The sequence below is a fragment of the Oryza glaberrima genome, chromosome 1 (genome assembly GCF_000147395.1).
Source record: "Oryza glaberrima chromosome 1, OglaRS2, whole genome shotgun sequence".
Classification (NCBI taxonomy): domain Eukaryota; kingdom Viridiplantae; phylum Streptophyta; class Magnoliopsida; order Poales; family Poaceae; genus Oryza; species Oryza glaberrima.
Genome location: NC_068326.1, coordinates 15965970 through 16026917, shown reverse-complemented (window position 1 = coordinate 16026917; position 60948 = coordinate 15965970). Strand labels below are relative to the sequence as shown.

Here is a 60948-nt window from a genome sequence, read left to right as displayed (position 1 = left end):
AATTTTGGGAACTAAACATGGCCTCAATGGTGAAATCCCTACCCTTCGCCTGCCCATCACGGCGATCGTGGTTCCCTGTCGGCTAGCGTCGATGGCACTCTTCCTTCTCCCCTTGATATTGCCCTCGATGTCGTGCCACCTACACTCAGATTTCGCCATCCGCAATTAAAACCACTCGGCCTTCTCCCTCGCTCAATCTCGCTGACCGTCTCTGGCACCGTAGCCCGCCAGCCGCTTCCATCCATGCATTCGCTACTACCGTACCGGTCTCTGCCTTCCCCTTCGTTGCTGCGGCGCCACGCCAATCTTCGTTTTCCCTTTCGCCGCCACACCACGGGCTCAATCAGTCGCCCATCCCGTGCATACGCTGCCATCCGTTGAGCCTCCTCTGCTACATCGCGCCCCAAGGGTCATCAAGTCACCTCCACTAGCCGTCGTGCGGGGCAAGCCTTGCTGCCGCACGACATGGAGTAAGTGGTTTTCCGTCGGAGTCCTTGCTGCTCCGTGATTCTGCCACCAGAGCATTCTCGAGTCCGCATATGACAAAAAATGACGGACCAATTCGATCGCAGTTCCTCTTGACAGCGGGTTAGTAATATCAATCCATTGAGTGCTAATTCCATTATTTCAGCTTACATGTTATGTTAATGATTATTGAAACACGTCCTAATTTGATTACTACTTCCTGACAACATGATTGGCCTCGACTGGATTTGAATAGTCACCCAAGGTCAGAAAGCGACTGGCCTCTGCTTATTTTAATGAACATACAGAGCACTGTATCACAATCGCCTGCACTAACAGGTAAAATACACACTGAATAGGGACATTGTGTTGTTATGGATGTATTGATGTCTTCTTTTTTTGCCAAAACATTTGATTTATTTTATACATATGATTTCCTTCATCTGAATTGCTTCCTGTATTGTACATAGATTTTCACTAATGTTATATATATTTTTTTAATTTGCTGAACTCCCAGGATTAAACTTGGTTACTAAATGTTATGGTTCCTTTAATCACAGCCAACCAACGGATATGCACATATGAGGTAAAATTTGTCATCGGAAAGTTCATAAAATTTTCTTTACTTTTGGAGAAAGTGTAACTTGTGGGTTTTGATATACCATTTGAATTGAGAAATTTTTCAACCTTCAGATGTACCTCTTCCTTATGTCTGATCCCATTGAATGATAGAGTGCAGTGGCTACCGATGATGTGGCTGAACATTCATATAATAGGAAAAATCAGAACATCATTTTCTTTTAGGACATAAAGCTCACCACTAATTGCACATCGGCCTAGAATGTGTTGGATATGGTTCTGACTGGATGTAGTCCCTTGATAACTTCTTCTACATATGGAACATATGGAAGTAAAGAAATGGTTTAATTTTTGATAATATTGCTCTTTTTGTTTCCTCTTAGAGAGTTCTCTTTAAGAGTGATCTCTCCCTTTTAGTCCATAGGCTTAATTTGTTTGAGAGAGATACACTTACTAATTGGATTAATATGTTGTAATTATTTTCCTTTTATTTTTTTTCAATATATTAACTGTGGGGGCTTTCCCTACAGTGTTTTCCCTTAAAAAAAGATAACTTCTTCTACAATCACATGTTCTTTTGAGGATGGGATAATTATTAGGAAAACATAGATGGTAAAATTACTGTAATAATTGCCACTTAGACCGGTGCTATGCCTATGAGCATGTGACATTATCAAAGTTTCTGCTTTTGTAGGTGTGACAGAAACATCTGAGGGCCAGTTTCAGGGGGACATATTGCCATTTCGCATTAGTTTCTCATTGTTGTGTGCATGCATAGGCAAAGGAGAAGAGTGTAGGGAAACACTAATCATTCCTTAAGGGGATATCTCCTCATTTTTGTCCCTTAAAAGGTTATCAAAAAAATTGAATAAAAAATAGTAAGATAGATCAATATGTGATATATCATTCCGCAAACATGCATATTCAAATTCAACTTATACAATTAAAAACAAAAATAATAAATTTGACAATGAATAGAATGTGTAAATCATGGTTAAATTTGTTATTTTTGTTTTGAATTGTATAAATCGAATTTTAACTTACATGTTCGTTTCAAATTATATAAGTCAAATTTTTAAAAAAGATAACTTCTTCTACAATCACATCAAGATGTGCTTTGCATTTAGACAAAAAAATATAGATCCTAAATTAGAAACATGCATATTCAATTTCAACTTATATAATTAGAAATAAAAACAACAAATTTGACAATGAATAGAATGCGTAAATCGTGGTTAAATTTGTTATTTTTGTTTCAAATTGTAAAAGTCGAATTTTAACTTACATGTTTGTGGAAAGGTATATCATATATTGATCTATCTTAACATTTCTTTTTAAAATTTGTTGATGATTTTTTAAATGAAATGCACAAAATGAGAGGGTGCCCTCTCGAGGGATAAAAATCCATCTCCACGAGTGGTCTTTATAGTGGCCAAGGACTTGCTATCGACATGCCAAAATTCACCTTTTTAACATTATCAACTCTTGTTCCTGAGTGATTGGGAGAGAAAACACCTCGTTTTCGTTTTCTGTACGCACACTTCTGAAACTACTAAACGGTGCGTTTTTTAAAAAATTTTCTATAGAAAAGTTTTAAAAAATCATATTAATCCATTCTTGAAATTTAAAATAGTTAATACTCAATTAATCATGCGCTAATAGCTCACCTCGTTTTGCGTATCTTCTCAATCTTCTCTTTTCCTCTCCTCTCAGACAATCCCTCCGTGGTGTGAAGGTAATCTCACTTGAATTAGTATAGGCTACCATTTACACCTGAACATTAGAAACCGGAAATCTATTGGGCAAATACTTATTTTGCGGGTGAACATTTTTTTTATTAAATTTCAGACTTCGGTGTGTCCTATGGTCAGAATGCAGTACCTTTTAGACTTATTCATTCTGGATTACAAACTCTGGAAAACGGTTGGAGATACACAGATATTACACAAGAAAAACCAGGACATTCCATTTATTTCTCTACTCCTCCTTTCGTATATATCTATGTTCGTTATTCTTCAATTTCTTTCATGCAGATATTTATTCTAAAGCGATGTTAATCCATTAAATTATGCATGCTACATATTAAGTCCTATACCAAATTATGGAGATTATGGATACCCCATATCTACATGACAGTTATAATTTAGTCGGATATATGGTACCAAATATAGATAGAATATCTCTATGAGGACTCGGGTTAGATTCTAAACTTGCATGTCAAGAAAATACCCGGGATCCTAGTCGGTTACGATTGTATTTTATCTATAATCCCATATTCCGTTAGGATATGGACGGTACTTTGTAAAGCGGACTCCTTCCCCTATATAAGGAGGGTCCATGTGCCTCTCGGGGTGCAATTCTTTTTTCCAATTTATACAATCAATAACACACTCGGCGGAATCATCCCCGGACAGGAGTAGGGTATTACTTCTTGAATAAGAAGGCCTGAACCTGTATAAAATCCCTTGTCTCTAAACCCATCCACTTTCCTAGCTTGATAGCCACCCCCTTTTATTATTGTCGAAATCTTGCTTCGACAGTTGGCGCGCTAGGTAGGGGCAGCATCAAGTTTTTGCCGACTAAGTGCGATGGGTTCCGTTTCTGGCATCGACGACTTCGCCTTCCCTCCTGGGCAGACGTTCCGGTTCGGCAGCCTCAACTTCATCACCAACGACTTCGGCAAGATCTCTCTCCTTGACTCAGATTCCAACCAGTCGGGAAGAGACCAGGTCCCTGTGCCGTTCGGTATTCCGAACTCGGCCGAGGCCTACTCCAAGATCATCTCTCCCGAGTCGGCTTCAAACCACTAGGACGAGATCCAATCTACTTTTCCGCGACCAGATCAAGACGACGGGTCCTATCCCTCAATCCTGATGAAACTTCCTGATGATTTGGCCGCTGTCTTCACAGTCAAGACATCTCCCACTCGAAGATCTAGGTGAGCTCCGGCTTAGGTTGGCGTTATACTCCAACCTCTTGGGACAGTCTCGACGGAAGAGTTGGATGGCTACCTCAGCTCCTCCGGCGTCAGTTCTCGACCAATCGAGATCCTCGACTACGACGACTTCGGCTACCACTACGACCATGGCGACCTCGACAACTTCGACGACAGCTATGAGGATAACTACACGCCCCTCTTCTTCGGCGTATTCATGGCTGACAACGAAACGGAGGAACAGCGCCAATCCCGAGAAGCGGACCAAGATCACGCCCGACAAGAAGCTGAACGTCGCCGACTACAGGAAGAGCGATAGTGACAGGAGCGAGAACGACTACAGCGTGAGCAACAAGATCGCGAACGGATTGCAAAGGAGGCTGAAGATCGACGACAACGCGCCTTGGAATCTGGGCGGTGAGCGAGAGAGCTCATTGGGCAACAAGACGTCGATGGGACAACGGTCTTTCGCACCCCCAGCAGAACGCGGTTGCAGCAATCACTCTCCTCGACACCCTCCTCAAGGAAGACGTACTCAACCAAGCCGATCATGTTGTCAACATCTTGAACCAGACGAAGACCATGATCGCTGCATCGGTTCCAGCCAACTCTGCAAGCACCCGCACCCCAACTGGTAGCCGAGTCCCTCATCTTCGATCTCAAGACTCACCAGCCAAGCCTCAGCATTGCCGGCGCCGGATCTAGTTGCAGGAGCAGGGGACACGATAAACGGTCTGTTCGTTCGCCTCCCGAACGATATAGGGATCGCCGAGTTGAACGACCACACTCCCCGCATCGAAGGCGCCCCATCGATCTTCGCGACACCATAAACCAGCGCCGCGCAGCAAGAGGCCATCATTCACCAGATCGCTACGACGACGACGTGGACGGAGTTGCTGCCTTCACAAGCGATCTGCGTCGAGTGGATTGGCCAGCCGGCTTTAAGCCGACTGGAATCGAGAAATATGACGGCACCACCAACCCTGAGTCTTGGCTCACCGTCTATGGTCTCGCAATCCGCGCAGCAGGAGGAGACAGCAAAGCCATGGCGAATTATCTACCTGTGGCCCTAGCGGATTCTGCCCGGTCATGGCTCCACGGGCTACCCCGCGGCACGATCGGATCATGGGCAGAGCTACGCGACCACTTCATCGCTAGCTTCCATGGCACTTTTGAATGGCCTGGCACACACTTCGATCTCTACAACATCATTCAGAAGTCTGGAGAGTCTCTTCGAGATTACATTCGACGCTTCTCTGAGCAACGCAACAAGATCTCGGACATCACCGACGACGTCATCATTGCCGCCTTTACTAAAGGCATTCGCCACGAGGACCTAGTCGACAAGTTCGGACGCAAACCTCCCAAGACGGTCAAGCAGATGTTTGAAAAAGCCAATGAGTATGCCAAAGCCGAAGATGCTATCACGGTGTCCAAGCAGTCGGGCACCACTTGGAAGCCAAAGAAGGATACGCCGACCGCAGGAGGGAGTGGAAGTAACAACCACAAGGATCGCAAGCGTAAGCCCGAAGAACTTGTGGCGACCACCTCTCCGTCTTCCCGACAACGTTCCCGCGTCAACACCTTCGACAAAATAATGAACTCCAAATGTCCGCATCATCCCAACTCCAACCACGTGGCCAAAGATTGCTTCGTCTACAAACAGTTTGCGGAGCAATATGTCAAGAACGCGCGTAAGCCCTCAGACGGAGATCAAGGCACATCAAAGAAGAAAGATGATGAAGACGATGCCCCGACTGGTTTTCAAGATCACCGCAAAGAACTCAATCACATCTTCGGCGGACCCCTGGCTTATGAATCTAAGAGAAAGCAGAAGTTAACAGAACTGGAGATCAATGCGGTTCAACCTAACACGCCCCAATACCTTCGGTGGTTAGAGATAGCAATTAAGTTCGACCGCTCGGATCATCCCGACCGAGTGGTCCACCCGGGGCGGTACCCCCTAGTACTAGACCCAGTGGTTCGCAATGTCAAGCTCCGATGGACTCTCATCGATGGTGGCAGTGCACTTAACATCCTTTTCGCTAAGACCCTAGACGATATGCAGATTCCTCGCACAGAATTAAAGCCGAGTAATGCACCCTTCCACGGTGTTATCCTAGTATTGTCAGCTACACCACTCGGCTAGATCACTCTTCCAGTTACCTTTGGCACTCGGGAGAATTTTGCATAGAAAATGTTTGCTTCGAAGTTGCTGATTTCGAGACAGCATATCATGCTATACTCGGATGACCGGCTTTAGCTAAATTCATGGCCATCCCACACTACACCTACATGATGATGAAGATGCCTGGTCCTCGAGGAGTCATATCACTACGGAGCGACATCAAGCAGGCCGTCACATGTGACAAAGAAAGTTGCGAGATGGCCCAAACCCACGAGACTACTCTCGCCCGCGAAGAGATCTGACTGGCTGCAACCACGGCAAGCGAGGGAGAAGTGCCTGCAACCAAGCTGACGAAGACCGAAGAAGGTGATGCCAAGACGAAAAAGATTCCCTTAGATCCCTCCGATCCTGATAAGACTGCTGTAATAGGCGCTGAGTTAGATTGTAAATAGGAAAGCGCGCTCATCACCTTTCTTCAAAATAATAAAGATATCTTTGCGTGGAAACCATTCGATATGCTTGGTATTCCCAGAGAGGTGATTGAGCACTCTTTACATGTTAAGCAAGACGCCAAACCCATCGAGCAACGACTCCGCTCCGCCGTTTTGCACAGGACAGGAAGGATGCGATCAAGGAGGAATTAACCAAACTGTTAGCAGCAGGCTTCATTAAGGAAGTCCTTCATCCCGACTGGCTGGCTAACCCAGTCCTGGTTCGGAAAAAGACGGGGCAATGGCGCATGTGTGTCGATTATACCGACCTCAACAAATCTTGTCCCAAAGACCCTTTTGGGTTACCTCGCATTGACCAGGTGGTTGATTCAACGGCCGGCTGCGAGTTACTCAGCTTCTTGGACTGTTACTCGGGATATCATCAGATCCGACTAAAAGAATCCGACTGCTTGAAGACCTCGTTTATTACGCCCTTTGGGGCCTACTGCTACATCACCATGCCCTTTGGATTAAAGAACGCAGGAGCAACCTATCAACGCATGATTCAAAGATGTTTTTCAACTCAGATCGGTCGCAATGTTGAAGCTTATGTTGATGATGTAGTCGTCAAGACCAAGCAGAAGGATGACCTGATTGCGGATTTAGAAGAAACTTTTACAAGCATTCGTGCTTTCAAGATGAAACTAAACCCGGAAAAGTGCATCTTTGGAGTACCGTCAGGGAAGTTGCTCGGATTTATGGTATCTCAAAGAGGCATACAGGCCAACCCGGAAAAAATCAACGCCATCCTCAACATGAAACCGCCAAGCTCCCAAAAAGACGTCCAAAAGCTGACTGGTTGCATGGCGGCGCTCAACCGGTTCGTCTCACGACTCGGCGAGCGGGGGATGCCCTTCTTCAAGCTGCTGAAGAAGACTGACAATTTCCAGTGGGGACCCGAAGCACAAAAAGCCTTTGAAGACTTCAAGAAACTTCTCACCACTCCACCAGTTTTGGCCTCGCCACATCCACAAGAGCCGCTACTGTTATATGTGTCGGCAACCTCCCAGGTGGTGAGTACGGTCCTAGTCGTCGAGCGTGAAGAGGAAGGCCTTATTCAAAAAGTCCAACGTCCAATTTATTTTGTTAGCGAGGTTTTAGCCGACTCCAAGACAAGATATCCTCAGGTTCAAAAGTTATTATATGGTGTCTTAATTACCGTCAGGAAATTATCTCACTATTTTCAAAGTCACTCGGTCACAGTGGTCACATCGTTTCCGCTCGGAGATATACTTCATAATCGCGAAGCAAATGGACGGATTGCGAAGTGGGCCTTAGAGTTGATGTCTTTGGACATATCGTTCAAGCCACGAACTTCGATCAAGTCACAAGCGTTAGCTGATTTCCTTGCCGAGTGGACCGAGTGCCAAGAAGACATGCCAGAGGAAAAGATGGAACATTGGACTATGCATTTTGATGGGTCGAAGAGGCTTACAGGCACTGGAGCTAGGGTCGTCTTGATTTCCCCGACTGGAGAAAGATTGAGCTACGTATTGTGGATACATTTTTCTGCGTCCCATAACGTGGCGGAATACGAGGCGCTACTCCATGGATTAAGGATTGCAATCTCTCTAGGCATTCGCCGACTAATCATCCGTGGAGACTCTCAGTTGGTTGTTAATCAAGTCATGAAAGAGTGGTCTTGTCTAGATGATAATATGACTGCTTATCGACAAGAGGTACGCAAGTTAGAAGATAAATTCGATGGACTCGAGCTCACCCATGTCCTCCGACATAACAATGAGGCAGCCGACAGGCTGGCCAATTTTGGTTCAAAACGGGAAGCAGCTCCTTCAGATGTGTTCGTCGAACATCTTTATGAACCAACCGTGCCCAGAAAAGAAACACTTGAAGCCATGGATACTCAAGGCGTAAGCATGATTGAAACCGACTGGAGAGAACCTCTCATGAAATTTTTGACCAAACAAGAACTCCCTCAAGACAAAAATGAAGCCGAGCGGATTTCCAGGCGCAGCAGACTTTACATTATTCATAAGACTGAGTTGTACAAGAAAAGTCCATCAGGAATACTGCAGCGCTGCGTATCTTTGGAAGAAGGGAGACAATTGTTGAAGGATATATATTCTGGTATTTGTGGTAATCATGCTGCTGCACGGACTATTGTCGGCAAAGCTTATCGGCAAGGCTTTTTCTGGCCTACAGCTGTGTCTGATGCTGACAAGATTGTGCGGACATGCGAAGGTTGTCAATTTTTTGCCAGACAAATTCATCTGCCAGCCCAAGAGTTGCAAACCATCCTGTTGTCCTGGCCGTTTGCGGTCTGGAGGCTTGACATGGTCGGCCCGTTTAAAAGGGCAGTCGGCGGTTACACGCATCTCTTTGTGGCTATCGACAAATTCTCCAAGTGGATTGAGGCTAAACCGGTCATCACGATCACAGCAGATAAAGCTAGAGATTTTTTCATCAACATTGTGCATCGGTTTGGGGTACCTAATCGGATCATCACTGATAATGGCACTCAATTCACTGGCGGAGCATTTAAAGACTTTTGCGAAGACTTTGGCATTAAAATTTGTTACGCCTCCGTGGCACACCCCATGAGTAACGGACAAGTCGAGCGCGCTAACGGCATGATACTTCAAGGGATCAAAGCACGCGTTTTTGACCGACTACGTCCCTATGCTGGCAAGTGGGTAGATCAGCTGCCGTCCGTACTTTGGTCTTTACGCACTACTCCCAGTCGGGCTACCGGCCAGTCGCCGTTCTTTTTGGTTTATGGTGCAGAAGCAATGTTGCTGAGTGAAGTGGAATTTGAATCACTACGATTTCGGAACTTCAACGAGGAGGGCTATGAAGAGGGCCGAGTAGACGACATCAATCGACTAGAAGAAGCCTGAGAAGCAGCTTTAATTCAGTCGACTCGATATTTGCAAGGGTTGCGCCGTTATCATAATCAGAATGTTCGATCGCGAGCCTTTTTAGTCGGCGACCTGGTTCTGAGGAAAATTCAAACCACACAGGCTCGGCATAAATTATCTCCCTTATAGGAAGGACCGTTCATAATTGCTGAAGTCACTCGGCCAGGTTCTTATCGACTCAAGCGCGAAGATGGTACTCTCATCAATAATTCTTGGAATATTGAACACCTTCGTTGATTTTATGCTTAGGCATTTCGTTTGTATCTTTCCTCTTCGACTGCTAACTTCAAGCTTTTCCTTGAAGTTTTCAGTCGGGGGGCGGGGGGCTACTATGATAATAATGGAGTGTGATTTTTATCAATTCAATTTGCTTACTTGATTTATCATTGCCCTGTTTGGTCTTTCGACTTAGTCAATGAGGACTGAAGGTTTTTTAATAGCTTTTGCGGGTTTTAGGCTCAATAAGGCTTGACAAAGGCCTTTAAGAAATCAGAAGCTAAGTATGGAACACCAAGCATAGCATATATTCATCAGTATTGTACAAATTGAGCCTCCATTATCATTAATCATCAAAATCATGGGTACATCAATCAGTATCAGTTTTTTCATCATCTGAATTATCAGACCCAGTCGACCGAAGGTCGACATCTTGGAATCTCTCAACCACGTCAGCAGCAATTTTGTTAGCGGCTTTCTGTGCATCAATAATAAGGTCAAGAGCAGCTTCTTCTCTCGTCCCGTCTGCAAAGCCATCAATGGCATCCATATCAACTCTTGGATAAAGGGATTTAGTCATCGCCAACGCTAGACTTGCTCCCATACTTCCAGCTTCTTTGATGTTCTTGAAGTAAGTATCTGGAGCGATTCTCAGCTTCTCGAAGATTTCGGCAGCATCAAGTATACTCGAACCGGCGTTATTGAATAACATGGCCTGGATGAGTGGAGTAGCAGCATTAGCGACTTTATCCCTGGCTCCTTCAAGCTTGTTGATCTTGTCAACTAAGACATCAAACTGTGCTTGAGACTTGATCTTGCGGTCTGCATCAACAGATTCACATTAATGAATCAGCATATAGAAGATAATGGCTTTTGAGGTATTGATTATTGGTACCTTCAACCTCCTTTAAAGCTGAATTCCTCTGTCTTGCCAGCTCTGCCTTGTCATTTTCCAGGGTTTGGATCTGCTCCTCTAGTTGAGATATCTTGGCAGCTTGCACTACATTAACTTTGGTTAATCAAGATTACAGAGATAACAGCACAAATCAGTTGGGCAGAGTTTGCGCGTACCTTTTGATGAGCCACTCAGTTCAAAATTGGATTCCTGGAGCTCAGCAATCCGATCCCTCAGATCATGTTCATTCTTCTTGGCAAGTTCTCTAGCCTCGTGCAGTTGACTCCTGGTGGCTTCGAGGGTTCCAAGATGAGGAACTAGTCTCTCTAGGGTTGCGGTTTTCACCTTGTTCCTAAGATGAATCCTCTGCAGAGCTGTTTAATCAGCGCTCGGGCCAGACGGCAAACAAGATGGCTAAGGTCAGGCGTCAAGGAACTTACATTTACAATGCGAGTCACTTGGTTGAGTGCCTTTTTCAGTAGGCATACCTCTTCGTCTTCTTTTTGCCGGTTTATTACAATTCCTTGAGGTTGCAAGTTGTCATCCCACCACTTGACCAGAATGGGAGGGCACGAATCTTCGGCTGCTTGTATACGGGGAATTTCTTCTTCATCACTGATCATTGGCCCTAGTGTATCCACTGACAAAGGTTAGACAATTGATCAGAGTTACTTGGGTCAACATGGTTTCAAACAAAGTGTTTACCCGTAATGATTTTTGGACGAGGATGAGTGGATTCGGATGCCTTTAAAGGAGATCTAGATCTCTGGTCATTGCTGGCGTCTTGTCCGCAAGGGTTGTCTGCTTGGGTTTCGACTTCTAGAATCTCTTGGCTTGGCCCTGCGTCCGACTGGTTTCCAGTCGGAGGCTCCTGATTAACTCCGGCTTTGGCTTTGGCCGACTGGTTTTCAGTCGGGGGTTGATCACCGGATTCTACATTATCGGTTGTCGGCTGATTGTCACTTGGATGATCCTCAACAGTTGGCCCGGTTTCTTTGGAAGAACTTATGTCCATGTTAGTCGGGTCAGAGTCTTTCCCAGACGGATCTATATCAGATGGTTTCCTGCAAATTTGATTATCAGTATTATTACCGCAATGGGTGCGCATCAATGCAAGGAAGATCGTTATATGAGTTGCACCTAGTAGACTTCCTGATCTTTGGCACAGGACGACTAGATGTTTTCTTCCTTGGAGTAGCCTGCTTCGGCAGTTTCTTGGTTGCCTCTCGGTCTCCAAGCTTTCTAGCAGTGTCGTCTTCGTCGTCACTCAGAACCAGCTTCCTCTTGCGAGAATTTGGCTGGCCGACTGGATCAGGAGCACTTGGTTGAGTTTTAGACCGAATTCTTGGTCCACCGCTCCCTTGCCCAGTTTGGTGGCAGGGAGATCAGCGTTGAGCGATTGGGGGATCCAACTTCATCAAAGCAAATTCCTGGGTGTAATATCCTTCATTGTTAACTGATTCAACAAGAAAACAAGATCATATTTTGAGAAAGGTTGAAGTGTATGAATACGTACCGATGGAGGAGGATTGAAGGCATTGAATGGCACGACTGGCAGCAAGTGCGAATAGCCGACGACGATGGCATTTGAGAAGATCTTGTACATCCTTTCCTTCATGACCTTAAAGTCAAGAGAGTCTGGATTTTCGTGATTTGGATCATGCTTGCCGTCGAACTCAAAAGTTGTGCGGGATCTCTCTTTGATTGGGGCTAACCGACACTTGATAAAGTGCCGGGTGATCTGTTCTCCTTGCAAACCTTGTTCCTTCAGCTTTATCATGCGTTCCATGAGTTCTACTGCTTGCACAGCTTCATCCCCCATTGGCAGTGAGTTCCAAGTATCCTGATAAACAGGAGGAAGACAGGAGTACTCGGGGAGAGCAGGCTCAGGGTTTGTTTGAGGTTTTGAAGAGCATAGAGAAGTATTTTTGGCTTAGGGTTCCCTTGATTTGGAAACCAGCACCCCCAACGACGCATGGTTTGTTCTTGTTTGGCTGGGGCTTGAGGAAGAAGATGCGGTGGAACAAGGCGAAATGAGGCCTAATGCCCAGAAAAGCTTCGCAGGCATGAATAAAATTGGCGATATGCACTATGGAGTTTGGATTCAGATGATGCAAGCTAATCCCGTAGAAATTTAGAATTCCTCGGAAGAATCTTGAGGTTGGAAGAGAAAATCCGCCATAGAAGAAATGAGCAAATACCACAATTTCGTCTGTATCGGCGGTCGGGAATGCCTCACCGAATGCCGGTCACCACCCGATGATCTCTTTCGCCGGAAGAACGCCATGCGCCACCATCTCCTTCAGATTGTCTTCCGTCACATCGGAGGGCGCCCACTAACTCTCGAAGCTTTCTCTTTCTTCCGCCATGAATGTGAACTGGATGGTTTGATTTGGTTCGAGATACGGCTGGAAAGGGATGGGGAATCGGAGCGGTGGATGCGGGGAGAAATTTCATGAAGTTTTTGAGGATGGATTGGAGCGGATTGATGAACCCTAGTTTGGCCGGCGCAGTTTTGCACTGTAGCAGGAAATGGGGAAAATGGCGAGAGTCTCGGCGGGGAAGACGAAGAGACGTTTTATTTCACTTCGGTGCAATTAGGGTATCGGGAGTGCTAACAGGCCTGGGCCTGCACAGTACTTCAGCCCAATCTTATTTCCAGCGTGGCCCGTTGTGATCCTTAGGGACTTAGGCACTTTTTGCTTTGGCAATTTGTGTTCACAATGGTGTGGCCCAATGCTGTTAAAATCCTTTTTAACGCGATTCAATAATTCTTTGGAATTATTATGATGCACATAAAAAGGTGCCCGACAGAAAGGTGTTATACCGTTTTTGTAAGCTTTATTAGACTGCAAAAGCTGTTTGGGTTGATTTGAGATGACTGGTTTATTAATAGTCATTCTTTTAGCATGTTATATGCTTATTTTGGTTATGGTAAGAGTCACAGCCTAGGCTATTAGACTCATTAATTACCATGATTTTTTATCATGTTTGGTGGATCATTTTATGAGATTTTTACTCGGATTCCTATCAAACATGTCTATTTTTGGACCTTTGAGTATTTATCACTCGGCCCTTCTTGTATTTTTTGTCCTTGATATGTTCAAGTTGAGAAGCAGTCGGCTGGGTTTCTTACTAAGTACCATGCGTGCTTCGCTATAAAACCACTCGGTTCTTGACTATATGTTTAGTTTTTCAACTAATCACATAGTCGGGGGCTACACCTAATTAGGTGCATCTACTCGATGCACCATGTTTTATTTTCGCCCTTCGCAGTCTTTGATTTTAGCACTCGGCAAGCTGGAGCAAGTTGAATTGAAGCACTCGAATTACTGTTTTTTGTTTTGAGAAGGCTATTACTGTCAACTGCGAAGGTCTCGGGGGCTACTGTGGGGATTATGGATACCCCATATCTACATGACAGTTATAATTTAGTCGGATATATGGTACCAAATATAGATAGAATATCTCTATGAGGACTCGGGTTAGATTCTAAACTTATATGTCAAGAAAATACCCGGGATCCTAGTCGGTTACGATTGTATTTTATCTATAATCCCATATTCCGTTAGGATATGGATGGTACTTTATAAAGCGGACTCCTTCCCCTATATAAGGAGGGTCCATGTGCCTCTCGGGGCGCGATTCTTTTTTCCAATTTATACAATCAATAACACACTCGGCGGAATCATCCCCGGACAGGAGTAGGGTATTACTTCTTGAATAAGAAGGCCTGAACCTGTATAAAATCCCTTGTCTCTAAACCCATCCACTTTCCTAGCTTGATAGCCACCCTCTTTTATTATTGTCGAAATCTTGCTTCGACACAAATGTCCCTGTGTTTTTTGTGGTGTTTCTTTTTGCTATAGTCTGGTGTGGAAAATATGGTGAAGGAAAAGAAAATGCTAGATTTCTTTAAATTAAAAAGGTAGGTTTTCTTTTGCTATCCAGATTCAACATTTCTCATGGCTCATTATTTTACAAGATGATCATCTTTTGGTGTAATAATATTTGAGTTTTTTGCAATTAACCGGTTTACACTAAATTTCTATTAACTATGGAAAGAATGGTAAAACTTCACTTAGAGCACGTGGTTGTGAACTTGTCAGGTTCAAATCCAAATCTTATTATCCATTTCAGAAATCAATCACTTGGCATGTGAAGTCACATTTGTTCAAGCTACCTTTTGGCTTATTTGGTCATTTCACTGTCGAAGGGAAGCCACATTTGTTCCTTTCTTTTGTAACATAGCCATTCAGTGGATATAAAAAGCTATATACCATTCTAGCTTCATTCTTCCCTGTTATTTTCGGTTTGACATATTTTAGTCCATGGGTTGTTGACAGAGAATTAAGAAATAATTTCTTTAGTTTTTTTTTGTTTGTTGAAGGTGAAACAAAAAGTCAGCAGACCTTGCTGTGTGGCAAACGAATGAGGTTGTGGGGTCAAGAGAGATGAGCAATCCATATTGCTTGATCCTAATTCGGGCATGATGGTGGAGGCGGTGAGAAGTTAAGTAGCGTGAAAAGCATAGTTTCTCAAACCTTTGGTTTGAGACTTTTACTTTTATTTTGTATATTGATTCTGATGGCGGATATTTTGCTGGCTACCTAGCGAAATTCAATTGCCACACATAAACAATGTGTGGGGTTTAATTCCTTTTTTATGTAATAGTTTTAATTTATATTTTTCAATACGTGCATTGCACGTGCACTACTACTAGTCTTACAAAAAGGTAAATTGATACAACGATTTGGAATTAGGTAGGTACGACTTATTGTAGCAATTAGCAAGTGGGTGCATCTTAATACAATAACTTAAGAATGTTCCTCCGTCTCACAAAAAAACCACACCTAGGATACTATTGTGTCAAATCCAATCCTAGATTGGTTTTTTTAGACGAAGGGAGTACTATTTTAGTGCAGCAATTTAGCTAAGTATGTGTTATTTTGGTTAACGAATGCTAGATGAGTTTTTTCATGATATCATGTTATATTATAATGTTGAATTTAATCTATAAAAAACTAATTGCTCATCCAATTTATACTGCCATCTTGGATTTTTTTTCTTCACCTTCTAAAATCTCAACCAAAATACATAATTCTTTTGATATTAAAATTTAATTGAGAGTTAATAAACTGAAGTATGCTTATACAAATTTCACAAGTATATTGAAAACAGGAGTACTTAATTAAGTTATTACATCACTTTTTAAGTTATTGTAGCATAGTTGCAACCACCTAACAAGTTCTTTGCATCCATATACTCACCTATTAAGTTTTTGCACTAAATAACACCCACTTGTCAAGTTATTACACTATAGCACGCACTTCCCAAGTTATTTCACTAAATTACACCCACCTGCCAAGTTATCATACCATGGATGCAATTTACTCTTTTACAAATTGTCGAACAATATTGCACCACGTTATTGCAAAGTGTTTTAACATGTATCAACACCATGAAAAAATTTTCAATAAAAATGTTTCGGATCTTTCATTGATTGAAGAAAAGTGTTTCATTGCTCAAAGAAAATATATTGAATTTTCAACACAGAGAAAAGGGGACCAACCATTTAACCGGTAAAACATAATCGAAGCACACTTGGAGCATTTAATTTATAGCGATTGAAACATCGAGTTTTCTCTATTGAGGGCCTGTTTAGCACAACTCTAGCTCTACCCCCACCTCTCCTGGAGCTGGAGCCCAGCCAAACAGTTTCAGTTCCACCTAAAGTGGGAGCGGAGCTGGGTGGAGTGCTCTCACAAAATGAACTAGAGAGGTGGAGCTGGATTTAGATAGCTCCACAACTCCACTCCAGACTCAACTCCTAGAGCTAAATTTAGGAGTTAGAGCTCTACCAAACAAGGCCTGAGACATCCACGGACCTCGCTATCAAAGATATATATATATATATATATTATACCATCAAAATTAACGTTGAAACATTTTGATCCAACACAAAAAATCGAAAAAATTGCAAAAAAAAAATGTACCACTCAAGATCCTCCTTCCTCCTCTCCGGTGGCCAGCCATCACCGGGCTTGCCACTAGAGCACTCTTCCATGCTGCCAACGGATTGTGGCTGCCATTGTGTCACACCACCGTCGAGGAAGCTGAGGCCTAGCTCGCACCACCAACATCGAGGATGAGAGATCATCATTGTCATGTCGCACTACCATCGAGGAAGACGTGGCCAACCACGTGCCACCCTCAAGGAAGTTGAGGTAGAGCTCTCGCCATGTTGCCCATGCCATGCTGAGGACGAGAGGCGAAGCTATTCTATGCCGTGTCGAGCGTTGGGAACGAGAGGCGGAGCTCGTTACTTTACCTCCATCGCATCAACAACGAGAGAGCACATCTGTTGGGGATGAGATATGGAGAGAGAAGATACGGATAGGGGAGCGAGAGGAAACGATTTTTGCGGTGAGAAATGTCTCCAAGAGATGTTGGGCGTTCGATATTTGGCTTGCTATGGACACTCGATATGAAGCGTTTCTGCAATACAAGTAGTAAGATTAGATAAAACTTTTTAAACTTTCTATCGACTTTTGAGGTCACGACTACGATATTTGGATGGTATGGAGATCGTCGATATTTGGTGTCTGTTTTGATTTGTGCATCTTGTGTCTTGGCTTGTCTTGGTTTTTGTTGTTTTGTCCATTTCCTCCTAGGGGGCTTGTATTTATACCCATAGGTGTCCCCTTGTCCAAGTAGACTAGGGAGACCAATATGGATACGATCCAAATAGACTAGAGTTGCCCTCAGCAATCGGAGTTCGGTACCCTTCCTAGCCCCTAGCTGTTTTTATGGAAAAGCCATTTTCCACAAAGGCAGCTTAAATCTTATAACCAAGCAAGCTGAAGCTGACAAAATCCTAGTCCCTAGCCATGAAGTTGGGAAAACTAATTCCCGATTGCACGGCTTAGTTAATACGCATTCAGAATAGAGCAATGGAACGATATGATCGACTTCGAGACAGGGCGATATAAGAAAAGAGGATCAACGGACAAATATTGCATATACAAACACTTACAGAGGTTGTCGGAGAATCCATCTCTTGAACCCATCTCGTGGAGACCTTGAAGCATCAAAATCCCCCTAGCGCGCCACTGTCGACTTTTTAGGTTATGACTATGGTAGTTGCATGGTATGGACATCGTTGGTACCAGGGTATATGCAAGATTCAGGTAAAAGAGATGGAGACAAGGGTTTTTATACAGGTTCGGGCCCCTTATCTGATAGGTAATAGCCCTACTCTTGTTGGCCGAAGCCAGTGTTGCTCTTATTCATCCAAATCACACAAGTACAATATTTGGGATAACCTATCTAGCTGTCGTCGACTTGGCGGCATAGATAACCAACACGTAGTCAACGACAGGGTAGTCTTCCTTCTCGAGTACGAACTCACCGAGATCAGAGATGGCGCAGATCCCTCTTGTCGGCTTCCGCAGGCACCATATTGGGTCTGTCTAGGCTCATCTCTGATGTCGATGTCTAGCGGCGTGTGTTGGTTTGTTCTGGCTTGTGTCTTGGCTTGGTCCCTCCTCCTCCTAGGGGTTTTGTATTTATACCCATAGATGTCCACTTGTCCAAGTAGAACTAGGGACACCAATATGGATACAATTTGAGTAGTCCTTATCATTTCCACATAGAATTCTACTTGTCCTTCCTTATCCGAAACTCCTTTTATATATGAGGTATGATTCCATATAAGACTTAGTATATGGTGGGTGATGAACCCTGAGTTCCACTCGAGACTCAAGGCTGTTGTTGGCCCGATCTTTCGGTGAGTTGAGATAACTACGATTTGGGAGACACGTTGACGACCCAACTACAACCGTACAAGACATTGCGTTGCGCCTTAGCAATCGATACACCTCTCCATGGGTTGTTGATCTTGCCGGTGCAAATCAACCTTATTCCTGCAAGCAAATCGAAGAAACAAGCAAGAACAAGATAAAAGCAATCTGAATTGCCAATAGTTGTTGAATACGAATGATAAGTTGGGGTTTCGAATACAAGCAGACGGATGGTCTAGCCGACACGCGCGTTGCAAGGAAGTAGCAATGGCTAAACTTTCATCTAAACAAAACCCGAGAAACTCTTAAAGGGTACCTAGCTATTTAAGGAGGTGGGAGGATGACCAAGAGGGTCCTAGGGTCGTGCTCCACCAGCTTGGGGCGCACCCCACATGGGCCCCACCTGGTCCGGGGTCCCAAATGAAGTTACAAGCCCACAGGCCCATTATAGGTGACGCAACACCTTGTTCCTGTGATTTCGGCCACACGAGATGGAATTCGGAGAAGAAGCTAGATCCGTTGGAAAGAGGGCTCCAAGAGCTTTCCATCAAATACTCACGGGCCGAAAACGGAGGTCGTATGCAGATTCGGCGGCTGTTTGAAGTCAGCAGTGTAGTAGGTGGCCGAATTGGATTCCAGCACTGGGAGGGCTTGATCTCGATATCTTCTTGTTCATCCATGATGTGAGCAATGGTTGCATCCGTGGTAGCCATGGTCACATCAGTGGGCCCCACTGAGCTTAGTCAATTACTATTGGGTATGTGGTATACATAACCATGATAGCGGCCAAAATGGCTCTCGCGCGGAAGCAGCCTCCGTGCGGCTCCGCCCCACAAGCTATATGACAACCATCACTGCTTCCATGTTCACTTGCGAAGGCAATCAACGAGGCCGCACTACCGGGGCAGTCTCCATGTCACTGCATGCTCCACACAACCAGAGCTGCATCAGCTCACCGTGTCCGCTACGACCGGCGGACGGCTCCACAGCTGGCAACGTCGGCTGAAGCAAGCCATCGAGGCCAACTCGTCACTCCACGCGGCAGAAGCTGCCTTGACCTTGCTAGCTTTGCGGACGGACAACCCCGCTACTGTTGATATTTCTTAACGACATTACTAGAAATATAATTCCTAGCAATGACGTAGAAATATTCATGATATACTTATGGTTACAGATATGATCCGCAAGCGCACGGATATATCATTTGTTTAATCCCAAGTGAAGATATGATAAGAGAGTACTATGCTAATAATTTATATATTACTTGCGTACATCAAGGTCTATGTAGGGGTTAAGTAATTCAAAGGTTAGGTGACACACAGAAGAAAGAACTATGATACTCTCACTAAATATAATCCAAGCTAAGTGGAGGAAGAATAAGAAAATAATTCATTCCTATACTTCTAATATACAAACATCTTTAGTCTACACTTGTTAGTATACAGTCATGCAACCAATACCCCCTAACAGTGCCCTCCTGGTGTTTCGAGAGACCACCCCGGGTTGCCGAGTTCCTTACGACAATCTGTAATGGCTGTCCAACCGGGGCTAAATACGGAAAAGTACCCTCCCAGGAATTTGTCTTAGGAATATATACTATCGTGGAGGAATACCTGTACTGAGCTGTCACCATCAGCGACCCACCTCGACTGACCCATAGCATATCTGCTCAGATAGGGATACTTAATAATCTAGATACCACGTCTACATTATTAAATACTACTCTATATCCCCCGAGATGACATAGAGCAACCGAGCAATCGGACACTAAACCCACACCATTGCACCTCTCTAGTAGGCTAGCTACACAACTATATTGATACAAGTATAAAATGAAGTCGGTACTCAGATAATATAAATGGAATAAAATACCGAAGATGTATAAAGAAAAATATTCTATTAATTCAATAAGTCTTACAAAAGAAGAGAGGAAAGCTACTAGAGCCATACCCGAATTCTCCTAAAAACCCGAGGACTAAGAATACTATTCTAATTCCTACTCCACTAGCACTAGTATACTACTAAACTTGAGAGAGGGAGAGAGCTCTTCTTCTTGAGTGTGTGGAGAGAGTGAGGATGTGAGGTCCTTATATAGGGCAGTTATGACGGTTATAAGTATGCGAAATGTCCATTCTGCCCCGCAACTGCCATCAGGACATCATCTAGAGCGTCCACGCCAAAACCTGGAATCAACGGCAGAGATGGGGGTGCCGAACCATGGGCTTGGCCATTCTGGCCTCCTTAACTCCTCCCTTATCCAGAAGGCCTACTGGATCTTGTCAATTCTGTGTTCTTGGCCCATTTATCCATAAGTCTGGATCTCAACAGCGTCTGATTGATTGATCGTTTATTTTGCTGTCAATTCTCGTCCATTTATATGTGCTTCTTCTGCATACATGTTAGTAGCATAGTATATCGTGGAAGTAGATATTTTATTTGGAAATTATGCATCGCAACCATAGCTAGTCTTTATTAATTGGGTAATATTGACGGTCGAAATTGGTCGATAACGACCGTCAACAGCTACCATGTCAAGCGTTGCCCCACACCTCAGTGCCTGCCTGGCTCCACGGGTGCTGCCAGCACTCCGTCGCTGCTGTCACGTCCCAAAACGACCCTAAAATGCATTCCTTAAATTATTCCTAGAATAAGAAAAATTCTTGTTAAAGTCTTCAACAATAAAATGTGTAAACCTAAAAGTCAAATGAGGCTTGGAGAATTTTTGTATATTTTCTCAAAGCCTAAAATGCGTAATCAAATTTTAGGCCTTATTCGTTTTGAAGGATTCCTAAAGGAAATCTCAATTCCTTTGGAATAAGCACTGTTCATGCATTCGGTTTGTAGGATTCAAAGGAAAATTTTCCATAGGAACACTATTCCAATCCTCTAAAAATCCTCCAAAATGTACTAATTCCATAGGAATGAAAACATCTACTCTATCCTCTTTTGTTTAGCTTGGTGGAGGAAAAATTCCTGTGTTCCAATCCTTTGTTTTGCACGTGCATTCCTACATTATTCCTACGTTTTTCCTATTCCTGTGATTTGGAAATCCTGTGAACCGAATAAGCCCTTAGTGGAATTTTCAGAGCACAAATAATAATTATCAAGAAATAAACAAAGTTTAATAGTTTTTCTAAAAAGAAAACCCTAAAATCCCTTCCCCTCTCTCTGGGCCGAATTCGGCCCATTCCCCTCCCCCCCTCTCTCCTTCCCCGGCGGCCCACTCGGCCTCCCCCTTCCCCCTCGCGCGCAGCCGCCGACAGGCGGGCCCGCCCGTCTGCTCTCGCCGACAGGTGGGGCCCACCCGTCATTCCCCTCCTCCCGCCGCTCCCTCCGCTCACCCCGCGCCTAGAACCGCCGCCGCCGCAAATCCCGCCATCCCCGGCCGTTCCTGCGTGCAATTGATTGAGGGGAAATATCCCCCGTGATTCCCTCCCCCTTTCCTCCCATTTTCCCCTCTCTCTCTCTCGCGTTCAAACGGCCGGATTTGCCCCCACGAATCTCGCCGGCGCCATTGATGGAGCCCGAGGACACCGATCCGGTTTCCTTCCGCTCCGGCCCCCTTCCTTCGCCCCCAACCCTATTTAAACCCTCCCCGAGCTCCCCACCCCCGTTTTTGCCACTCACCGCCCCCTCTCCCCGTCGGAAACGAGCCCGCGCCGTCGTCTCCTCTCTCCGCCATCGCCGTCGACCTCCGGCCGGGCCTAGCTGCCCGTCGGGACCTTCTCTCGCCTCGACGTCGCCTCCTCCGGCTTCGCCGCACCGTCGCCGACCTCGTCCACCCCTCCGTCCCGCTCGACGCCCGCCAGAACCCCGCCGCCCTCGTCGACCCAAGCCGCGACGCCACCTTTTTCCGCTCTGGCTGCCTTCTTCGTCGCCGCTGATGCCCCGGGGTGAGCCGTGGACCGCCGCCTCCTTTTCCCCCTCCCCTTCCTCTCGACCGACGCTCCACCGCGCGGATGGTCGCCGCCGGCAACCATCGGGGCGCGAGGGCCGCCTCCCGCCGGCCGTGCCGACGTGGCTGCCTTCGGGCGCACCGCGTGGCCGCCGTGTGGGGCCCGCCCGCCAGTTGCCCGTGCCCTCGGGTGCGGCTGACGCGTGGGGCCCACGGCGCCGGTGGATGGCGAACCCGTGCGCCCGGTCCACCGTGGACCGTGTGGCTGCCGCGTGGGTCCCACTCCCGTGGACCCGGCTCACGTGCGTGCGCCTCGGTGCTGACGCAATAATGTTTTTCAATTCAAAAAGAAATGAAGAAAATCGCAAATATTCACATTAAGAACATATAACTTTCAAATGGTTGTATCTTGGTCGTTTGAACTCGGAATTGGACCATTCAAGTCTCTAATTTTTCCTTAAGAGGTCAAGAACCCATTTTTATGATTTGTTTCTTTTGGTTAAATGGAGTTTAGTAGAGTAAAAGCCTTTTCTTTATCCGTTGGTCGTGTAGACGCTGCAGCTTCGGAAGATCCGCTCTACGTGGAGGTTGAAGCCGACATTTGGGAAAGCGAGCAAGGCAAGTCACATCTCCTTTGAACATATTTTTGTCCATGCTTTAAAATTATTTTGTTTTAAATTAATGCATTATCGCTTTATTTAAATTCCCGTGTTATCACTGTTTTATTTAGCCATGCATATTTACCTTTGTTATGACCTTATTATTATTGTTATTGTTATTATTACCTTGTTCACCCTAGGGTAAACAAAACCCCACTAGTGTTTACCGTAGTATGGTCTCACTAGTACCATTTTTAGGTAGAAGCTTCGCTATTTAAATTAGACAAACTTTAGGTGGTTTTATAACTTTAGACTTTGGGAATTCTCATATCATTTGGACATTATGGAATGGTTGGCTTATGTGGAATTAGACACACACCTCCCCCTCTATTCAAAACCCCCAAAATGGTTTTACGCTGGGCTCGAGGTGCATGGTTTTAATAGTAGCACCTCGGCCATCATAAGGACCGGTCTTCGGGCCTCTGTTGCAAAGCACTACCGTACTTCCACATGTCTAGTGGGTAAGGCATACTTTGTGGCTCAGTCTGGTCGTGGGCAAAAGTACACGGATAGAGATGGACAAAGTTGGGGCCCGATGGACATCTCTAAGGCAAATGAAGGCTACACGAGCTGCGGCCCGGTAGTCGAGATGTCATGGCACAGGGCCGGTGTCCTGCAGCTAGGGGCTTAACCTTGGCCTACCTGTCCCGGGATTCCGGCCGTAGGCAGGGTTGGGTCGGTACTCTTGTCTATGGCTGGGATGGGTTGGGAACTATGTCATGTCCTCCGTCCATATGCCATGGTGGTATGTGGCACGTGGTTACACGTGAGGAAGATGTGTCTTGTGGGTAAAGATGTACACCTCTGATTAGAGTATAATCTATTCGAATAGCCACGCCCTCGGTTATGGGCAAGCCTAGCAATGTACCCAAGTTAGTGGTTTAATTCTTAAAACTTGCTTAACCACATGTGCCTGCCGTCATGTGCATGTGGTCGTCACCTTAGTCTTCCGTTGTTTTTTGTTTATCTTCATGTGTGCTAGGCCTTCGTCGCCCATGTAATAAATTAACTATTTACGCTTCCGCTTGTTAAACTCTTAATTATATCAACTTTTGGTGTACCTTGCCTCCTGGGACAAGGAATATTACACACACGTATGGAATGCCTGTTGGGTTAATTCCGGTCGTGAAAGCTGCCAATGCTCCCTTGTGCACAACAATAGTCACCGTTGTTCCCTCCGTTGCTGATCCCTCCACCATGGTTGGTCGCAGCTCCCTCCACCGTTGGCAACGAAACCCTTGAATCAACCGCTACTCCCTCCGCTTGGGACGGATTGGGGATGGGATTAAGATATGGTTGATTAGTAATCAGGTGTATTTTGGTCACTTTGGGTTAGTATTTTTTTTTTATTTTCCTGAATGAAGTCCTGACGGTAGAGTGGAAACAGGGCAGACCAAAACTTTGGTTTTGAAAAGCAGGGTCAAATGAAAAAACATAAAAAAGTAGGGTCAAATTGATAGTTAGGTTTCATAATACGGTCAAATAACTAATTGTCGAAAACATTTGTTGTGTCTTAGAGATTGATACACCTCTCCTATAAAGAAAGGAAGAGAAGGACTAGGATTGGAGGAAAAAAGCCATTCTTTGTTTCGGCCCTTCGAGGAAGAGCAAACTGAAGTATTGCCGCTTCATCCCATCGATGAGGTCACTGGTTTGACTGATCTGGCATGGGTTACATGTCGCTGTTGTTTCTTGGGTTATATGTCAGGTGTAACCGTCCCGGAAACCGCCATAACTGCCACAACCGTCGTAGGGACCCACTTGTCAGTGCCCCAGAGAAGTTTGGAGTCCTGCTGGGCCGGCCCAGATTCGGCTGAACCGCCAAACCCTTGTGACGCCGGCTCCGGCTGGCCTTACACGTGGACGCTCCTGATCGCTCCCCAATGACGGTTGCAGGGCATATTGGACATTTCGCATAGGCTACAACCGTCATACCTGCCTACTTAAGGAGGAGCTCATCTACACTTCAAAACACACTCTAGCAAGCTCAACATTTCTCTCTATACTTTAGTGTAGTATTCTAGTGCTAAGTGGAGTAGAATAGAATAGCTCTCGGAATCCTCGGAGTCTTCGAAGGAATTCATGTATGGCTCTAGTAGCTTTTCTTTATTCTTTTGTAAGACTTTCGGAATTAATGGAATATTATTCTTTATATACTCTCGGTACTTTAGTTTATCTAAGTATCGGCTTTACTTTATATATGTATCGCTATAGTTGTGTAGCTAGCCTACCAGAGAGGTGTGTGGGTTTAATGTTCGATTATTCGGTTGCCCTATGTCATCTCGGGGGATATAGAGTACTATTTAATAATGTAGATGTGGTGTCTAGATTATTAAATATCATTATCTGGGCATATTATGCTGCGGGACAGTAGAGGTGGATGGCTGATGGTGGCAGCTCAGTACGGGTATTCCTCCACGTTATTATATATTCCTAAGAAACTCTCCTGGGGACGGTACTCCTCCGTATTTAGTCCCGGTTGGACGGCCATGACAGGTTGTCGTAAGAAACTCGACAACCCGTGGTGGTCTCTCGAAACACCAGAAGGGCATTGTTAGGGGGTATTGGTCGCACAACTGTGTACTAGCAGATGTAAACTAAGATTGAGTGTATGCTATAAGTATTTGAATTGATTGCTTTTCTATTTCTTCCCCCACATAGCATAGGATTGTTTAACGAGAGATAAGAGTTTTTTGATTCGTGTCACTCTACCCTTGTGAATATTTTAACCCCTGCTTAGACTCTGATCTACAAGTGGCATATATACATTATTAGCATAGTTCTCTCTTACAATCTTCCCTTGGGATTAAATAAATACGATACCTTGGAATACTCCCGGGTGAAATGTTATAATGGTATATCCGTGCGCTTGCGGATTCCTTCTGTAACCATATATATACCAGGACCATTTCTGGCGCCATTACTGGAAATTCATATTTTAGTAACGTCATTATGAAATACCAACACACGCGTGCGAAGTGATCTATGCAAAGGCGATGGATGAAAAGTGTCACGAACAAAAAAAAACAAGCTTGTTAAGTAGGTAAAAGATAAGATGTGATTGGTTGTATTCATAATTCATGATAGTGTTGACGTAAAACACGAGGCTTGGGAGATCTGCTTAACTCCAGTGCATGTCCAAAACTCGCCTTCGGGTATGCAAGCGTGACAATTGATTTGATCCTGCAATCAACAAAAAACAAAGACAAAGAAACCGCGGTTAAACCTATAAACGATAGCCGATTGGCTAAGGGCCGATGACATATCATTTATCTTTGACTCGATGTCATATATGTATCGATCGGCAGTCTTGAATAAATAAGAAGGAACTAAATCTACTCGATCGGCTGTAGATATTAACAATATATACTCCTTATATCGATATATACTTAAATCAAGTGATTGGGATAGATCGGTCGCCATGCCGAGACAGTATAAATCACTTAGATCGAAATATATATTAATAATGGGACTATATATGTTCATAGCATAGCCGATCAGATAGATCTAGTATGTATCGGCTAATACTTCGATATCACTCTATACTAAGATATTAGAGCAAGCAGAATATATCAAACAAAGGCCTAATATACTTAAATGCAATAAGATCTTAAAATAAAGGGCAGATTTAACATATCAATGAAACATATAGAGTAAATATAGTTAAATCAGGTAAGATCGGTTGAAACCCCGATACTACCCTAATCGGTAACCAAGAAGCAGGCTAGAGATTAAGATTCTAATCACGACTTGTAAGATCAAACTCAACTGATGCAGCTATAAGTATGAAAAGAAGGACAATATCTAAACAATCAAGCCATTAGAAGTTTCATAGAGTGGTGGATACCTCATATAATCTAAGTCAACATCAATATCTAACCTAATCGGCTGCCCTCTACCGACAGATGTTAGCCGATTGTAGATTAGATAGCGATATTACCAGAGATTATGTAAGATATATGATAACTCGACAAATTACATAAACAAGACTAGAGTATCATAAAGATGGAAACACTAATCCCGAGAACGCAAGCCGCCATAACAAGTTTTACCTCTTGTTGAAGATCGAAACCGATGCAGCTCAACCCGAAAGTAAGAACTCGTCGAAACAAAATGAAAGTAAAAAGGGTGGCGATGCGCCGAGATTGCATTGAACGTCTGTTCATTGATTACATGGGGTTCGGGGTCTATTTATACCCGAGAATTACAAACTATATCCATATCGGACACGACTCTTATCTTTAACAAACTCTAATATATCATAAGTCTTTACGACAGACTTTTGCCCAAACATATCTCTAAGGAAATTACACAAAATATCCTAATTAATAGATACAATTGCCTTCTCAGGACTATCCATGCGTGGCAATCATCTTGAAGCATATCAACTCATCCCGATGACGTATACCAAGTCGTATTGTCGGAATCGGCTGTATCATCTAACCCAGTCTGACTCGGATTTAGCCGATCCCGATCGTAGCCGATTTGGACTCCAGCCGATTCTTACTCTGTTTCCGCAACGATCTTCATCTTCGATTCCGCTTCGATCTAATCTTCTTTTTCGATACTGATATTACCAAATTTGATCATTAACAGATAGTCTTGGTTACAACAGAACTAATTATTTTTAGGTCTGCTTATCTAACATTTGACATAATTTTTTTTTAAAAAAAAGGCATATGTACCTAAGACAATCATATTTAATTACAATAAAACTAAGGTGTAAGTAGTATGTAACTACATGAAAACTGCTATAGCTTGATGGGATAGACAAGCGCACCTAATCACCCACGTCATGCGATTTACTATTCGCAGGTGAAAAATAGGACGGATGTATTATTATTATTATTATTATTATTATTATTATTATTATTATTATTATTATTATTTCTAGTATTTTTATTGGAATGTGGCGTCCCAATGGCTTAATTGCGAAGACTAGTACTCCTAGATGCGACTTTTTTTTTGACAAATTGGCCCTTTACAAAAACTTATTTTGAAACTAGACCCTGCCAAAAATTTCAACCAAAAAATAGGCTGTCGGCTCAACGCCAAGAGCGTTGGCACTAAGGTTATACCCAGAAGCGCTAACAGGCCTGGCGCTGACATCGTGCCACCGTGATGGCCGAGCGCCTCCCGCTGCCAACGTGGCAGGGATGTCAGCGCCAATTTCCATAGCGCATTGGCGCTGAGATACCCAGCCTCAAGGCCAAACACATTGGTGCTGACTGTTGGAACTTAACCATTGGCTACCTCAGCGCCAAGTGATATTTGGGAAAACGTTCAATCTGAAAACGTTCTATTTCAAATAATGCGTTTTTGTCAAAGTTTCATGGATGAGCTGTATAGATATTTTGGGCCCGATCAGGTATTCCTATAAGATATAATATCTTTTTTTTTAGATTATGTCATTTTTCTATATCAGAAGGTATTCCGATTAGAAAAATGGAATCAAATTGTTTTGATCTAAATCAGAAGGTCTGGTTCTAGTTTCCGAACAGAAGCTACTGGATACGGACTGGTAAAGTGTTGCCTTAACATTTCCTGTGAGCAGAAACTATTGTATTCCCTCCGTCACTAAATATTTGACACCGTTAACTCTTTTTAACATGTTTGACCGTTCATCTTATTCAAAAAAGTAATTATTAATTCTTTTCCTACCATTTGATTCATTGTTAAATATACTTTTATATATACATATAGTTTTACATATTTTATAATTTTTTTAATAAGACGAACGGTCAAACATATTTAAAAAAATCAACGGCGTCAAATATTTGGGGACAGAGGGAGTATATCATGTTGCTTGCTACTATCATTTTTTCACAACTTTCCCTTTTTGTTCCTGTTGAAAAGAGTAATTTTATAACCTGTTGCAGGTATTCTTTGCACGTGTAGTTCTTGCTGATATGAACAAGGAACTCAAAGGATTAAGATTTTAACATAGATCTATTTAGTTTATTTGTATATAGTTTTGTAACCATTTGGGAATTCCTAATGTGCATGGCTTCTGCAGATGTGTGATAAGTGGTTCTGGAAGGATAGCAATGCATGTATTGGAAAAGCTTCTGATCAACTAACGTTCCCCATTACTTCTGTTACATGGTACTGACAATTGCCTACATAATACACCAACATCTCTATAAGGTCCTCAATGCATGGATGCATGCCTGATGAATCAACATATAGAAGTCTTATATGAGATTTGCTTAAAAACATCCTTTTTGTGCTTGCTTAAAAGTCAATGGAACAATTCTAATGCATATTGAATTTACAACCACCGGTCACAACGTTCCTAATATCTATGCCTATCAACATCAAAATTAATCAATATGAATCCCCAAAATATTTACAATACACATCCCTCTCAAGTCTCAACTTCACTCTAAGCAAAATAGTGCATAACTTACAAAAAAACTATATGAATCCTCTATACTTACAACTATAACATCGCATACTTACCCACATTCCCTAATCCACACCACAACCCGAGCCACATTTAACAACCCACGATTTCAACAAAAAAACTCTACAAAAATGAGGAAAACATTTGAGAAAATTAGGGTTTTTAGAGAGGATTTACCTTGCAAATTAATATCCAACGCAATGCCCACCAAATCTAAAGACTTCAAACCTCCCCCCGGCTGCTCGTCGCTCAGCGCTTTGCGTTGGTGTGGACGTGGCCGGGGTGCGACACATCGCGCCGGCGCTGGAGGACGGAGGGATTTCGCGAGCGCTCCTGCATCCGCGTCGTCTCTAGAATTTTGCATAAAAACCCTCGCATTTATAGATATTTTGTTATAAGTCCTCGCTGCAATTTTTTGGTTTACAAATATTGCGTTTAGGCCCTTCGTGTCATATGAAATCCAATACGAAGGAGATAAAAGGGGAAAAAAGGACCGCGCCCTGAATCGTGTAAACTGATGGGTCTTTGCACAAAAGGCTCTCCCCGAGAACCCCCCCAGCCCCCAGGCACGTCAAAACAAAAAAAAAAGAAAAAAACCCCAGCCGTCGCACCCCTCTCATCTCTCTCGTTCTCTCCTACGCGCCGCCTGGATGTGGCAAACCGTGGCCGCCGCCCGGTGTCCTCCGGGCGCCCCTTCCTCCCCCGCTACGCCGTGCGGCCCCCTCTCCACGTCGCGTCGTCGCTGCCACCGCCGCGGCGCACTCTTGTCAGGGTAGTTAAAGATGAGGGCTATCTGCTCGCACCACAGAATTTTGGACGGCGTGGACGCACGCGCGTGTATCCACGTCCCCCGCGCGCGCTGGAAGGCTGGTGATTTTCGTGCGCTCTGGTTGCTCGCCCGCAGCGTCGTCCGATCAAGCATCTAGCGACCAAAGAAGTGGAGAAGGCTACGAATCGGACGTCCGATAAAACTCAAAAGATTGGATGTCCTACCTGCTGCAATTCTGACGATTCATGCAAACCATGCGTTATGAACCACCTCTTTCCTATTGTATACATGTACACTCTTTATCAATTTTTGAAATGATTTTTCTCCTAACCTATCTATCTGATCTATGATCTAATTATATCGTTATATTCGTTGTAATTAAATCTTTATAACAAGATCTCACGCGAGTATATTACGTTGAGAAAAACATATGAAACATTTTTATACTATAAATGAAACAATTGAGTTATAAGTACTGAAACATCACACCTATTTACTGAAACATCAAAAGAACACTATTGCAATATTTGCAAATAAACTAGTGAAACATTTGAAAAAACTTATTGAAACACCTAGATAATAGGATTTGCAACATTCAATAATCCGTTGCAACACAAAACTTTAAATGTGCAACAAAGTCGAATTAAAAATTAAAACATTTATTTCTCACGCGTGAAACATTCGATTTTAACGGTTGAAACATATAAAAAGACAATGTGCAACATTGTAAATGCACTAGTGAAACATCAACAAATACTTGTTGGAACATTACATTAACAATGCCCAACATTTAAAAAGTAAAAAAAAAGTCATCGACATATTGTCGTGTGATATCTTATTACAAAGATTTAATTGTAACGAATCCAACGATATAATTAGTTTGAAATTCGGATAAATAGTTTAAGAGAAAAAATCATTTAAATTTTGAAACATACTCGCATGCACTCTCCCTTAGCTTATGAGTGCACCTAACTAACTGCCTTGCTATGCACATGTGCTAATTGCTCCCTTAGATTTTTGACCTCCGATTTTTTCTTTTCGGCCGAATTGAACGGCGATGAGAAGCATTTTCCCAAAGGCAGTGTTTGGCAAATGTCTAAGGGAAATGATTTCCCACCCCTCTTTAAATCTTAACCATTCATTCTCCCTTATCCATTTAATCCTAATCCTTCATTCATTTCTCAATCCCAATCCCACCCCTCATTTCCCATTATCCAAACACACCCAAAGAGTGCTAGAGCTGGTAATTTTGTAAAAAAGTTCTCTCTTATCCTGATAATCATTATTAAGTCCCTCATTGTAAGTTCACTGTCCTATGTATTCTTACGTAAAGACCCTCTATAGGACCGCGCTCTGAAAAAGTGCAAGTAAGGGTGTTTTCTGAGAAATAGAACACCCTATCCCCCCATTCCCCCGAAACCCTACCACTACCCTACCACTACTGTTCCCCCATCCCTCCTCTTCCTTTGCCCTGCCCTGCCCTAGCGCCGCCGCCGCTTTTCCTTCCCTCCCCGGCTTCTCTTCGCCGGCGACGACGATGCGGTGCGGTGTCTCCGGCTCAGATTCTCAAGAATTCTCGAGCTCTCCATGTCAAGTAGAGGGAGTGGACGGTGCGGTCTGTTCCCCGAAACCCTAGCCACCACTATTCCCCCACCCTTCTCTCGCTCTCTCCCCTGACCTTTGCGACGGCGCAGCCTCGACCTCGACTTGCCCTCCTCTTCTCAACGCCGCCGCCGCCAGCCTTCCTCGCATGCCCTCCTCTGACCTACCCCATATCCTGGAGCTCTCCCTACCAATGCTCCCTTCTCTCTCTCTCTCTCTCTCTCTCTCTCTTTCTCCCCTCAGTTGAGCTAGCTCCGGGGAATGTGGTGATGGAGATCAATGGTGAGGGGGATCAATCCGCTAGCCCGGTGCTTGATTTGGTGGATAGGCGCACTCAATCTTGAATCCGGTGGTGTTGTGCTCAGCTCGGGCATGAGGGGGTTGATCCAGAACTGTGGATTGAACTCAAGATGGTGATGGTGAGGCAAGAGCTCCACGGTGGGGTGGCATCTCTTGCTCAAGCTTAAGGATCCGCCGTTGTGCGCGCCATCACCACTATTCATCGGTTCTACATCTAGGCGGTAGGTCAGATTGAAACCACATGCCGTCGTATAGAAAAACTTCATTTGCAGTTGGGATGCCGTCCTCACTTCCGGTGAGTCAAAGCATCAATCTCTTTCTCTGTAGACTTGCCTCATGTATAGCTGGCATGCATCTTCTTTTTCCTGCTTCCCTGGGTTCCCTGCTCGCACTGTGATTCTAACATCCAATCTGAACAGGCAAACTGTCAAACTTCGTTTTTTTTTTCATGTATCATTCTTCTATTCACAATGATAAACATTGATAGCCTATCAAATTTCTTTATCATAAGTGCTAGAATATTTCTGATTTGTACTGCATCTCAAATTGTACATGCGTGTGAGCTATCAAGCTTGATCAAGTAACGGGAATTTCTTAATATTTGTTTAAATTTGATTAATTTTTGTTCAAAATGTTGGAAATTTCGGATCGAAATTTCTAGAAATTTCGCCATATCGGCACTCCCAATACAAATACCGAAAGCAAAAACGAAAGATTGAACCCTGGCTATGAGCCTGTGAGCTGCTTGCTGTGCAAATCCATGAGTTGTTTTTCCACTGAACAATCACTAAAGCGCCGAAGGAATCATTCACAATGTCCGTAAAACATTTGCCCTGCTTTAGATGCTCAGAGTAGCTCTCTCGCATTTACTGAATGCATCCATGTTTCATACTGTCCAGCACAAAGATAGGGTGCCGCAAAGGTAAATTCTATTTTTAGGTGCCCTCTAGCTGTTTGATGTATTTCTCTACAGAATCAAATGCAAATATGAAGGGTCATCGCCACTTCAAAATTCAGGTCAGTTTGAGATCATGTCACTGTGTCCCTATTGACTTTGCCTAGCCAACATAAAACCCTTGACTTGAAAAGTATCCATGACAACTTTATTAAATAAAAAGGGATGCTCTACACTGGCTTGGGTTTCAGAGTAGAAATTTGATTAGATTTGCAAGATGTTCTTTATGTGTTTTTCATGCATAGTTCTCTTTAAGGGACTTACAATTTCATGGTTGCTGTTGATTTAAGTCCATAAAACTTCTTGCCTAGGAGACGCAACTCACACTTTTGCCGAGCCATCCTCATTAGTTAATTAAAGCATATTACTAGATTTGAATGTACATTACAGTTGTGTTTCTATGTACAAGAAGGTTAAATATTGCTAATATCTATGTTCTTTTCCAGTTTGCCTTCTACTCTAGATGATAGTTTGAAATTATAAGTAGAATATGTTTTTAGAGAGAAAAAAGTGCAATCTAATTATAAATGTGAATATTGAATCTGGTAATTATTTTTGTCTTATCTGTATAAAAATGATTGGTTGCTACCATAGAAGGTGCTCGGGTTTGTGAAGACTGTAGGTGCATGCTTGGCTATCTATTAGCCTTGTGGTTCACTGCTTGTGCTTTCTCAGTCCTAAGCAATTGCATTGCAATCTCATTTTATAACAATCTTTGTATATGTGAGAATTGCCATTTAGCTTAAGTATATTAAGGGTGTCACTGCTAATTAGTTGCCATGACAAGAACAAACAACTTGACAATAGAGCTTTGCTGCACAAATTAGTTAGCTGGGATGTTCTTCTGTACCTGTAAGTTTCATGTAAGTAAGGAAAATTTCTTATGACTTATACAATGAATTAATTTTCATAGGTTCAATTTTTCTAGAAGAGGGAAAAATGGATGAGTATGTCTTCTTTTGTTTTTAGTTCTGAATAGTGTTTTTTATGAGCCTGTCAATGTTATTGTAACAGGAGTACACCTCAGGCACTGTGGGAAGTGGGACATATGGATCACCAGCCATGCCGCATGGTCAACATCAAGGCCATGGCATTCGTTCAAAAAAAAAAAAAAACATCAAGGCCATGGCCGTTGAAGGTGGATCACCGTCCAAGCTTAGTCAACGTCAATAATTTCATATATCTCCATAACAAATTGTGTGGTTTTGTATAACTTGCAAGGAACCAATAAACTTACCCTCCTATGTTTCGTATCTTATATTGTGCTAGCTCAAACTATCTTTGATGTATCTTTACATGAGCATGCTTAGTTCTATCGTACTTAATTTTATGATCTACAATCGTTAGGCCATGTGATTTGTGCTTCCTCTGTGATCATAAAATTACTTGCTTTGCTTTGCTTTGCTTTGATTACTATACCATTCTCCAATATTCCTCATAAGTGTCCATAAGTTAAATAGCTCTTAATGAACGGTAGGGCGCCGCGAAGCGCGCCTAAAGTCCTAGTAGTCTTCGATTTAAGGGGGATTTGGGGAGATTTTCGGAGGGGAGGAGAGAGGGCGATGCGGGGGGGGGGGGGGGGGGGGGCGATGAACCCTAACTTAGTAGCAGAACAAAACAGGGCGGCGCGGCCGCAGCATATATGCCGCTACGTTGGCGCTGAGTTTGGACCTGACATTCCTGCCACGTCGGCTGGGCGATCATCTGGGCTGCCACGCTGGCATGAGGTCAGTGCCAGGAACGTTGGCGCGTCCATGCACGATCTCAGCGCCAAGCCCTTCTGGCGCTGAGCTGACGGCAAGTTTTCAAATAACTTTTTCAAAAAGGTCAATTTGTAAAAAAGACGGTGGATGGGAAGACCAGCAAAGTTGACAGTCTCAAAGACTCTCCCAATCACTTTCCCCAAACACAGACCCTCTACAGTCCTCCACCAGAGGGGCACAGCCGCACAGGGCTACAGCCTACAGGAGGCCTACAGCGGCAGCACACACCAGGGCAGGTAGGCAGGCAGGCAGTCGTTCATCCACATCCACCGCCGCCGTCTCCCCCGCCGCTTCTCACCCATTCCTCTCCAATCCGGCCGCGCCGGCGCCGCATCTGGTCCACCAAGAACCCCTTCAAAGAATCCCCACAACCCTCTAGGGAAGGATCGCAAGAATTCCTCTCAATCGCCGCTTGGATGGGGTGCGGGCAGTCCAAGATCGACCAGGAGGAGGCGGTGTGCCGGTGCCGGGACCGGAGGAAGCTGATGGCCGACGCCGTCCAGGCGCGCAACGCCTTCGCCGCCGCCCACTCCGCCTACACCGTTCTCCTCAAAAGCACCGGCGGCGCGCTCTCTGACTTCGCCCAAGGCGAGACGCCCGACCTGGTGGCCTCTCACGCCCACCTCGCCGCCCCCACCCAGGCGGCCGCTTCCGTCTCCGCGCCTCCTCCCCCGTCCACCGCCGCCGTGCTCATCGCGCCCTCCCCGCCGCCCCCGCCCTTCCTCGACTTCTCCCACGCCACACTCCAGCGCTCCTCTTCTACTCCAAACATCCCGATGCCCGACCCTAAGGCCGCCACCAAGACCCGACTCGCCGCTGGCGCATCCATCCGGGAAGAGGACGAGGTGGAGGATGATGCTGACGGCCATATCAGAACAGAAAGCGAAGATGATGATGACGACGACGAAGACGACGATAGCGATGATGACCACCATGAGCACGATGATGTCCTCGTGGAAGAAATGGTACACGGACAGCCGCAGAAGCGGGTTATGATGGGCAGCGTGGGGTCTTCTCCAGTAACGCCGCCACCCCCACCACGGCCGAACCCATCCCCGCCAGCCACCAGGACAACACCACCACCCCCAATGCCTGAGCCTCAGATGGCTACTACCTGGGATTACTTCTTCGGTCCAACCACCACACCGCCGCCCACCCTGGAGCAACCTCCTGAGGAGTCTTGGATGGATAAGCGGGAGGAGTCAGTGCCGGAGATGAAGGCACCGATTATGAAACCAGCTGTTGATGGATCAGCTGCTCCTATGCATGTTGCGGAGGAGCAACCACCACAGACAGCACTGGAGAAGGAAAAGGCCATTGAACAGCTTGCGGCAAACCTTCCTCCATCGAAGCCACTTATTAGAAAGCCGCCCAAAGCGGCACCTGGCCCTCCAGCAGAAGTTCGCTACCAGCATGCCTCATCTATGGGTGCGGTTGAAACTCGGAAGGGGAAGACGATGTCAGGTACTGCCAGTTTGCTGCAAATTGTTGCTCAGCTTGATGATTCTTTCCTCAAGGCTTCAGAGAGTGCACATGACGTGTCAAAGAAGCTTGAGGCCACCCGAATGCATTACCACTCCAACCACGCCGACAGTCGAGGCAAGTGTGGCCAATCAATTTGTTTCCTTCTCCTTAATATGAATCTTGAGCAATCACTATTCACCTCTTAAGATAGAAATCAACTACACCCTCCCCTCTGGTCAGCGATCACAAAAACATGTCATTTTAGACATCGGTATGGTCTTAAAATGCAACTTTGACTGCTGATTTTTATAGAAAACATTTGAAGAACTTGATAAAATTATGATATTCTGAAAGTACTTCTCGACACAAATTTCTGCACATGATTTTCATACATCCAATTGAGATATTTAAAAATATATTGATGATAAAAATTTTAACGCTTTACTTGAAACATGCCCAAATCCACATGTTTTTGTGACCAGGGTAGTATTGCCCTGTAACTTTGTTTTGGAATCAACACTTGTGCATCAAAATGGAATGAAAAAGGTGGTGCCTAAAAATTTCTGTTCTTTATTATTGTAGTCCTTAGTTGTCCAATATAAAGTGCTAGACTAGTTGTAACAAAATCATGCTTTATTCAGTGTGATTTTTATAATGTGGAATTGTAATCTGTAATTCCCTTCAATATGCTGTCATATTACCTTTCTGAGCTTGGAATCTGCATTTTGTATAGTTAGTTTACTTTATATATCTGAAAGAGTTAATTTTGTACTTGTTTTGAACCCTAATTTACATCCAAATTGTTGCTTCCCTAGTTTATCACACACAATTACTTAATTTAGACCATATTTAATATTCCCTTAAGGTGGTGTTTGTATTATGGGAAACGGTGTGGGAATGGAAAATATTAGGTTGAATAGATATAATCTAGTCTTGGAATAGATATAATCTAGGTTTGTATTAGGTTGAATAGATATAATCTAGGGATGGGGAAAGTGCATGATTTTGGAACTCTGTCGGTTACTAACCTAATATCCCTCTGTTTTTATCATGAGAGAGAGGGGTGGGTGGTTTTCATTGTATTACAAGATTGTTCCTTTCTTGCCAACTTCTCTCAGCTATCTTCTCCTTTTTCCATTTAAGTTGCCACAACACCACATCTACTTGTCAAAGGTCGTAGCTATAGTCCACTGTCAAATCCGCTGGCCACACTTGCCATGCTCTACAGCATGTGGCCCTCGTGTCCTCTTCTGGAAGTTTGCCATCAGTCCTGTTTAGGAGCTCACCCTCAAGCCCACCATTGTCCGCTCTTGATTCTAGTGTCTGAGGCCGCCATGAGCCCTGTCAAGGTCCATATGTGTTGACCATGGTTCGTGTTCTTTTCCTTTTAATTGAATATTTTCAATGTGTGTGTGTGTACCTCCTTGAGCCTGCCATCAGGCATCCATCATGGATGGCTGCTACAACCTGCCACAATAATTATTTCTTTTTGGATCTCTGGCCGAGGCTACGAGTCTGAGAATGGCAGAAGCACGATATAGGGACAAGGGAAGCAGGCATTATTTTTTCCTTTCTCTTTGTTATGGAGCTCACACTTCGTTCATGCCTTCATCTAATTTAATTAGCTTGATAAAGGGTATTTTTGTTCAACCAAAGTTCATCACAAGCCCAGTGTATCCAATGCCAATTATGATAAATTGTATATCCATATCCAAAACACACATCATAACCCATCTTTTATTCCATTTCCCTTCAAACTCATTATCTAGATGCCATCATAAGTTCTATTGTTCCATAAACCTTATTCTGCTCGCCCAATATGACTGGCCCTAGCTTCTGGTTTGTGACATCTGCCATTTAACTTGCTAACTCTGCTGTGCGATTTCAATTTTCTCCAGGGCACATTGACCACTCCACAAAAATCATGCATGTTATTACTTGGAACCGCTCCTTCAAGAACCTACCTAACCAAGATGATTTTGGTGGTAATTTTGAAATTGATGAAAGGTTTGAAACTCATGCCACAGTACTTGATAGGATGCTTGCATGGGAGAAGAAATTGTATGATGAAGTGAAGGTAATGAATATTTGACTAAAATTTTTTACATTTGCGAAATCTGGAACTATGTCTGAAACTGTATCTGCGTTGCTTTGTAATTTGTGTCCTCTCTTTGTTTGTGCATGTCAAAACCTAAGGCAATATACTTCCGACCTCTTAATCTTGTGGGCCTACTATTTCCTTGTTTAACCGTTAGAAATTTAGAATTTGCTAGTCCATGTTGATTTAACACCTATGTAAGTCGAATTCCCAATCCTAGCTTAATTTTGAACTACAAGCTATTCTGTGTGCAATCCCACTGTTCATCAGAGTTTTAAATTGATGTAATGTACTGTTCTGTCAATTGTTGCGAAGATGTCACTAGTTTCCAAAATGCTAAGAAATCGAGTTAATTATGAGTAAATTTAAGGAAACCCCATGCTTTTTACTTGTTGGAGTTGCATAAAACCCGGGTTAATGCCACAAGTCATAATACTTGGGGTTTTATGCAACTTCGACCATAAAACATATGATTTACTAAAATTCACTGTTATATTATCAATCAAGGAGTGCTATGTGTCGATTCGTATGATCGGCAATACATTTAATAATGTGCACTAGACCAAGGAGAGATGGTGACACAGATGATTTATACTGGTTCGGGCCCTCAATGTGAGGTAACACCCTAGTCCAGTTGTATGTAGATTGGATCTGTGTAGGTGTGTGCAGCATGGCGTTGGAATAGCTCGTGGGCACGTATGATGTAAGGTATGATCAGGGTTTCTAGGTCGTGGAGAGTTGCTAGGAGTCACCCGCATCTCGGGACCCCTGCCCTGTCTTATATAAGATGAGGGGGAGGGTTACAAGGAAAGTATCTAGTTGGTTGCAACTTAATCTTCCTATTCTATCTATAAAAGATATGCATGATCCTCAGCATTTATATCTTATCCCGGGAATCTCTCCTTCTTGGGTTACAAGCCACATGGGCCTATATAGCATTCGGTGCAAAAGCCATGCCATGGGTACCCGGGTACCGTGTACCCCACAGTATGCAAATTGCAATCAAGTGATCAACAGTTACATATTGCTCTTTTCCCAAAGGTACTATCATTTCAAAGAAACCCTCCAATTCCAGCTATTGGTTGATTGGATGTCATGGTCCCCTACGCGGCTACGTCCACATTGACTTATAATTTCTGTAATAATAAGTTCTACAAACTAGAAGAGTTAAATATTATTAAATTATATCTCACAATGTATCTACTCAATTTCATTTCACCGATGTAGAAAATTTTGGATATGTATGTATGGTAAGGCACCTGCATCCACAACCATCTGGTACACGTTTGATCACATGAAAGTTGGAGTTTGGGTATTTGATGTTATATCCCTTGATATATAGATGGAACTTTCATTGCAATTGCAGAGAGCACATGTACAGTGAGAAAATCAATTATGTGCAGGTAGAAGGATTGGTAATTGTAGTTGTGAGTTCATAAGATTAACAAATTTGGACCAAACTATCCTATTTACTAGATTCTAGACCTGTGGTTCTTAATTCATTTGTGATATTTGTTATTGTTTCTGTTCCATGAGTACTTAGCTACTGTTTTCTGTATACTAATTTATTGTTTGAATATGCCAAACCAGGCAGGGGAACTTATGAAAATTGATTATCAGAAGAAGGTAGCCCTACTTCATAAACAAAAGAAACGTGGTGTGAAACTCGAAACCCTTGAGAAGACTAAGGCTGCTGTTAGCCACTTGCACACAAGGTACATAGTGGATATGCAATCCATGGATTCAACCGTCTCAGAAATAAACCGACTACGTGATAAACAGTTATACCCGAAGTTAGTGGACCTTGTTGATGGGTGAGTATTCTTCAATTTAAGTTAAGTAATGATATAAAAGTTTGATTATGTGATACATAATCTCTTTGTACTGTGATGCTGCTACATCGCTTCATTTTTTCTAATCATATGGATGTTATGAGTATTTTCCATACTTTCTCATAGTCTCAACCTTACCAATTTGCTCTCCTATTTTGACTAAAATGGAATTGTATGTGTTTGCGCTGCAAACAATATTACAAGGCAGACAAGAACTATACCTGGTATGGTAGTTGAATCTTTAAATCAAATACTATAGAGGGAAATGATGTTGTTCCATGTAGTGTGTATCCTCACCTTGATTATGATATTGTTTTTGCACCTAACAATTAATTACTCCCATAATTTGGGATTTGTCAATTCTCTTGTGTTCCAGTGAATCAATTTAAACTTTGGACACTACTGTCTTTACAAATATCAAGAGTGGTCAGTAGATTATGGTATATGCATATTGATTCTAAATTTCAATTATTGCAATTTTGTTACTATTGCTAATTAATTTATGGCAACAATAGCTGACAGCAGAAGTAGTGTGATTGGAACCATCCCAAGTCAGGGTATGGTACTTTTTTTTTCTTTGGGAAAGTAACAAAGGAACTAGTAGCCCTTAGAGGGTTCTTTAAGCTCCCAATGGAAATATCTCACTCATAGCACATTGACCTTGCGGATTCCACAAATCGTGACATCCCAATCATATGAATCCTATGTTTTTTTTTTTGCCTATTATGCTTTTGCAGCCCTTGGAGAAAATCTGGCATGTTGGAATCGATGGGGAATAAAGACAATCTCTTCGATATTAAAAACGAATTGCATTCTCTACCTATTAGAAGTGATTGTGTCAGATGCCTATCCAAGCAATCCCTAAAGAAAACCAGAAATGAGAAATAATTTCCCCAACAAACTCACATTGATCTCCTCAGTATTGTACTCTCATTCATGTCCTTATCTCAATATCATATATTGCATCAGTGACTTTCTTTTTTCCTTTTCCCTACATATGGTTCGATTTTGGACATGGTTTTCCTATTAAATGCTTGCAATTTCTTCAACCATATCAATAATTGCATGTAATTGGATTAAGTGTAGTTGAATGATTAGGTAGGGAAGTAGAGATCCCATAACTTTGTCCTTTTGGTTTCTATGGGATTACAAAATGTGCTACTTCTGTGACAAAAGCACATAGGTCTATTTTGTGTACTTCAAAAATAGCAAGTTATGCTTTATAGTGTAGATTGAGGATAAGTGGCTCCATTGAAAGAAAAAAAGGACTATCAACAAGAGGCAGTTACATTTAGGTGATATATGTCACTTGTTCAGTTCCAGGACTTTGTGATGCGGTATTGGGAAATGTTTGATGAGCTAGGTTCAATTCAATATTTGGTTAATAGGGATGGGTCACGGGTCAATAAGTGGGACATGAAAAGTGATATGAGGCTCTCATATCCCATCACCCATGTGGAGGATAGGTTTTTAGTTTGAATATGTAGAGGGTTAGAAGCATGGAAAAAATCACCCATTCAATGGAGCCAGAAGTTTAGCCCCACTGGTGGTGCCAATCCTTGCCGAAGTGATTTGTCAAACCTCTAGAGGCAATTTGGACTCGAGCTCTGCCAGTTGATATATCCATTGTGCCCAATTGTCAAGCTGCTGCAGCCTAAAATTTGTCGTTGCAGCCTGCTCGTGGATCATGTTGCTGTGTACAGTTAATCCATGACTTCATTTGCCAGGATTTGGGGTTTGAGCCGCACTCCCCTGTTTTTTTTTCCTTCTTTCAATCTGATATTCCCTGCTGGACCCTTTTTTTTCGCTGCTGCTTTGATCTTTTTCTCTTTGCTGATGGCCTTATGTCTTCTCCTTGTTTTTTATTCTTTTGTTTTTTTACCCATGGACTTGGCTTTAGTTGGTACCATACTACCATGTTTGCGTTGTATTTTCCCCTTTCCTGGAAGATTCTAGGAGAATGTGACTAGGCATTTTAGGCAATGAATTTGATTTCCCAAACCCAATCCCCCAAAAATTACTGGATAAGACAATTGGATTAAAACTCGTGTCATCAGGGAAGTTTGTGTTGTCATAAATACTGGATAAAAGGCAATCGGGTTAAAACTCCTATTGTCTATTATCCTATACTCCTAGTATCCTACTTTATAACCCAAAGCGAAACCCAATAGTATCCTAGTTTATAACCCAAATCCAACAGCTAACCCAAATGTCATGAAATTGAATTAATGGTATCATTGGGTGGCCATGATAGACAATAGGAGTTTGTGTTGTTTTTTCATGTCATCAAATACATATCTATTGATTTTTGATAGATTTGCTATCGAATGACTTCTCTAGTCTTAAGTCTTAACAGCTCGTTTTTCTATTTACTATTTATGTTTTAAGGTAATGCTTGCTCTGTGCAGAATGGCAAACATGTGGAGTTCTATGCATCATCATCATAAGTGGCAGTTGGTTATCATATCAGGAATAAGAAATTTTGAGGCTCCACCGGTTCCAAGAGAGACAACTGATCAGCATTACAAGCAGACTTGTGACCTGCGTGACATTGTCAGGGAGTGGCACATGCAGTTTGAGAAACTCATGGACCATCAGAAAGGATACATTAGAGCACTAAATGCATGGCTCAAGCTTAACCTCATCCCCATCGAAAGCAACTTGAAGGAGAAAGTTTCGTCCCCGCCTAGGCTGGTGGAACCACCTATAAAAGATCTGCTATATGCCTGGCATGACCAGCTTGAAAGGCTTCCAATTGAACTTGCAAAAACTGCCATCAAAAGTTTTGCTGAAGTCATAAGCAATATTGTACTACTTCAGGAAGAAGAAGTCAATCTAAGGAGGAGGTGTGAGGAAACTCGCAGGGATCTCAACCGAAAAAAAGCACAGTTTGAAGAATGGCACCAAAGGTACATGGAGAGAAAGGCATCACAAGGCGAGGATGCTAATAACAGTGAAGTGGCTGAAGCTGTGAACTCAGATCCTGTCGCCGACAGGAAGACGGCCATCGAGGAAGTAGAGATTAGGCTGAGGGAAGAAATGGGGCATCACAATAGGATTGCCAGGCAGGTTAGGGAGAAATCACTTGCCAACCTTCGGATGCACCTGCCAGAGCTCTTCAGAAACATGACTGATTTTGCTGGCTTCTGCTATGAAATGTACAGCAATTTGAGAAAATCTGCTGTACTGCCCAAAGATGAAGTGCAAGGCTGATGCTGTGCTCCCAAAATGTTAGTTATGTTGATTCTCGAGTTCATCAGCTGTAGGGGAAAATACTGGTTGTAGCTGTTCACTGGTATCGTTTTGATGTGCTGTTTTCCTTTTCTTTTTTGAAGTGCATCGTAGAGCTCGTGAGAATTAATGATTTGATCTGCCTGTAAATTGAAACGATCCTATTCCATCATCTATTTTCATTTTCTGTGCATTGATATCTTCTATGTGGCCTTATATCATCAGTGCATATGTGCGCGACCAGAAGCACAACTGATGATTGTTTCTGAGCACTTAATACGCTTGCTACACTTATTACGTCATGGGGTAAGTTCCATAGTTGAGTCTTATCATAGGGGTCTCACCGTGTTAGTGCATTTAAAGTACTTTTTATTATCGGTAAATCTAATTGGAGAGACCTCTCCAATTAGTTTTAACCAGAGACATTCACGTGCTATTACTTTAGGAGTTTTGATTGCTATTAGTATATCTAATAGTGCATATCTTGTTTTCTTCTTATAGAATTTTCTGTTAAACTAGTTATCCAATCTACAATCTGATTACATCATTACGTTCGTTGTAATTAAATCTTTAAACAATATCTTATATGATTATATTACGATGAAAAAATATTTATATTATATAATTTTTTTTATTATATACGTCATAAGTTACTTTTAGATTTGACTAAATTACTTCTATGCATTCATAATGCTCTAAGTTGATTATTTTTATTATTGTTTTTAGTTAATTCTATATTTTGTGGACTTTATAAATCTTCTCTACACTTTACTTGCGAATTTACTCTACATAGTTTCTTATTTCATCTCACTCACAATATAATTATTTCTACTATAGAGTGTTACTCCCTCTGTTTTATAATGTAAATCATTCTATTATGTCTAGATTCATTAACATCTATATGAATGTGGGCAATGTTAGAATGACTTACATTATGAAACAGAGGAAGTACTTCTATTGCATAACTAAGTTACTTCTGTTGCATATAATTACTTACAGAAAGTTACTTCTATTGCATAGCTAAGTTACTTCTATTGTATAGCAAAGTTACTTCTATTGTTTAAATACATTGCTTTTAAATTAATAAAATATTTGAATATATCCAATATGGATCTTGTATTGTCACATATTTTATGTAGAGTATAATGATGCAAATAGATCTTGAAAATAATACATGATTTAAAATATATAAGTTATTAAAGAGTTTAAATCTAAAAGTAATTTAGGTATATGATAAAAGTTACTTATATGGTAAATTAACTGGTGCTACATGGAGTATGGGCTCCAAGATTCAAATTGAGTATATAAATTTGAATGAGTATAAACTTTTTTTTTTTAGATTTTGGTTCTAGGTATATAACATCCAAACATATAATTCGTTAGGTATGTAATAATGAATTGTAAAATAAAGTTGAGTTTGAGTTGTTTTGTTGTTAGTATTTGTATGAATCAAATTCATATCTACTTACAATTTGTAAATTTTTAAAAATTTAAGAGAATTTGTGTGTTTTATACCTTAGAGCCCGAGCACCATAGAGTCCCATATGGGTATCATTCATATATAGATATATACACACACATACACATATACATACACATACATATATATATATATATATATACACACATATATATATATAGCATATATATATATATATATATATATATATATATATATAGCATATATATATATATATATATATATATATATATATATATATATATAGCAGCGCTAAAATACCTAAAATGCTCCCCTCACAAATCCACCCCACCCCACCCCATCCCCACCCCACCCCGCTCCCCCACGCACCCACCACCCTCCGCCAGAAAAAAACCGCATCGCTCCCCTTATCCTTTTTTTTTGTTCGCCCCGCATCGCTCCCCTTATCCTTTTTTTGTTCGACCCTTTTTTCTGTTCACCCGTTTCTTTTTTTTTCGTTTTTTCTTTCCTTCTGCTTCCTCCATTGGCCTATGAGTAAAATTATTACTCAGTATTCGTGCTTCGTAGTAAACTTTTATTATAGTAAAATATTTACTTCTTGTCAAATTGTTTGTGTGCACACTCACTGGATAGGTTCATCTTTTAGTAAATATTTAACGATCCCATATTATTCTTTTGGTGAACATTTTATTTCTATTTTCTTATATAAAGGCAGTATTTTTTAAAGCATACCTAGGAGTAAATAAATTACTTAACATGGTGATACAGTTCGATAGATAGACAGTAAATATTTTATTACATGACAAAATGCGTATGACTTACTATTAGTTATGATTTAATTGCCTAGTTATATAGATCCACATACTGTCAGTAATATTTTTCTTATATCAGTTACTGGTGATAATATCTTTATTTCTTAGTCATTTCCAGTAGCTCCACCGGGAGCCCTGGATGCCACCGTATCTGCCATCTCCTACCTGCATCTCCAGATAGTAACAAAAAGGAAAAAGGTTGGAGGGAGGGGCAACGATTATGGCTGCACACCTCTGCGCGGCAGATTTCACAGCGGTGGGGGGTATGGACGACGGTCGTGGAATGGGACGGGGTGGACAACGACGGAAGTCGGGGAGGCGATGGCTGCGGCGCTGTATGGACGGATGAGGTGGCGGCGTTGAGGAGGTGCATTGTTGAAATTTAGTATATACCAATTCAAATGAGTATGAAACTTTTTCAATTACTTAGGTATTAACATTAATTACTTTATTAACTAGTTCAAAGCAAGTTTGAACTGAATTTGAACTTGTTTTTTTTTTTTTTAGATTTTGATTCTAGGTATATAGCATCCATATATATAATTAGTTAGGTATTTAATCATGGATTGTGAAATAAAGTTATATTTGAGTTGTTTTGTTGATAGGTATAGATATGAATCGAATTATTATAACTAGGTATATACTCACAATTTAAAAATTTTAAAAAATTTTAGTGATTTTGTGTATTTGATATCATGGTGCCCGGACATCATGGTGCCCTATATGAGTGCCCCATAATCAGAATATAATCATGTAAGATCTTGTTGTAAAGATTTAATTGCAACGAACATAACGGTATAATCGGATAAGTTATTTAAAAGAAACTTCTCTAAGAAGAAAAAATACATAGATATTGAGTGTACTAGTAGCTTTTTTTTTAAAGAAGGGTGTCTCTCTTTAGCACTATCTAGCTAGCACTCTCGGTGTAGTTGTGTCCTTTTATTATTGTTACATCCTTTTTTCTGAGTCTTATGTAGTAAATTTTTCTTTTATCATGAGCTTAAGAGTCGATGATAAGGTTAACATGAGAGCTCTAGTTCTACCATAATTTGATGATATTTGATTATGCGTTGCTAGGAATTTCATAAAATGCAATATATTTGTGTAATAGAGTTATAATAATCTGGGTGGACTTGAAATTACCTAAGTTATTGCACAAGGAACTTGTGGGCAATCGGAATATATAAAGGGGCGAGCGAGCAGGGGTGGCACGTCAGGATTTTGCTGCAGTATGACGCGGGGTGGTATTTTTATGAAAAAGCCCTCCGTTTTGCTCGTATTTCGTCCGGCGTCCGTCGCTAATAGTCCCTTTGAGCTAGCACTTTACGTTTAGGCCCTTCTGAAATCCGAATATTCTATGTGAAGGAGAGGAAAACCGCAAATTAGGCTTGCGCTCTAAAATGTGGAAGCTAAGGGGTTTTCTCGCAAAACGGCACCCACTACGCAAAACCCTAGCCGCCTCCACCCGCATCCCCTCCTCCCTCGTCTCGCCCTCTCCCTCTCTCGCCGCCTCCGCTTTCCCCTCGCGCCGCCGCCTCCGCTTCGCGCCGTTGCCATCGTCGTCCGCATCGCCTCGCGCCTCCGCCGTCGCCGCCACCTCCGCCTTCACCTCTGCCGCCGCTGTTGCCGTCTCCGAGCGCCTCCACCTCCTTCTCCCCCCTCGCGTCGCCGTCGTCGCCGAGAGCGGACTTCGATGCGGACGGGGAGAAAGTGACGAGGCGAACGCTCCTCTCCTCTTCCATTCTCGTCTCTCCTTTGCCTGCGAGGAGCTGTGCCTCACCGCCATCGTCATCGTCGAAAACCTGCTGCCGTCGTCGTCAACTGGCCGGCCTAGCCGCTCACCGCCATCGCAGTGGCCAGGTCTGATGGCACGAACTCAAGGCCGCCTGATCCGATGGCGGTGAGTGTTGGGATATGCGTAGGCTACGATAGCATAAATCAAAATTTTCTATCGCGTAAATCAGGAACCATGCAAGTATTAGATCATAGATCATTACCACTTGACACGCTGCGCAGCGGGAGAAAGCACTAAGAAGTCGAAGGAACTCTCGCGAAGTAGCGTGTGTCGATGTAGAGGAAGTAGTCGATCGCACCGGCTCGACCTTCTCCTCCTCGTGCGTTCTCCTCGCTGTACTCCCACGCCGATCAGCACCGCAAACCAGCGGCGCCTCTACCGGTATCCACACGTACAGGGACGGAACGCCATGCGCAGATGTGCTAGCACCCGTGCGCGACTAGGATTTTGCTCGAGGAGGGGAGTGGCGGCTAGGGTTTCTCACGTGATGCAATATCTCCGCCGGTCACACCCCTCACGAATATATAGGATCCATCACTCGGGCCTCCAAGGCCCGTAAGACTCCTCTTCGGATCCCTATCCGAATTAAGCTCATATTGGATCTCCATCCAATCCCCTTATTCCGGCCCATTAAGCGTGCGACCCTGTAGGTTCATGTACACTCGGCTGTAACCCGAAAATACCTTTTTAGTCCACGCGTCAACAGCGGCCCCTAGCAGAACGTATTGACCCACCGGGCATACATAAAGATCATATCGGCTGAACCTCTAGTGTATACATGTATGAACCCCTTTGTCTCACGATATCGATTAAGCTCAAGGCTAGATATGTGCCATCCTGTAATAGCTCAATCATTCACTCGAACCTGTGATAGAATATATAACTTGTGATTGACTACTCAATCACCTTTGGTATGGCCATGCACTTTCATAATCTACAACATCGAGGGGCCTAGAGATATCTCTCCATAGGAGGGGCAAATCCTATCTTGATTATTCATATCCCACTACATGTTTCATAGCATACCCGAAAACTACTTTTATAACTACCCATTACGGAGTAGCGTTTAGCAGTCCCTAAGTAAGCTACTACACATGATGGGAACCATGATAATCTCAGGTCTAAGGATTCAACACCAACACTAAATGAGATCACTGATGACACAACACATATAGCTCTTGCAGTGTCTCATGTTGGGTCTATCCAACAACATGTTCACCAACATGTGTCCACATTATTAATTTGGTATCTCTATACCATGATCCATGAGATATGATCATCAATTAATACATGTGCTGATCATCTAAACATATTTGTTCCACATATGATATTTGATCAGGGATCCTTTAGAAATAGCAACACACAACATAAAGAGTCTCATGAAAGAATCACATATTCATTAACCAATAATAAGCTATCTATTTCAAGGAACAATGTCGGATAAATATGTAAACATAGTATGTGATACAATCATCTCTGTGATTGCCTCTAGGGCATATGACTAACAGTCTCCCACTTGCACTAGAGTGAATCATGCACGTATCTTATACCCATTGCCTTAGTGTGTGCCTCATGCTTAGGCTGAGGGAGTGGCTTTGTCAACGGATCTGCAACATTCAAATCTGTATGTATTTTGCATATCTTCACATCTCCTCTACCCACTATCTCGCGAATGAGGTGATACCGCCGTAAAATTTGTTTGGACTTTTGATGCGATCTAGGCTCCTTGGCTTGCGCAATGGCACCACTATTATGGCAATAGAGGTCCATAGGGCTGGAAGCACTAGTCATCACACCCAGTTGAGAAACAAATTTCTTTATCCAAACAGCCTCCTTTGCTACTTCAGAAGAGGCAATGTATTCGGCTTATGTTGTAGAATCAGCGACTGTATCTTGCTTGGAACTCTTCCAACTCACAACGCCACCATTCAGGCATAACACAAATCCAGATTACGATCTAAAATCATCTTTGGTTGGTTTGGAAGCTTGCGTCAGTGTAACCATTTACAACGAGCTCTTCCTGTCCTCCATAGACTAGGAACATATCCTTAGTTCTTCTCAAGTACTTCAGGATATTCTTTACAGCTATCCAGTGACTCTCACCTGGATCTGATTGGTATTGGCTTGTTGCACTAAGTGCATATGAAACATCTGGACGTGTACATAACATGGCATATATGATGGATCCAATTGCCGAAGCATATGGAATCACACTCATCTTGTTTGAGGACACTGATTCTTGCCAAGATTAATGCCATGTGACATCGGTAAGAAACCTTTCTTAGAATCTTGCATGTTGAACCTCTTCAACACCTTGTCAATGTACGTACTCTGGCTTAATCCAATTAGCCTCTTTGATGTATCTCTATAGATCCTTATGCCCAGAATATATGCTGCTTCCCCTAAGTCCTTCATTGAAAAACTATTTTTCAACGATGTCTTAACGGATTCAAGCATAGGAATATCATTCCCAATCAGCAATATGTCATCCACATATAAGATTAGAAACACCAGTGCGCTCCCACTAATCTTCTTGTATACACAAGGCTCTTCTTCGTTTTTGACAAAGCCCAATGCCTTGACTACTTCGTCAAAACGAATATTCCAGCTCCGGGATACTTGCTTCAACCCATAAATGGATTTCTGCAACTTGCATATCTTTTTAGCTGATTGTGGATCAACAAATCCCTTGGGTTGTGTCATGTACACATCCTCATCGAGATTTCCATTGAGGAAAGCTGTTTTGACATCCATTTGCCATATCTCATAATCGAAATAGGCATCAATCGCTAAAACAATCCGAACAGATTTTAGCATGGTGACTGGCGAGAAAGTTTCATCATAATCAACATCTTGAATTTGTCTGAAACCTTTCACCACCAATCGTGCCTTATAGATGTGAACATTTCTATCTACATCTGTCTTTTTCTTAAAGACCCATTTACACTCAATGGCTTTTACACCATCAGGTGGATCAACCAATTTGCAAACTTGATTGACATGCATGGATTCTATTTCGGATTTCATGGCTCCAAGCCATTTCTCAGAGTCTGGTCCCACCATTGCTTCCTCATAGGTAGTAGGTTCATCGTTGTCTAACAACAATATATCACGTTGTCTTGTAGTTAACAACGCATACGTCGCAGGTGTACGCCGTATCCTTTCAGATCTTCGTGAAGCCGGTGCTTCCACAGCTGGTTGAACAACCACTTGTTCAACCTGTTGAACAACCACTTGTTCAACCTGTTGACCAACATCTTGCTCAACTTGTTGTGGTTGTGTGGACGTTGAAGCGTTTTCCGGTGTTTCCTGAATTTCTTCAAGTCGCACCATGCTCCCACTATCCTTTCTTGAAATAAACTCTTTTTCCAGGAAAACACCGTGTCGGGCGACAAACACTTTGCCTTCTTCCCGATTATAAAAATAATATCCTTTCGTTTCCTTAGGATACCCCACAAAGAGGCATTTATCTGATTTAGGTGTGAGTTTGTCCGATTGCAAACGTTTTACATAGGCCTCACAGCCCCAAATCTTTAGGAAAGACAAACTAGGACGCTTCCCTGTCCATATCTCATATGGTGTCTTATCCACTGATTTTGATGGAATCCTGTTTAGTGTGAACGCAGCTGTCTCTAGAGCATAACCCCAAAAGCTTAGCGGGAGATCAGTTTGGCTCATCATTGATCGCACTATGTCCAACAACATACGATTCCTCCGTTCAGACAACCCATTCCATTGAGGCGTTCCTAGCGGAGTGAGTTGTGGAACAATTACACACTCCTTTAGATGATTGCCAAATTCAAGGCTCAAGTACTCTCCACCACGATCAGATCGTAGATACTTGATTGTCTTGCCCAAATGATTTTGTACCTCATTATGAAATTCCTTAAACTTTTCAAAGGACTCAGACTTATGCCTCATTAAGTAGACATAACCATATCTACTAAAGTAATCGGTAAAGGTAATAAAGTACCCAAAACCACCTCTGGTAGTTGACTCATTGGTCCACATGCATCAGTATGTACTAGTGCCAATAGTTCACTTGCCCTTTCACTTTGATCCGTGAAAGGTGCCTTTGTCGTTTTGCCAAGTAAACACGATTCACATGTCTCAAATGATTCAAAATCAAAAGAGTATAGAAATCCATCTTCATCTTTATGAAGCTTCTCCATGCGTTTCTCTTTTATATGACTCAAGTGACAATGCCAAATAAAAGTGGGATTCAAATCATTAGGACGTTGTCTTTTCGCATTAATGTTATAGACTGAACATCCATCAAGATTCACAATGTATAAGTGTTGATGCGAAAAACACACACTAGTCTGGGAGATCTGCCTAGCTCCAGTGTAGGTCCAAAGGTCGATGAGATGCGGGCGTGCCAGTCAGTTTGACCATGCAACTGACAAGATATGCAAACAGTAGATCAAACAGCCGATCCGCTGACAAGCCGTTGGAGTAATTCCAGCCGATAGCCGATGCCGATACTAACCGATAGCGATAGGGTTTAAGCAATCGGCTACATGTCCAATGTAGACTATAAAGGCAATTGGCTGATGATGATGTAATTAAACAATATAATCCAGTATAAACCAATCGACTAACAATATGATATAATAGAACAAGCACTGATCCGAAGGTTAAAGTATACATCGGCTGAAGGTCCGATGTCATAAAATCCAAACGATTAGATAAACAGTAAAACCTTTGTTGTCATCGACTAAATCCAACTCATATGTATATGCAATCCTTATAAGCCGATGCAATGTCCAGATAACTTATCGGCTAGCATCCTGATAAAACATTAGCATGAACCTATCGGCTTAACAAGATTTATATTATCAATAACAATCTAGTAGGTCGAACCTAACTGATGCAGCATGAGATTGTATATGATAATCTAATACTCGATGAGCCTATAGATCTGTCTAATGTGATGGATATAACAAATCTATTTAGAACAACATTGTGATTGTAGAGATATATCGGCTAAGACAGAAGATCAGACCTAACCGAGATAGTTCCAACTAAACCGATGCGTCTCTAAACACAATGCAATTAGAGATAGAATTGAGATATCAGGTAGGCAAATATACCAACCAAACCAGAGCGATCCAAGAGATCGAAGCGATGCAGCCTTGAAGGCTTGAACAACGCCAACGTAGCCAATAGATTCACCAGGGCCGGTGGAACGTAGGACTTACCCCTTCTTCGCCGGAGATCGAACTAAACCGATGCAACCCCGCATCAGGTGCCAAATTCCGCCGGATGATAAGTAAAAACCTCAGGAAAGAGGGTAGCGAGGCGCCGAGAGTAGTTGTATTGATTGAGAGATTTTTTACAATGACCCCGGGTGTTCATATTTATACCCATGGGGATATACTAGTCCTTGTCGGACAAGAAAGAAACTTTCCTAAAGATAAAAGGAAAATATAAAGTGCTTATTGGACACTAAACACACTTTCCTATAGATAAAAGGAAACTAACAAACTATTCCTAATTAATAGATAATTTGCCATGCCGCATCCTCCTTGAACTCGGACTCTTCTGGATAAATATCCTTTAATTGATCCGACTCCACCAAGAACACAACTGTTGGTGATTTAATGACTCCCATCGGCCGATTCCAAGACTCTGAAGCCGATACTGACTCTAGGCCGATGATGACTTCGGGCTTACCAAATTTTGGCGTTAACACATGCCCCCCAGTTTTGGAGTATGAAAACTCATGCTTCAAAATTGTCTTATTTCTTGTCTTGATAACTCCAAAACTGATCTTCCTTCGCATCTTGTAATCGGCTTTCATGAGTAGATACTGTCTGCGTTAGTTGAGCTAGGCTATCAAACTCGTGGCAAAATAATCTATCTATGATAGGTGTTGATAAACCTTGGAATGCGAGATCTGCTAGCTGCTCAAGGTATTTCTTACAGTTTCTCTTCCAATGACCTGTTTCCTTGCAAAAGAAACACTCTGCATCCTCAGCGGGCCCTGTCTTTTGAACCTTGATCTTAGAGTTGCTAGTACTCGTGATCTCCTCAAAGTTTAGCTTTCTCTTTTGACCACTCTTCTTGTTATTGGGTTTGCGCTTATGCATAACCATCACATGGTTGAGTTTTTCTTAATGCTTTCATCTGCAGTCTTTAGCATCCCATGCAATTCGGCCAAGGTCCTGTTCAGGTTGTTCATGTTGAAATTCAAGATGAATGGCTCAAAGCTAGGAGGAAGCGACTGGAGAATCAAACCAGTAGCCAACTCTCGGCTAAGGGGAAAACCAAGTTTTTCTAGACTCTCGGTGTAACCAATCGTTTTGATCACATGTGGGCTCACTGGATTACCTTCTGCAAGCCTGCACACAAACAAGGAATTTGAGGTATTAAACCTCTCAGCTCTTGCTTGGTCCTCAAACATGTTACGTAGTCCCGTGATTATCGTATGAGCATCCAATGTCTCATATTGCCTTCGAAGCTCAGGGGATATAGTAGCAAGCATGAGATAGCTTATATCAAAATAATCATTGCATCGCTTTTCATGCTCCCTACGCTGAGCAGCAGGAGCATTGTTGGGCAAGTCAGCTGGAAAAGGCTGTGCAAGCACAAACTATTTGTGCTCTTGCCTGAGAACAATTCTTAGGTTGCGATATCAATACATAAAGTTTGTTCCATTCAACTTCTCTTTCTCAAGAATAGACCGCAAGTTAAAATTGGATAGTGCAGGAGCTGCCATGATCTACACTATATATATAAATATATATATATATATATATATATATATATATATATATATATATATATATATATATATATATATATAATACCATCAAAATTAACATTGAAACATTTTGATCCAACACAAAAAATCGAAAAAATTGCAAAAAAAAAGTACCACTCTAACATCATTTAACAATTTAACAAAAGATACTCCCACTATGTATTGTGAAACAAAATTCCCTCTAACATCATAATGAGTCAAGATCCTCATTTTATTAGTGTCTAGTGAGCTTTGGCATCATAGCTAGACAACTATCAAAATAGGTAATCAACACCTTGCTAATCACATCATATGTGACTCTTGTGCTGTTGGTGTGACATTTCCATGTCCAACCCAACCTATGCCCCAAGGTCCAAAACCGTTTTGATAACCTTGTCAAGTAAACCAATAATCTCCGCATATAGATGTCCGACATCTATCCTATTTTATCATGATAAAAAGTGACACTCTACTATGGCAAACCCATCACTTATGATCACAACCATAATAGGTGCAATTATCGGAAGAGCATAAATTACACTAAAATTTTCTGAGGGAATCTATCCTACCATGTCATATCAAATATGCAACAGCAATAAAGTAAGATAGATAAACATCATATGCTAGACATAGAATCAGATAAATCCGCAAGCGCACAGAATACCGCTGTAGCACTTCACCTTCGGGTGACCCCAAAAGGATATCGAACTCAGGGAACATGTGAAATCTACCTAAGGCTAAGACGATCCAAGGACAACAACTATAGGTAGGCAGGCTAGAGAGGACTTTCTATGTGTATTTATTATCTACGCTAAGCAAGGTAATTCCCTATCTGTTGCTTCGGGTACTGACCCCTGCTGGTCTGCCAGCGTGGTTCCGGCTATAGCTCTATGATGTATCCGAACGTGGAGGATTACTGGGACGGAATTCAGGGCTGTCACCACCTGCCGCCTACCTCTGACAAATCCATGGGATACACAACAAACAAAGGTAATCTCTAACCTAGACACCACGTCTAAGTTATTAATTACTACTCTAATACTTGTACAGGAACTTCCTTCTTTATCCAGAGTCCTAGTACTAGAGCACTTAGTATGAATACTAAACAATGAACCTGCAAATATGGAAATCTATCTTACTCAGACTAAATAATTAAATAACATAACAAAGGAACACGAATGCTTACTTTATAGAAGAAGTTCTCCGAACCCGGAGCAGAGTGTACCGACAGCTCCGGTACTCCTCCCGAATTCTCCTAGGAAGAGCTACACTCGTCGAGGTAGAAGTCGGATGAGCGCCAAACTTCCGGGCACTCCTCCAGAGCTTCTCGTCACTCTCTACCTTATTCTAATACAAAAAAAGATACAATAGAGCCTCTTGTAATTCAGGTCAAAGTTGTATGTTGGAAATGAGAGTGAGCTCCTCCTTTTATAGGCAGGTATGACGGTTACAGCCTATGCGAAATGTCCAAAATGCCCCGAAACCGCCATCAGGAAGTAATCAGGGCTGTCCACGTAGAAAATGGTGATCAACAGCGCCAGAACGGGTTCGGCCGAACCCAAAAACACTCCTCCCAGCCTCTCCTTCGGCCGGGAGGTTGCTTAATAGGCCCCCAACAACCTGTGCTACGTTTTGGCCCAATCCTAAATAGTTTTCATTGATTTATTGGGCCTCCAATCCGTGTAAACGCGTCCTGAATGCGCGGAGGTGCATTTTGTTGCATGACGGATGTGTTTTCTCCTCAAATTACCTGCATACACATATTTCACCAACACTAGTGGAAATGATTAGTAATAATACCTACCACTAAGTTGGATACCATGTTTTATTTCCCTATATGCAGGTATTGACTGTCAAATATTATGATTTAAGGACCGTCAACAACACCCCCACACTTAACCTTTGCTCGTCCCGAGTGAAGGCTATGGACTCTACAATAGAGTTATGACTTCCTTACTAATAATCATGAAACAAATTATTCAAAGTCATACCTGTACTTGTGGATCTTTGTAGTGTCTACCATGCAATCCTTAGCAATTGAGAGATGGAACAATCTTGACTCAAGTCACCCTAACTTTTCATGAAGAACAACTTGGGGTTTTTTTTCATGTAACTCAAAATTATAACTTTGCTTTGCTCCTCAGTTGATTCTCTCGATCACTCAAAGTGTATGATTCCTCACAGTGACATATGATTGTGCCTTTTTTTCCTACCATCTATTAAGGCTTATGTAGAGCAAAGGGTATGAAAAGAGTAGAGCATTACTTGCATCACATATATTGCAAAGTCAAATAAAGGATCCACGGAAATACAAGTCATACTTTCTGGTCAAGAATGTGCATGTGTATGTGTACGGTGAATTTGTGGGTGGAAAACGGAAAATAAAAGTAACTCCTTCTGTATACCTCCTCCGATCCTCCATTTGAAATTTGGGAGAGTGCATGGTATCTCTTTTTTTTTCTTTTTCTTTCTCTCTTTTTTTCATCATCATGCTCCATATTGTATGATCACCTTTTTTTTCTTTCTTTTTGCATAGCCATGCCTCTCTCTCTCTCTCTTAAAGAATTTTGGAGGTAGAGGCATAAATGGCATGGAGTATTATTTTGTGGACTATGGATGAAATGAATGGTAAATGAGATATGCTAACTTCAAGTATAGAAGTCAAGCATATGTGCGTGTATGTGGAGTGTATGTGATCTCGACCATGAAAATATGAAAAGCATTTCGCTAGGGTCACAAAACTTGACGACGCTCAATGTAATGACAAGCAGCGTATGTAGCAAGCTAATCATGACCGATCAACCTATGGCTCTAGTGGGAATAAAAATATCAATGAGGAGTTCAGCATCGTTATATTTTTTTCTTTTTATAAAATTCCCAAGTGTGCAACATGAAGAGCAGGATTTCTATCATCAGACCATATCACATTCATCAATTACCTAGATAGCATGGGATCCCTATTGGTTAGATCACCACAAGCAACAAGTAATGAGCTAAGGATAATAGGCATGCATGTTATTTTTAGGGAGACCATGAACTCTAATTGTACCATCCCTAGCTTGGGTTCAATTATCTTCGATATTTTAGAATTGATAATCAAATTGAACTCAAGATAGAATGGATGTCCAAAGAAAAATTGTGCAAACCTACGCTCTGTATAAAACATAGGACGATTCATGGTAGAGGTGGTTCAACCAAACTGGAGGTTTGGCTGACCCCTCATTAGGTCTGACTGCATCAATTCCCTTGTGTGGTTTGTGATGGCTCATCACTTTTGGGGTGATCTTGCTTTGGTTATGGCGTTGATGTGCAAGATCACCCCCACACTTGTCTTTGTATATGGGCTCTTTGTTGGACTCAAAAAGAAAAAGAAAGACAAAAGTGAAGCAAAAAGGACTCAATTGGTTGGAAGACCAAGGAGTCAAATTTATTTTATTTTATTTTATTTTATCATCCCTTTTTTATGGCAACAATGGATATGGTGGTTATCCTGGCAGAATGGAGACATGAGATGAGGATGCACATGGAGTATGAGATTCTTACCAGATAGGTCTTACCAAGATTTGAACCGAATGCAAGAATGCAACTAGTTTTGTATTTGTTCTACTTGGTTCCCTATGCATATCTTTTCTCATGGATAAAGAGCGTGATATAAGTGTTTGAAGTTATTGTACACCGCTCCTTGATTTATTTCCTGCAAAAGGTTAGTGGACAACAAAAACTCGAGGCACTACAAAGATTTGAAATGATTTTATCGTAGCCTCAAGATTAATTGTTCACATCCACGCTAAAATGAAATTGGATTCAAAACTTAAGAAGTGTGGATCCCACTAGTTTGCCAACATTTTATTTTATTTTTTTTTCTGAGAGACACTCTTTTTTTTTAATTATGAAAACACTTTTTTTTTCAAAATTTTATTATTCACCAAATTTTCGTTTAAGCACAACTCATACAGGGCTGAGGTAAATTTGCATGAACATGCTAAAGGAGCGATTAGTAATATACGCACCGTGCACCTTGATAGGTGATATGTGTCTCCTTTGCATGTTAGCAATTGATTTGTTCCCGGCCCTGACCTACCTCCATTGTGAATTAAACTTGAGGACTCACCCTTCAATTTGAAACTTTCCTGCAGGGGTTAATCCACATAAGATATATATCTAATGTCTATGAACATATTAACTCTGAAATTCATAAGTCAAACTAAACTACATGTCCAATTTGATTAAAGCAGACTATTTTAACCTAAGCACCATGCTTAATTTAAAAAGCCTATAGATGTCTTGCACGAACACCCAAAATAGAGCATATGCAAATAGACACAAGAAACATAATCATGTACGATCAAGTCTCATTCAAATGAAGATAATTATGAGTAAAAGGAATGGTGAACCTTGTTTTATCTTTCGCATACCTGAGTGTACTTACTGCCAGCATGATGTATATTTTGAAATCTCTGGGGCAGTGGCATGGTCACATATGATTGTCGATTTCTCCTCCATCTCCATGCAGATTGTATCAGAGGAAGGCGCTTTGACCATACCAACTCAGGCAAGCAGTTTGGTCATGCACACACCCCAGGTGCAAGAACCTTGTGCCTTGAAGGCGTGATCTGTTGGCACAATGCTGTAGAGACGTAGGATACATCTCTTTTTGGGCAAATGTGCAAGTGCCAACTGGAGTGGAGCAGCAAACGCCTAAAAATGAAGAGGGCAACTCCTCTTGCTTGCTTGTATGCGCGTAGGTGCTGCGGGAGCAAGAAGTTGTGCACAGCTAGGAGTGGATAAAGGCTAAGCCAAGGCAGTGCATGAGCTCGAGAGAGGGACTAGGTGTAGCCAGGCAGCATGATTGCTACTAGCGAGGTGTGTAGCCACATTTCAAAGACACGCACATAATGCGGTCTTTGATCCAATTGTAGCTCGTCAGCTCTCTTGCTCTTTTCTTCTCATCCCATTTTTTCTTCTTTTCTTCTGTCTCTCTTTTCTCCTCTTTTTTTTTATTTTCTTTTTTTTTCTAGCAAGCTAGGACTAACACCAACTTCAAACCAAGATGGCCTTAGTTGATGGAACACGTCATGAAAAGCTCATCGACCTTCCCCCTACACTTGGACTTTTGTGTCGCAAGACATCAAAACCAAGTGTGTGATGTCAGATTATCCTCTAGAGTGCATTCCAATACCAAGGATCACCAAAGTGTATAGATGATGCAGCTACCGTGTTCTTAGGCATCGCATGACCCTCGTTCTCAATCTCAACCTGTAATGGTTAGCGACCAAGAATACCCGAAGGTGCATACTATCCTAAAAACTGGTTTTTGCTTTTATTGGAAAGAAAGCTTACCATGATAATCTGGGGTATCTCCCAGTGGTGCTTTGTTTATGGTCACAAGCTTGACCATGGGGACATCGTGTTGCAAGATTAGTGCCACAAATACGAGATTTGCAGTATTTATGATAAATATAAGCATCCACAACCATCCTTCTAAACATGTTAGAAATGAGGACCAGAAGGTGGTTGTGGTCCTCACACAGGGAAATGGTGCAAATCGAACAGGACTCTGGGAATTCCTTATGCGAGCATGAATCCTGGGGGATTTTGAAAGAGAAACTTTCATGCTCAAATGTGGAATGTTTTCTCTCGTCCTTCAGAGTCGATGTCTCAAGCTTGTCCGTGGCCTGAAGGTTCTCCTTCTCAAGAGATGCATCGTGCAAGAACCAGGTTGTTTCTTGATGATAAACAATAACAACGTTTTGAGGGCCAGACGGACAAGGCATAGGCATGATCGAGGGTGATGAGGATCATTTCGTTTCATGAAGATGGGCAAAGGGTTCAGAAGGAATGAACGAAGATACAAACATCACCTCCTCAAATGACTCATGCTTGGTATGAGCCTTCTTTTCGCTGGAATAATTCAGGGTGTTCTCATAATTTTCATAAAGATCATGCCTGAATTGGAATGGAATTTCCGAAGAATGAATTTCTTCTTCCTCCGGCTCCAGCGACTGGAATGAGGATTCGGCAGTTGAGTCGGATTCCTACTCGATGTGCAGAGAGATTCCTCATGGATAATCTCGACCTCCGGGGTGGCTTCGCTTTAGCCGAAAGAATCATTCTCTAAGATCTGATCTAAGAGTTCTCTTCCTTCGGCGGTTGTCTTGTGTGCGAACAATCCTCCGGCGGAAATATCGAGATTTGTGGCAGACTCCTTGTCTAACCCATATCGAAAATGTTGTAACAACACATGGTAACACATGGTCGGGTAAAGACAAGTCTGGGCCAGACTGAGTTAATGTAACAGCCCTCCCTCCAGAACCGCGTAGCCCAGCCCAACCGACGAGCGGGCCCACTTACACACACCACCCCACTTACACTTTCGTCCTCGCTTCGTGTAAAAGGGTTAACCCGGGAGTGATGTGGTTAGAGGGAGGAGGCCTTATAAGTCGGTTCCACTCGTGCTAAACTAGCAAGGTGGTACTAAACATGCGCACACAGCTCACATGGGCCACACAGGCCTAATCCTTATTGGGCCAGGATGTCACAGTTAATAATGTGAAGCTGGCCTAGGCTGCACCGAGAGTTCCTTCTCATTCTGTCGAAAAGAGAGGATGTCTAATCGAAGATTGATTACACGGGTTAATGGAAAGAAAGTATGGCAGAAATTGCACTTAAGCTCCTCCCATTCACCGTGGAATTTCTTGATAGACAGAGTGTGTCATTGCTTCGATTCATCTCTAAGCGAAAAAGGAAACAACTTCCACTTAAGAGTTTCATGTGTCATGCCTACGATGGAT

At 42.5% G+C, this 60948-nt stretch overlaps 1 protein-coding gene and 2 long non-coding RNA genes across 4 annotated transcripts; all 3 read left to right on the top strand.

Moving 5' to 3' along the window:
* The first annotated feature begins 244 nt into the window (after positions 1-244).
* On the top strand, positions 245-15301 carry LOC127760597 (uncharacterized). 2 transcript variants are annotated; one of them, XR_008015110.1, is made up of 4 exons: positions 245-588; positions 722-804; positions 983-1051; positions 14979-15301. It is a non-coding gene; the product is annotated as an uncharacterized LOC127760597 (long non-coding RNA). The 2 variants fall into 2 exon arrangements; XR_008015111.1 differs by lacking the exon at positions 14979-15301 and adding an exon at positions 1739-1814.
* A 16238-nt stretch (positions 15302-31539) lies between these two features.
* LOC127760786 (uncharacterized) lies at positions 31540-34229 on the top strand. The gene is made up of 2 exons (XR_008015137.1): positions 31540-33038; positions 33991-34229. It is a non-coding gene; the product is annotated as an uncharacterized LOC127760786 (long non-coding RNA).
* A 629-nt stretch (positions 34230-34858) lies between these two features.
* Positions 34859-43551, top strand: LOC127779636 (protein ALTERED PHOSPHATE STARVATION RESPONSE 1-like). Its single transcript, XM_052306472.1, has 4 exons — positions 34859-36338; positions 38102-38280; positions 39892-40115; positions 42542-43551. Exons 1-4 carry the CDS (start codon positions 35156-35158, stop codon positions 43344-43346), a joined length of 2391 nt encoding a protein of 796 aa, XP_052162432.1. The 5' UTR covers positions 34859-35155; the 3' UTR covers positions 43347-43551.
* The last annotated feature ends 17397 nt before the right edge of the window (positions 43552-60948 follow it).

What these genes read in the sequence shown, in the direction of transcription:
- LOC127779636 (XM_052306472.1), top strand. Translation starts at nt 35,156, where the DNA reads ATGGGGTGCGGGCAGTCCAAGATCGACCAGGAGGAGGCGGTGTGCCGG. An exon ending in AATTGTATGATGAAGTGAAG is followed by an intron (nt 38,281 to 39,891) that starts GTAATGAATATT and finishes ATGCCAAACCAG; the next exon opens with GCAGGGGAACTTATGAAAAT. An exon ending in TTAGTGGACCTTGTTGATGG is followed by an intron (nt 40,116 to 42,541) that starts GTGAGTATTCTT and finishes TGCTCTGTGCAG; the next exon opens with AATGGCAAACATGTGGAGTT.